The sequence below is a fragment of the Malus domestica genome, chromosome 10 (assembly GCF_042453785.1).
Source record: "Malus domestica chromosome 10, GDT2T_hap1".
NCBI lineage: Eukaryota > Viridiplantae > Streptophyta > Magnoliopsida > Rosales > Rosaceae > Malus > Malus domestica.
This window is the reverse complement of record NC_091670.1, coordinates 36,946,966-36,997,968: the sequence shown is the minus strand read 5'-3', so window position 1 is coordinate 36,997,968 and position 51,003 is coordinate 36,946,966. Positions and strand designations below refer to the sequence as shown.

The window sequence follows — 51,003 nt, the reverse complement described above, 5'->3', positions numbered from 1 at the left end:
TGAAAGGAAAGGGCCATCAAATCCACTAAATTCATCAATTTGGACCCTTAAAATTTGAGCTAACGGCTAAAAACAGAGATATCTTTCAAAAATAATAATAACTTTAGCCGTTACATCAAATTTCAAGGACCCGAATTGATGAATTTAGTGAATTTGATGGAACCCTTTCATTATCGAAAGAGCTTACTAGAATGGAACCCCACTTTTCCTGTATTTTACGAAAAATAGGAATGCAATGCATTATTGAAAGGAAAGGGATCCTCAGATCCCTTCCATCAAATCCACTAAATTCATCAATCTGAACTCTTAAATTTTGATCTAACGGCTAAAAATAGAGGTCTCTTTAAAAAATTATAATAACTTTAGCCGTTAGATCAAATTTCAAGAACCCGAATTGACGAATTTAGTGACTTTGATGGAAGGGATCCGAAGCAGATCTCTTTCCTTATCGAAAGAGCTTACTAGAATGGAACCCTACTTTTCCTGTATTTTACGAGAAATTCTGCAATGTGTTTGGAACACGAGATGATACGTTACGTATTATTATACAAGTGGTGCAATACTTGTATTAAAAATTAATAACATAAAAAAATAACATTTCTCTGTATTTATATAATGACACGTGATGTACTATATATACATATTTCGAACAAAATGAAAATTTTCTCGTGTTTCACAGGTAGTTTTCATTGATTTTGTGTGGGATCAATAATTGGAAAGCTTTCAAGTCTGCTTGCTTATCAACCAAGGAAGCAATCATTGTTTTCATATTGAATCATAGCATACAATAAAGGAATTGGATTCTCTGCCCTCCCATTTCGGTGCTCTCCCCGTGCCCTCCTGTTTTGTGTGGTCACAGTTAATCCATGCTAACATTTTATATTGTTTTTTATAAAAATAATAAGACAAAAGAAAAATAGTAATATAAAATATTGACGTGGCTTAACCGTGACCACACAAACAAGAGGGCACGGGAAGGGCACCGAATTGGGAGGGCAGAGAATCCAAGTCCTACAATAAATCAGCTAATAGTATTAAGTACAGTTGCTCGTATGCATGCAAGCATAAATGAGTTTAACCGCTAATGTATTGAAGAGTTTGATGGATCCAACCGTAACAATCCAGCTGAATCGTCATCCACTCACATAATTAACGTATTGTAAAACATGTGAGTGGCATACGACTTTCATCTGTTACTACGATTGGAAATTGGTCCTTATAATATATTTAGGTTATCTCTAACGAAGGGTATAGAGGATCAGAGGGTCGAAAATAGCCTGAAAACCGTCTCCAACCGAGGGCTAGGCCAGATGACTCGTAGGCCCCATGGAATCTGAAAGGGCTAAAGGGCCAGAGGGTTAGCCCTTTCCAGCCCCGGGCTGGCCATAATTTTGCTTAAAACTGTCGGATATAATCGACATGAATAATTTTGTTTATCGCAATAGTGTCGGTTATAACCAACACCAATAGTAATTGCTAGACAGGAATAATTTTGATTAATTGCAATCATGTTGGTTATAACCGACACGAATAATATGAAAATTTTGAATACAACGGCTAGCTGAGTCAGCTAGCCGTTGCATTCAATTATTTTTTTTATTTATGAATTTAAACCTTTTTTTTCTATAACTTCCTATAACTTCTATTTTACAAAATTTGTTTCATATTTTTTTTCCTATAACTTCTATTTTACAAAATTTGTTTCATATTTTTTTTTAAAATCTATTTTTTTCCTATAACTTCTATTTTACAAAATTTGGTGCATATTTTATTTTTTTAAATTCTACTTTTTTTCCTATAACTTTTATTTTACAAAATTTGTTTCATATTTTTTTTAAATTCCATTTTTTCCTATAACTTCTATTTCACAAAATTTGTAGTTTTTAAATAATAAATTATGTTTGGCTCTCGGTTGGAGACGGAGATAAATATGATTATGTACTGTTTATTAAAATATTAATATCTTAGAATATCAGATGGTTAAAATGAGTCATCTGGCCAATCCTCGGTTGGAGATGACCTGACTATTTTTAACATAAACTAGGTAAAACTTGCCACATCCATACGTGGGTCGAACTCCTTCGGTCCGGTCCTTCTCATACAACAGTCCTTCTCAACCTCCATACTGTGCTCCCACGTGTAACGGCCCCACGAGTCTCTTGTGCACTGCGTGGCATCAAATTACAATCTGTAAGCTCTGCAAAAACCGACAAAACAAATACGCGGAAACAACACTGACTCGTATCGGACAAAAACAGAAAGAAATCCACTTATCCGAAACTGGGTCCCTCCACGTCAGTTGGGACCTTTGCAACGGATTGCGTTACGAACGCGCAACGGTCATAAGTCACGTACACTGTTTGTCGGCAGAGTACTTGTGTTGACACGTGTTGGCTGGCATTTAAGACAACTGCTGGTTTGCATTTGAGGGTGAATACTGACGTTGAGGTGGCATGGTACCCAAGTTCCAACTAATACCTAATTTAAAGCCGTAACTTTCGTCAAATGCCAACTTTCGCAACCTAACTTTTTTTTTTTCTTTTCTAAAGGGCGATATTATCAACATTAAATTAAGAAAAAAAAAAGTTTAGTTTACATTTAACGAGAATCTAAATTTTTTAACTTACAAATCCCTTATTTTTTCAATTCAATCGCTCTTTTAATTTTGAAAAATCTTTATCAATATGCTGTCTTCTTTTACACATTTATATCTATCCATAATGAATAATAGCTAATAATTAGAACTCATAAAACATTTATAATCCACTCATCGAAAAAGTTTTTCCCGTATTAAGCACTAATATATTTTAGAGGCCTAAAATTTGAACAGCAGCTTTCGATATCTGCAAGACCTGGACAAATTGACAAAATAAAAATATTTAAATTATTATTATTATTGTTTTATTGTCAAAAAAATATAGATTAAATTATTGGAAAAGAAGATCTTGAATCTCATATATTTACCGTTTCAAAATAGAGGTAAGGGCCATTTTGTGGACACTCCAAAGTAGGGCTGAAAAACATGAACCCGACCGAATCATATCGAAACCCGACATAAAAAAAGAAAAAACCAAACCGCGCCGATATTATCTTGTGGACACTCCAAAGTAGGGTCGAAAAAAAAAAACGAAAAAAGGAACCCGACCGAGTCATATCGAAATCCAACTTAAAAAAAAAAAGAAATGGAACCGATATTATCGAATCATTTGGTAACTGAAATTAAACACTCTTGAAACATCGGTATTGAAATTAGGATCACCGACGTAAGTTTGGTAATATCGAACCGAACTGAATATAATAAAAAATAAGAAAAATTAACAAAAAGTCTATAAAAATTTTCATTTTAATAAAAAACCCATTTTAAAGGTATAGTAAATAGTAACGGTTAAAGGTAAAAATGTGGCTTTTCGTTAAAAGTGAATCGGTAGTGTTTTGTTAAAACTCCCTAAAAAATATACATACATGAAATTAGAAATTTTGAAAAGAATGAGGGATTTTTTTTTCAAAGAGTATAATATTATTAGTTACGAATTGAAATGTTTACATCATGTGCCAGAGTATTAAACAACCACTTCGGTTCAAAACAATCCCACCTATGACATCCCCCACACGCGTGATGTGAGTTGTCACCAAATGCGTAGCTCCATTACAAGAGCGAGAGGTGAAAAGAAACTCAACTGAACTTCGGTGATTTTGAATTGGAATTATGGTTTTCGACTTGGGGATTTTGAGATTGAAATATGGTTTCCGAATTGCGGTTGAATTTTAGAATTTAAGGGTTTAAGAATTTGATAGTCGTTGTCATTTCTTGTGTTGCATAAGCTGTTTCCAAAATTTGAAACCTCATACAATTTGAAGCATTTTGAAACCTCCTGCAATTTCCCCTCCTTATTTTTCAATGGGACCCTAAAAATTCTATACTTTTTCTTGCATTCCTCCTCTTCTCACACGGTTATTTTCTTTAGTTACTAATACCAAGTTAGTATATTTAAGAAAAAAAAAGAGCTATTTGACACAATTTAATCCCAAAACCTATATGATTAAAATAAACCCAAAAGACACATGTCCAAGGGCTATTTGACATAATGCAATCGCAGAAATGGGTGTTAGTGGTGGAAAGGGTACATGTTTTCCTTAATACGAAAGACTTCAAATACCAATTATGGGTTTAACTTTGATTAAAACATCTCACAAATATAATTGTTAGATGCCAATACAGAGCAGTAGAATTTTCTTCCATTCTAATCTCTCTTTCTATTTAAGCTTTACGATTAAAACAAGTTAATATCTTACTTTGAATTGTTTATACAGAAAAAAAAAACAACAAAAGAGTATAAGAGAAGAGATGATAAAACAAGAGAAAAGAATCCACCCACATACAAAAAGAAACAGAATCACAAAAGATTGTTTTTTAAGTCGAAAAAGCACTTGGCCGACCTCACTCACCAAACACTATCTTTAATATTTAACATGAAAAGTCACATTGAAAGGCCAGCCATTTCCACTGCATTACCCGCATATTATTCTTCTTTTGTAAATGATTTCGACTCTTATAGCCGACGTAAATGATTTCGACTCTTATAGCCGATGAATTTTATATCTAATTATGATTATTTATTCAGTAATTTAGTTAAAATCTCAACCCAAATGTCTTTCCACAATTTTTTTATAAAGATAATGAAAGGCCCTAATGTCACATCCCAGTTCAAGCCCCCACCATATTCCGGGTCCGATTCCATTGTAGCACTATATTGTCCGTTTTGGGCCCCGACCATGCCCTCACGGTTTTGTTTCTGGAAACTCACACAAGAACTTCCCAATGGGTCACCCATCCTAGGATTGCTCTCGCGCGAACTCGCTTAACTTCGGAGTTTCGATGGAACTTGAAGCTAGTGAGCTCTCAAAAGATCTTGTGCTAGGTAGAGATGAGAATATACATATAAGGCTTACAAGATCCTCACCCATGGGCACACGAGAACTACCTAATGGGTCACCCATCATGGGATTGCTCTCGCGTGAACTCGCTTAACTTTGGAGTTCTAATGGAACCCGAAGCTAGTGAGCTCCCAAAAGGCCTCGTGCTAGGTAGAGATAAGAATATACATATAAGGCTTACAAGATCCTCATCCCTGGACAATGTGGGATCTTACACCTAAAGTTTAAAATGATAAGGAAAATACTTAGCTCATTACTTTTACAATGTAAGTCGCGTAAGTATACGCATTATGGTCAAGTGGTATTCTTGTTGAGAGTATGAATCTCACACTGGAGATATAAGGAACATTACATATGCTCATAAGTAATTGAGTTACTTTCTATATTACCAATTAGTTTTACGGTGGAATCTTAAATGTCTTAAATTCCTCTTCATTTGAAAGTGAAGGGTTTTAGGTTCAATTCTCGCTATAGATAAATTTGAACTATTTTTTTTTTATACCTAAATCATTGTGAAGTTGAGTTCATACGCTTACTCTTTAGTGTAAATAATATTTTATTTTTTACGTATGTGTTAATTTGTGATTTACAATGCATGTGAAATACCTCTGCAAACCAAAATTCTAATATGCTTATGTGTATAGCATAATGAAAAAAATTATCTTATACCTCATCTTATAATTAATTTCTCAATTCATGTGGACAAGAGAGTGGCCTTACGCTTGCCACGTCAGTAGTTTAACGATCAAATTGATGAATTTTCTAATAAATGTATGACATTCAAACGAAAAGCTCTATACAAAATGTCAATATCAATACATAATTGTAACTATCTTTTTTTTTTCTTTCTTCTATTTAAAGGCACCGTCACACGTTTGCAGATTACCCGTTTTTACCACCTTAATGTTTCCTGCAAGCAACATTTTCATCTTTGGAAATACAGAGTCTCCCAATCTCTCATAATAAAAAGTAATTACTCCACATAATTAAAAACATGTACAATGTAGTTTGTGATTGTCCATATGATACCGACCTTTCATTATTTAAATTAATATGTGTCGATATCATTGCAATCAACAAATTAATGGTACGTGAACCGCTTCACACATAAAGTTTTTAATATATTTTAAGGCTCAGATGGAGCCACACCAATTTAATGGAATTTTATAGAGTGATTGTGATGCATTCTATTCGTACTTTTGTCATTTCAACTAAAACACTTCAATTCCTTGTCCCTAAAAAATAAAGGAGGTGCACTTTTCTCATCACTTTCAAGTGATAATAATATTTATTATTTCATTTACAATAATTAGATAAATTTAAATTTTGATATTTATGTTTATTTATTAAATATATCTCGAAATTTAAACTTATCTTATAGTAATAAATAGATTAGTAGTTATCATAACCATTTCTAGCAAAAATATTTTCAAAATAGAAAGTACCAACTAATCAAAAGGGCCCCACAACTTGCCAATTATGCTTTAAGATATTTTCATTTCTTGTCATTGATTTAGGTTTTGGCATTTGCATTGCCTTTCGTGGACTTTAACTTCACAACCTCCAAAAGCTATCAACCTTCCTTTAATTCTCTCCCTCCTCCTCCTCCACCTCCACCCCCTCCTCCAACGGTTACTTTTCCCTTCCTCTAATTTAATGTCCTCTAACGTGTCTCTCTCTCTCTAACCCTCCATTTTCTCTCGTTTTATTTCCATTCCTATCTGATTTTCTATTGCTTCTGTGCATGTTCTCTCTCACTAGAACTTTCACTCCAAACTGCTTAGAGAGAGAAAAAGCTTGAATCTTTGGCAATTTAGAGAAAACCCCAGATGGATCTCAGTTCGTTCTTGACGTCCTTAGGGACTTCCTTCCTCATATTTGTGGTTCTGATGTTTTTGTTCACATGGCTTTCGAGAAAGCCTGGGAACACTGTGGTTTACTATCCGAATCGGATCTTGAGAGGGTTGGATCCATGGGAGGGCGGGTCCATGACCCGGAACCCGTTTGCTTGGATCAAAGAGGCTCTGTATTCCACTGAGCAGGAAATTATTTCCGTGTCAGGGGTCGACACTGCTGTGTACTTTGTGTTCATGAGCACTGGTTTGTTTGTCTCTCTGCCATTTTAACCGTTTGACAGTTTTCGAATTTACTTTGTCTCCTTTGCTTTTACCATGATACTGTTTCTGGGTTCTGTTCCGTTTGCTCAAAAGTTTGAAATTGTTGCTGCTTTGTGGTTGTTTTTGTTGGATGGACTAATTTAGAAGTTTTCTCTCAGATTTCTAACTTTTTTACTGCTGTAAATTTGGATAGATGAAGTTTGTTTGATGAAATTGGTAAAGTTAATTTATTTCTGGCTTTGAGAAGTGAAATCTGGAACTCTTAGAATGGTTTCAACGTTTCGAACAATATTTGTATTACGGAAGAGTGTGTACCAGTTTTGCTTATACTCTAAAAACTATGGATTTGTGTAAAATGAAGGGAATTTATGTCATTGGCACCTGACCACAGTTGTTTTACAAGAAAGATGTTGCTTTGGAATTGATAATCTTCTACTTCGCTGATGATTTTCGATATCATACTAGCGTAGTTATGACTGAAGTAGTAAGTTGTATAACAATTTTGACCAATTACTAACAGTTTCAATCTGTCTGGAAGAATTTGAAACCTTGGTTACATAATACATACTGAATTTCTTGAGTTTTAATGTACTTGTTTTTGTCTTTACTTCCTGCGATTATATTGCTTCCATGTTTTGGAATAACAGTATGCAATGGTTGGCCTAATTTATAAAGCCAGAAATCTCAAGGTTCTAACTTTCCTATTTGATGTGGCAGTGTTGGGTATATTGGTTTTATCTAGCATTGTTCTGCTACCAATTCTTCTGTCAGTTGCTGCCACCGAAGAAGCGCATAAGTTAGCCGACGCAAGCGTAAGCAATGGCACTTTTAGTGACCTTGACCACTTATCCATGGGACATCTCAAGGTAAGCTACAAAACATTTTCATGAAATGTCTTGGTCTTTTTTTCTTTTCCCTTTGATTTATTGCAGCTGTGGTTTTTGGTATAATTCTCTCAATTGAATTGTATTCTGAATGCTGATTGTATTTTCATATGTCTTTCTGTATGTGCAGGAGAAGAGTCCTAGGTTGTGGGCATTTCTAGTTGGTGTCTACTGGGTTTCTTTTGTCACATACGTCTTGCTGTGGAAGGCATATAAACATGCCTCCAACCTGAGAGCCAGTGCTCTAATGTCTCCTCAAGCGAAGCCAGAACAATTTGCCATTCTTGTCAGAGACATACCTGACGTCCCCGAAGGTCAAATTAGAAAGGAACAGGTCGATTCTTATTTTAAGACCATCTACCCTGATACATTTTACAGATCATTGGTTGTCACAGACAACAAAGAGGTATGCTTGTTTTTCCCCCTTTTCTCCTCATTTTGCGCCTTTGTTAACTGTCATATATATCTCGGAACATCGCTTAGGTAAAACGACTGTTTGATGGTGTGTTCCTCATTTGAGTAGTATTTCTCTTCCATTCATATTAACGCTATTCTTATAGGTGAACAAAATTTGGAAAGAGTTAGAAGGGTATAAGAAGAAGCTTGCGCGCGCTGAAGCAGTTTATGCAATATCGAAGGACACTGGCAAATCAGAAGGAACAAGACCCACTAACAAAACCGGGTTCCTTGGTCTTTGTGGGGCAAAAGTAGACAGTATTGATTACTACACTAAGAAGATTAATGAATTAACCCCAAAACTGGAGGCTGAACAGAAAGCCACTCTCAGAGAGAAGCAGCAAAATGCCGCTCTAGTTTTTTTCACCAGTAGGGTGACTGCAGCTGCTGCAGCTCAGACTCTACATGCCCAACTTGTTGACACGTGGATAGTCACAGAGGCTCCTGAACCTCGTCAACTACTTTGGCGTAATCTCAAAATCAAGTTTTTTCAGAGACAGGTGCGGCAATATGTTGTGTATATCATTGTGGCTCTGACCGTTTTGTTTTTTATGGTTCCCATTGCCGCTATCTCTGCATTCACAACTCTGGAGAATCTGAAGAAACTTCTTCCGTTTCTAAAGCCAATTTTGAAGCAAAAGGCGATTAGGACAGTGCTAGAGGCTTATCTACCTCAAATTGCACTCATACTCTTTCTAGCTTTCTTGCCAAAGTTCCTTCTGTTTTTGTCTAAGACTGAGGGAATCCCTTCCCTGAGCCATGCAGTAAGGGCTTCTTCCGGGAAATACTTCTACTTCACTGTCTTCAATGTTTTTATTGGAGTTACCGTAGGTGGAACCTTATTCAGTACATTCAAGACTATCGAGAAGGATCCTAACTCTATTGTTGACTTACTTGCAACCAGCCTCCCTGCCAATGCAACTTACTTCCTCACCTTTGTGGCCCTGAAGTAAGTAACAGTTTATGTCTTCTAGCTCTTATTTTCCATATCAGTAACCGAAACAAGATTGCAAAATACTTTACTATTTGTCCACACTATCTAAATTACTCCTTTATTAGTAAACTGGTTTTTACTGTTGCTTTGATGACAGGTTTTTCGTTGGATATGGTCTTGAACTGTTCCGACTAGTTCCTCTGATCATTTTCCATATAAAGAGGAAGTATGTCTGTAAGACCGAAGCTGAGGTGAAGGCAGCTTGGTTTCCTAGTGATCTTGGATATGGGACTAGAGTACCTGGTGATATGCTCATCATTACAATTGTCCTCTGCTACTCTGTTATTGCTCCGCTGATTCTTCCATTTGGTGTGCTTTACTTCGGCCTTGGATGGCTTGTCCTTCGAAATCAGGTATCCTCAGCCTTTTTCAAGCTTGCAAGTCTTTAGTCGAAAAACTCTACTGAAATGATATACAACTTAGCCTACTTGTTTCCTAAGCAAGCATATGCTATCGAAAACTAAAGCTTTTGTTGTTTCATCGAGCAGGCACTCAAAGTTTACGTTCCATCGTATGAAAGCTATGGCAGGATGTGGCCGCACATCCAAGTTCGACTCATTGCATCTCTGATACTGTACCAAGTTACCATGTTTGGTTATTTTGGGGTGAAGAAATTCGTCTATGCACCATTCTTACTTCCACTTCCTATCTTGTCCTTGCTTTATATCTTCATCTGCAGCAAAAAATTCTACCATTTTTTCCAACACACTGCGCTTGAAGTTGCCGCACACGAACTCAAGGAGATTCCTAACATGGAGCAAGTTTACAGAGCTTTCATCCCACCGAGCCTGAGCTCCGAGAAGCTAAACCATGATCAATTCGAAGACGCTCAATCCAACGTTTCGAGGACAGCAGCATCGTTGGCCTAATGTATGATAGTGCTTTATAGTTAGAAGTGATTTCGTTTGGATTTGGAGTGTCATTTGTTTATATAACATGTGATTAGGAAGCACAAGCTTGATTGAGTTGGTTGGTTGTAGCATCTTGGATATATTATTCCTTGCAATGTTTGTGTGGTGATTTTTATTTTTTTTATGGTTGTTGTAGCATCTTGGATATGCTATTCCTTGCACAAAATAGTAATGACAAATGTGAGTGAATATCAACTACCTATATTTTACTTTTCGCTAAATACCAACAATTTTACTGAAAATGGTGAAAATTAAAAAAACACCGTTCTTTCGAAACGTATTAACAAATACCATCTATAAAATGTTATGTTATTAAGCGGTTAATTGTGAAAGCACAAATATATTTTTGTCTACCTAGTGTTACTCTCTACCTTCAATTTCTAAAATTATCCTCCTTCTCTCTTTCTTCCCTCTTCTCCTCTCTTCAACCCAAAATACCAAATTTAATACATGTATTTATACACACAGTAACAATCACAAACAAAATGAAATTGGTAACTCACTTTCAAGAAGTTGGGGAAAGAGATTATTAGGTTATGTCAGCATATCAATCAATATCTTGAAATTTAATATCCTAGATATTTGTAAGTCTTAACATTTGTTATTGCTAATTCATTTGTAAGTTGAACTCACCAAGTTGTTTAAGATCACGGAGCCTGCAATAAATTACACATGCTAAACAATTTGTTTAGTTTAGTTTTTATTTAATATTATTTTTTTTTTGAAAAGAGTAACGATATTCATTTATTGGAAGAGAATAAGTACAAATACAAATAGGAGAGAGTATGTATACAAGGGTTTCGATAAAAACATGCCCGGGATTTCAACCCGAACTAGGAAAAAAGAGCGTCACACACAAATAGATTGTTTAGTTTTGAAACCAAATTACTGAGTATTTGGGTAATTGGTATAATTCTTTTTATTAACTTAGAAAATTAAATTGGATTTAATCAGTGCAATTCTCAAAATCCCACAAAATTCTCAAAATCACAAAAACAGAAAGAAAAAAGAAACTAAAAGATGGGATCACATTTTCTCAGTTACCAAACAAAGACTTACGAAACACCCTTGATTGTTAAACATATTTGCCTTTATAATAGAAATGATGATGAGAGAACTTTAACGAAAAGCATCCGGTACTGTTCACTTTAACGAAAAACCACATTTTTACACTAAAAAGTCAATCCTGGTACTATTCACTTTACCCTTTATTTTGTCCTTATCATTAAAACTCAAAGTTTTCAAGCCATTTTCATTAGTTTTCCTATGTTTTAAAGCATATATAGCCTTACAGGATGAACATATCTGGCACTGAAATGTTTCAAATTGCACTTCCGACTAACGTCTCTAATCATATCAGATGATACATAAAAGAAAAATAGTATTAAAAATGACATACGTTGCACAACCTATATAAGTTGGATGACAGGTCTAAGGAGGAGGAAAGTGCGGTTGATGGGCAATCCAACGAGAGAGCCCGCCCAAGCTATACAAATTTCTTAACAACTCCAGCAATTACGTTTCCATAATCTTAATGACTTTTAAAATGTATTGCAATTACTATGTGAACTTTAGTAGGCTTTTTATACTAGCATCCCCCAAAATGTTGAATGCAATCTACATTGAAATTTAATATTAAATAATTTATTTATCCTACTATGCAATGACAATTTTGACCTTATTAGGTTTATAAAAATAAAAATAAAATCTAAATACATCCCAAATCACTTTTAACGTATTATTTATCTTCTTCAACTATCAAAATATCTCTGACCCTTTATTGTTGAACAAAACCTTAACCAATGAAACTACAAACATGTTGATTGAGAAAAATTATTTTTGACGAATGAAACACGAAATTGATGTTTCGGAAGCTTCATATGAAGTAAGACTTCATATTTTTTTATTGTTTGAGTGATTTTGATGACATCAATAATTATTTAATCTTGCTTTTGCTGCGTTGTTCAAGCTTCTATGTTCGTATTCATCTTTTAGGGATCACATGGATTATATGAAGAATTAAACACTTAAAATTACCACAAAATATTAAAAACAGACAACATGAGTTTTAATGGTGGAATTGAAAACAACCCACATATGCTTTAAAGCGGCATCTTTTGTCAAAATTCCAGTCGACATTTTTTGTCCAAATTAAAAGCTTTATAAGATTTGAGAAATGTGGGATGTATAGAAAATATGGGGTGCATGTAGAAAATGTAAGGTGTATATTGAGAATGTGAGAGTATTATAAGGAAGTATGTGGGATGTATTAAGTTAATTTTTCATTGAAAAAGCAAATGTGAGGGTATTAAGTATGTGAGGTTTATTCAACAATTTGTGGGATGCTAATATAATAAGCCATTTAGTATTGTATAATGTTTCAATTAGTTGAATGCAACTTTAAATTAATTTTAGTATCACAGTCTTTTGGGGGTGTGAGCAATCTCTATAAATCATCTGTTTCCAATTTTTTCTTTTTCTTAAACAAACGATATTATCTATACTAAGGAAGTGGGGGAGTGAGCTAAGCGTCACAATGAACTAGCAAATCCTCTGTTTCCATTTTAGATTGTGAAAGAAAAGGGGATACTGGAATTTACGTGACCACTGATAATCAATACACTTTGAAAAGCATTCTTTTCGGTTTTCTTATTTTTTTCTTCTTTTCGGTTGCTTATTACTCACCTTCGCGTTTAGGGCATGATGTTTTTATTTAAGATGAAAAAAATGGGTCAATCGTCTTGTTATTCTCAATCAATTCTTCCCGGCCTCTCTACGGGGATTGGAAGCAGTATTCATATCCAGATATTTACCATAATGTTTAGCTTCATGGTTGTGCATCTTTCAATTGATCCTCTCTTTTGCTCAATCTTGCAGAAATATTACCTTAATTACCTTTATGAATCCTACATCTATTTCATATCTTTGAAACATATATGACACATTAGTTCACCCTCGAAGTAATTAACTTGAACCCATGCAAAAATTATAGTGATTATATGACAATATTCCCTCAAATACAGAGGACCAATACAATCTTTTACACACTGAACCGGCCTCCTATCAAACAAAATTCATACAAAAAAAAAAATCAATAAAACCAATATAATTAACACCCAAGAAACATACAAAACCCTCCAAATGACTAAATAAGAAGGGGTGAAAGCAATAAAACCCAAATGAAAATTGACATGCAATTGTTCTACGATTCACCTGAGTTCAATAGAAATCATTTAGGGGTGATCCGAGCCACGCTGTGCCCAGATTCGAAGAAAATTAGTCGGACAAACCGGAGTGAGTTGCGAGGAGAGAGAGTCGGGATAAAAAGAAAGGAGAAAGAAAGAAAGGAAAAGCGAAGGGAACGGAAAGAAGCAGATGACTAAAGGGCATTTTAGTCATTTTATTGTACATATTGAAAAATAAAAAAGAAAAGAAACAGTGAGACAGGGGCAAAACAGTCAAATCACTATTGGTGAAAGAGTTATTTTATTATTATTTTTTATTTTTTTTATTTTTTTTAATTTTTTTAAAACTAGATTTTAGTATATAGTAATATCATACATGGGTCTTCTGCAATAATATTAAAATGAAATTCAGGACCATAAGCATTCCACAGGAACGAACCACCACGTGAGGTAGCATAGGAAGCCACTGCATGGGTATCGAGGTTGCCACTCCGCTGAACATACATAAACACAAAACGCATGTCGTCTCCACTCACATCCTCATTCGGGCTAGATTCCTTCGCATCGCCAAAGTATTGTTGCAACACCTCTATAGAAAAAACTTCAGTTTATTTGGTACTCTTAGCCTCCATACATCTTGCCAAACATTCCCATACCCTTCCTACCCAATTCCCCATTCGCTTGAAGATCCATAGCCATTCCAGGGCCACTTCTGACCGTGTACTCTCTATTCCTAAAATAATGCCAAATTAGTCTATCATGACAACCATCGAAACTAATTGGCAACCCCAGTATAAGTTTTGCTTCCTCCTCTTCAAAATAGTTGAGTACCAACTCCTTTTTCCACGATCCCGTAGAATGCTCAATTAACTCCCCTACCATCACCGGCATCTCCGCATGCCTAGACCGTATACGGAACGTAATCCAAGGATCATGTACAATCCTGATACTCTGCCCATCTCCAACCCTCCATCTTAGCCCCCGCTCCAAAATATGACGTCCCTGAAGTGTACCTTTCCAACCCCACGAAGATCGCCTCCCTTGTTTTGCCTCCATAAATGGTCTATCCGGGTAGTATTTTTCCTTGAGAACACGAGCCAGCAATGAGGTGGGGTTCATCATTACCCCAAGAAATCCAATGCATGCCCTTAGTCCGTTTGTTTCCACGCCACCAGTAATTTGCAATCAGCCTCTCCATATCTTTACACAATTTGACCGGTAGTTTAAAATAAGACATCGCATAGTTTGGCAAGGCCATAGCAACCGCCTTGATTAAAATCTCTTTCCCCGCCAAAGAAGGTATTGTTCGGCCCATCCATTAATCCGACCGTTTAGCACCTCTCTCACTTCCTTGAATACCGCAGTTTTGGAATGACCAAAGTTCGCAGATAACCCTAGGTACTTCCCAAAGTCATCCCTTCCCCTGATATTTGTACACCCCACAGTCTTTTTCCTTCTTTTCTTCGCACAATGAGCACCGAAAAAAAAACGAACTCTTCTCCCTGTTTATAACTTGCCCAGAACCGTCCACATAAATTTGTAACACATTCATAACCTCCCTCCAACGCTTCACCTTCCGAAGTTTTACAAAATATAACTGCATCCTCGGCAGAAAACAAATGTGAAATAGGCAACCCTCCCTTAGACACCCTAATGCCGTGGAGACCACCCATCTCATCTCTTCGTCGCAACAAAGCCGGGGACATAGGATCCCCTTGCCACAATCCCCATTGTGGTTGTATGAATCCTGTGGACGACCCATTAATCAAAATACTATAAAACACCATAGATATACATTCTTCAATTCTTCGACACAAAAACTCAGAAAGCCCCAATGTTTGCATCATGGCAAAGAGAAATGGCCATTCAACCCGGCCATACGCCTTAGCCATATCCAAATTTCATCACCATGAAAGACTCCTCACTATTACTCTGTTGCTTGAGAGAATGTAATATCTCATGCACCACTAATATGTTATCCTGAATTTATCTCCCCGTCACAAAAGCCGATTGGGGCATAACCTTTTTCAATCGATTTATTTTATACAATTTTAAAACCGCCAAGTCTTGCTTGTTTGCTTCCTTCAATGGACGATTTATACTTTACAAAACATCCATATCAATACATAACTATAACATTTTTTTTTTCTTTCTATTTAAAGGGATCACATTACTCACAAGCTGCAGTCACACGTTTGCAGATTACTCATTTTTACCACATTTATATTTCCTCCAAGCATTTGTTCAAAAAAGAAAAAAAAAAAATTTCCTGCAAGCAACATTTCCATCTTTGGAAATACAGAGTTTCCCAATCTCATGCGAGAACTTCCCAGTGAGTCACCCATCATGGGAGTGCTCTCGTGCACTACTCGCTTAACTTCGGAGTTCCGATGGAATCCGAAGCCAGTGAGCTCCCAAAATGCCTCGTGCTAGGTAGGGATGAGAATATACATTTAAGGATCACTCCCCTGGGCGATGTGGGATGCTACAACACACCTCATTTTACTTCTCACACATCTCTTGATAATTTATGTCTGTTGATCTTCTTCAATTCATCCGATCCGACAGTCGAAAATTAAAAATGTGTGTGAGAAGTAAAATAGGATGTGTGAATATCACACCCCTTTAAGTTAATATGTGTCGATGTCATTGCAGTCAGCAAATTATGTCATATAAACATTATCAACGACACGAGAACGTTTTACACATGAAGCTTTTAATATTAGGAAAACTAATGAAAATGACTTGAAAACTTTGAATTTTAATGATAAGGACAAAATAAAAGGTAAAGTGAATAGTACCAGGTTTGACTTTTTAGTATAAAAATGTGGTTTTTCGTTAAAGAGAACAGTACCGTGAGCTTTTCGTTAAAACTCCCTTTAATATTTCTACTTTTGTCCTTCAACCAAAACACTCCAATTCCTTGTCCCTCAAAAACCAAAGTACCATCCAATCAAAAGGGCACACAACCTGCTAATCATGTTTTCATATTTATTTATTATTTATTATTATTTTCTTTTTATAAAGCAAATTGACTTCGATTCTTGTATAATCATATCACTTCTGCTTTTATTGCAGTGAACTGGTTTTCGCAATTGCGTTGATGACATGTTTTTCGTTGGATATGATCTTGAACTGTCCCGACTAGTTCCTCTGATAATTTTCCATACGAAGTGGAAGTATTTCTGTAAGTCCGAAGATGAGGTGAAAGCAGCTTGGCTTCCTCGTGGTCTTGGATATGGGACCAGAGTACCCGGTGATATGCTCATGATTACAATTGTCCTCTGCTACTCTGTTATTGCTCCGCTGATTCTTCCATTTGGTGTGCTTTACTTTGGCCTTGGATGGCTTGTCCTTCGAAATCAGGTATCCTCAGCTTTTTCCGACCTTGCAAGTTTTTAGTCAAAAAACTCTACCGAAGGGATATACAACTTAGCCTACTTTTTTCCTAAGCAAGCATATGCTTTCGAAAACTAAAGCTTTTGTTGTTTCATCGAGCAGGCACTCAAAAGTTTACATTCCATCGTACGAAAGCTATGGAAGGATGTGGCCGCACATCCAAGTTGGACTCATTGCATCTCTGATACTGTACCAAGTTACCATGTTTGGTTTATTTGGGGTGAAGAAATTCTACTATGCACCATTCTTACTTCCACTTTCTATCGTGTAATTGCTTTTTAGTTTCATCTGCAGCGAGAAATTCTACCATTTTTTCCAACACACTGCGCTTGAAGTTGCTGCCGACGAACTCAAGGAGATTCCTAACATGGAGCAACTTTACAGAGCCTCCCTGGTTTTTGATACAGAGGTGATTTTGAAAAAAGTGGCTATCAAAAGCTTTTTTTTATGTTTGGTAAACATTCAGCTTCAGCTTTTTTTTCACAGTTTTAGGTGAAAAAAAGCAAAAAACACAAAGCTGCAAAACCCAGCTTTGAAAAACCAGTTTTTTTTTTTCACATTTGTTTTACATAAAAGTTTATCAAATACTATAATACTTCTTTTTTATTCAAAAAAACTTTTACAAAAAAGTTTACCAAACACTCTGCTGCTTTATTTCACAGCTGCTTATTCTCACATTACAACAATATCAAATCAGCCCAATTCTTTGTGCTTGGTTTTTACCATACCAACCCCATGGGGGTTGTTTTGATATAAAACCTTAATTCTTTTGACTGTGGCTTCGTTTGAAGGGATATTGTAAAACAATTCCATATTTTATCAGTTAGCTTGTTTTTTTAGTAAAACGATATCATTACTGAGTTAATGACACACCCCGTCCCGAAGGAGGGCATGCTGGCCGTCACGTGAGAGTGACGTAACCATTTGCACAGTACGGAAGCTTTAAGATACAATTTATAAGTTGATACACCCGAAGGTGAGTCCTAATTTTGTCCAATCTGTCAGAACCCCGCTGTATTCCTCGTAGTCACCACACCTTTGTGATTCCTGAACCTGGAGGGGCGCAAAACCAAAATTGAGTGGGTCAGTAAAACAATTCTTTTCCAAATCCAAACATTTTTCAAAACGTTGTAACCCCTCTCTGTAAAACCTGTATATTTTCCCAGAAATGTAAAATATAAATATACATATATATTCTCAATACTTTAATTCATTAACTCAACATTTTTTCTTTATCAATCATGCCATGCCATGTCTAATTCAACAGTTAAGTATGGATGCATCAACAATAATCATATCAGGTGCAAGAAAGTAATCAACCGGAGGCCCTCTAATAGCCCTGTACGGTTGAACCTAGAGCTCAAAATCTATCATTATCACTCTACCGGAGTCACCTCTGTGACCCGTCCGGCCTTCTGCACACAAGTTACGCTCTAGTGCTTCTCATAAATCATCTGTGCACATAATCTAAGGTCACCCACCAGTCGGAATCTCACTAACACTCTCGCGACTGGTCTGTCGTACCCACTCCGCGTGGACTGTACGACTAGCATCTACTTGGATCCAAGGCGAGCGTGCGATGCGGTGAATACTATAAGCACTAAACCATGGTGCAGGATTTGAGCTCAATATATATCATCATCATCATAACAGTAATTAAATACTCACCTGTGCGTCCACCGCACCATTTCATACATATGCATCATAAATCAATTCTTACCTGTGCGTCCACCGCACCAATTCATACATATGCATCATATATTAATTCATGCATGGCATTTCAACTCACATTTCTATATACTTTTCATATCAATTCTATGCATTTTCATTTAAAGCATAATTTCATGCATTTTCAATTTCTGGGAAACGTCAAGTATATATATATATATACGGAAAACAAAACTGCCCACTCACCTGGAGTTCGCCCTACAACTCCCTAGCACAATACGCCAAGGCGTCATGACGATCGGCGCCTAAAACAATAATCAATTCCAACCTCAGAATTCATATCGATAGAATATATAACTTATATAAAATACGTCACTACGTAGATTGATCCGGAAGATCCACCACTCAGATTTTAATCCATAACTTCCAGAGGTCCACATTATACCTCTAGGACAACATCCTAAAATTTCATTACCATCCAACGGTCGGATCTCCGTCAATTTCCAAAACTAAGTGACGGTTAACATTTTATATTATGGACTTACAATTCCAATTCCGGAAGATCCGTAATTCGGATTCCCAATCCGTAAGTTCCAATAATCCTCAAATATTACGTATTACAACGTATCAAAGTTTGGTGACGATCCAACGGTCGGATCATCAATTCACATTTTCACCTAAATGTGAAAACTATAAAACGTTATTTGAACACCTAACCAACAATCTTCAATAACTTTCTCATACGGTGTTCAATTTAGGTATATGAATATACCACAGTGATCTACTCGACGTCACGGACGTCGACATATTTTTAAAATAATTTTATTTTTATTTTTTATTTTTACTGTAGCACCTTCTTCTTCCTTGGGTCGCCGGACTGGTTTTTCCGGCGGCCGTTTTCTGAGCAGTTTTTCAAATTGCCATAACTTTGTCATTTCTCAACGAAATCAAGTGATTCAAAAACGAAAGTTGTAGCCCTTGAAGAGACAAAGAGAATGGTACCTTGCACAACACCTAGTTAGCCGTGGTTTGGCCGGAAACTGCCTCGAAAGCCTCGGAGGTCGCCGGAAACTGGGTATTTTTCAAATGAGTATAACTTCTTCAATACTCAACGAAATTGAGTGAAACAAAAATGAAAGTTATAGTACTTGACGAGACGAAGAGATTGATACCTACCTCGACTCCTAACTCGCCGGGGATTCGCCGGAAAACGCCTCGAAAGCTCCGGCCAAACTTTGAACTTGTCGATCTCCGTGTTCTTACGTCCAAAAACTTCCAACGAAGCACTCCGAGCTTCCTTGGGACATCCTAAAGCTCACTATGAGCTTGGATTGTCCTAAAACAAAGTCAATTCGAAGATCATGAACAGTGCACTTTCACGGGGAGTTTAGAATCTAGGTTTTCCGAAGTAAAACTTACCTGAAATTGGTGTCTACGTGATCGTGGAGTCTCCAGGAGTTCGATGGTGGTCTTAACTCCGTCGTTGGTGGAAGTTTAAGGTTGTTTTGTGGTTGGTTTGTTCGAACGGAGAAGAAGAGTGACAGAGAGAGAGAGATTCGTGAGGGAGGAGAGAGAGAGACAGTATGCAGAAAATAGGGAGAGGATTGAGGGGTGTGGGGATCTCACGTGTCCAACTCAATCCAAATTGTTAAATTTTCGCCCCTTAGTCCCGTTTAAGGGCATTTTCGTCTTTTTATGTCCTCGGAATTAAAATTCCGGGACGGGCTGTGACAATCTTCCCTCCTTATAGAATTTCGTCCCCGAAATTCCAGCAACCAACTAAATCAACCATACTCCAACAATAGCTTCGGGTAAATCTTTCTCATCCGATTCTCTTTCTCCCACATACTTTTCTACTGAATGATTTCCTTCACAAAGCTTTTACTACTTACTCTGTCTTAATTCTCAGGACCTTCTTTTTCCAATCCAAAGTCGTCCTTGATTCCTTATCAAGTCGAATCCAATTTAATTCTCAATAGTTACACCAGAATCTCATGTGACGAATCTGCCACCTAGTGACAACGCATCGAATCATAAAATATGTTTTGCACCTTAACCAATTCTGAGGGCATCACAAGCTTGTAAGCAACTTCACCAACTTTTCGATAATCACTTAAGTCCGATTAACTTAGGATTTAACTTACCTTCTTTCTCTACCTTGGTTAATTCTTAAATTTCTTCGTCAAGCATTTAAGTTTCAAGTACGACCTTACCAAACAGGCCTAACTTGAAATTTAACAAGTATAACTTCTTCTCGATCTTCCATTCTTAATTTTTCTTCCGTTGGTTTTCAATCCACAAGATGATACTCTTGGCAAACGTGCCAGACATTAATCTTACTGTAGTATTCTCACCAAGTGCTTCAGTTAGAACAAACTTTACGATCACCCTGATCGTACAATCATATTCATTAAGCAATACAATTCACTTTCGCTGCCTCATATCAAAATCCTTCCAAGTAATGGATATTGAAGACTTTTTGGATTCGTAAAAATCTTGCATTCTTACCAAATATAATGCCTTCATAACTTCACAGCAAGAATGGTAATCATGATTTCTAAGTCACCCGTAGGGTAATTCATCTTATGAGATTCCATTTATCGTGAAACGTATGCAATCACCCTAACATTTGCATCAACATGCATCCAATACCATTCAAGAAACATCACTAAAAATTTATGATTACCACTATTCTCTGGGAATACCAAAATACGTGCATGAGTGAGGAAATACTTCAGTTGTTGAATCCTTTGCTCACAATTTCCTTCCCACTCATACATGACCTCTTTTCTCAACAGTCTCGTCAATGACAAAGCAATGACTGAAAAATCTTTCACAACCATCCAAGATAGCCTGGTAAGCTAAGAAATTCCAAATCTCAATTACGACTCGTGGTTGTTCCAAATTCTCAATTTCTGCTATCTTTTAAGGATTCACTTGAATACCTTAAGAATATATAACAAATCTCAGAATGCCACCTGATTCATCTAACTTTAGCATTTGCTACTTAGCATACAACCGACATTCTTCCAATCTTTGTTCCACCGACTTAATACGTTTACATGCTCTGCTCTGGCTCAGAATATGCCAGAATATCTTCAATGAAAATGATATCTATTTATCAAGGCATTATTGGAATACTTCATCCAATAACTCATAAAACAGCATGAGTATCCATATAGCATCACCAAACTTCATAAAGACTATAACGAGTCCAGAAAACCATCTTATGATCAACGTCACTTATAATATTCAATTGGTAGTAACCAGATCTCAATTCAATCTTTGAATCTTCGCAATTACTTCTGAGCTGGTTAAATAAACATCAGTACATTACCATGGATAACGGTTCTTAATCGTTACCCGACTCCATTGTCTATAATCAATGAACAATCTCTAAGTCCATTTTCTTCCTCACCAACAAACTGGGGCTCCTCAAAAATGTTGTACTAGGTTGAATGAAACTTTTATCAACCAATTCTTTCAACTGAATTTCCAATTCCCTTAACTCATCCTGAACCAATCTTTAACATAGATTTATACCTGGCAACAAATCAATAGTGAACCTCATATCTCTGCCTGAAGGCAATCCAGGTATACTTTCAGGGAAGACATCAAGAAAAGTCTAACCCCTTTTTGACATTATTCACACTACTCCAAACAACATCATTTAGCACCACACGAGCTAATATTTTTGACAGCCTTTCGAAAACAATCTCTTTGCTCTCACAGCATAAATAACGGCCTGACTCAATCCACTTTGCATACTTACAAAAGTAATCTCTGGTCATCCAGATCGATGGAAAGTACTGGTTTCCCTTAACATTCCGTCTTGTCACAATTATAACCAACCAATCTAATGGAAATAATTTAACCGACACAATATATATTCTATTATTATTAAGCATTCTAAATAAGTACAATACTAACATAAAATAATCTACCGGTTTGCTTGCTTAACGAATCCACGAATGAGTTATTAATATTACGGTCTGCAGCCCGCAATACTGATAAATCATCGTTGTCTCGATAAGTAGGCAACCACTCTCAAAGATATAACATTACTATTTTGTTACTCAATGCAAAATACATACACTCGTCTCAACTACATTTATTTACTACTCTCTAGGTAATAACATACATAATAAGAAATATATCAGCCGAAGTCAACTAGAATGACCAATACGGTTGATTCAACTCTTATCTTAATAATACGTCGGCCGGATCCACTTCGCGTGGTCGGTACGGCCGAGCCTATAACTCACTAATTTCTCATGTGTCAATCGAATCCACTTCTTATGGTCTGTACGGCTGAACATATAACTCATCAAATCTCTCTGTACTCACGGTCAATCCGACCAAACTACTAAATCCATAACTCTGCTGAATCGACACTATGATATCATGGAAAATTATTGAGTACAACTGATTATAGGGACGATTCACAATTCTGTGTCCCCTCTGTTCACATAAACACATTCATTAATTTCACACTTCCCAAAGTGTTAATTTTTGTACCTGCTGCACAAAGTACATTTCCTTTACTCGAGACACCTTGTCTCAAATATCTGGGATTACCAGTATATCCATCACTTTTACTCTGACCAGCGACATTAAAACCTCAACTGGAAAAATTAACTCTAGCTTCACTTCTTTTGAAGCTCTGAGTCTTTCGATATTCTTGATATGACGAATCATTAACTTTATCGTTCTTTCATCTAATTCCCATTCTTTTCTTATTCATCTTTACTCTCGCTGATCATATTCTCAGAGTCTTCAAGGCTCAACAACATCTCATATACTCCTGGTAAGAAATACCATGGATAGGGGTCACCCAAAAATACCACTTCCTTTTGTCACCCAGCCTAAAACAACATAACACCTCCACCAAATTCACAACAATATCTGGATGGAACGAGGCAAGTCTGAAAACTTTCTATAATATCCCTCGATCATCACCTTCCTTGTCTCATATTTGTAAACTCTTGTTTACTACCATCAATAAATGCCAGAGGGATAAACTTTTCCTTAAACAATTTTAAATCGGTTGTTCCTCCGATGACAACAAATCATACTCCTGTTTCCACCAGGATACAAATTCATACCCAAAACCAGGTAGTCGTCTCGACCCCCTGTCAGAAGGAAGATTCCTTTGACTTGCATAATCCGAAACATCTTTTCCAAATGGTTAAACCGTTACTTCGCTCCCTCAGGTTCATCATTTCTCTTAAGTGATTCAAATTCAACTCATAACCCATCTTAAAATGTCCCTTTTTATAATAGACTGAATCACCATAATAATAGTTTCCCCTAAACCGTTATATTAGGGAGACTAAATTCCTCTAACTAAGTGGCTTGCTACGAGGCGGTGTAGTTCTGACAGAATTCACTAGAACTTCTCAAAATGTCCAAGATTGCAACCATGCTCTGATACCAACTGACACACCCCGTCCCGAAGGAGGGCATGCTGGCCGTCACGTGAGAGTGACGTAACCATTTGCACAGTACGGAAGCTTTAAGATACAATTTATAAGTTGATACACCCGAAGGTGAGTCCTAATTTTGTCCAATCTGTCAGAACCCCGCTGTATTCCTCGTAGTCACCACACCTTTGTGATTCCTGAACCTGGAGGGGCGCAAAACCAAAATTGAGTGGGTCAGTAAAACAATTCTTTTCCAAATCCAAACATTTTTCAAAACGTTGTAACCCCTCTCTGTAAAACCTGTATATTTTCCCAGAAATGTAAAATATAAATATACATATATATTCTCAATACTTTAATTCATTAACTCAACATTTTTTCTTTATCAATCATGCCATGCCATGTCTAATTCAACAGTTAAGTATGGATGCATCAACAATAATCATATCAGGTGCAAGAAAGTAATCAACCGGAGGCCCTCTAATAGCCCTGTACGGTTGAACCTAGAGCTCAAAATCTATCATTATCACTCTACCGGAGTCACCTCTGTGACCCGTCCGGCCTTCTGCACACAAGTTACGCTCTAGTGCTTCTCATAAATCATCTGTGCACATAATCTAAGGTCACCCACCAGTCGGAATCTCACTAACACTCTCGCGACTGGTCTGTCGTACCCACTCCGCGTGGACTGTACGACTAGCATCTACTTGGATCCAAGGCGAGCGTGCGATGCGGTGAATACTATAAGCACTAAACCATGGTGCAGGATTTGAGCTCAATATATATCATCATCATCATAACAGTAATTAAATACTCACCTGTGCGTCCACCGCACCATTTCATACATATGCATCATAAATCAATTCTTACCTGTGCGTCCACCGCACCAATTCATACATATGCATCATATATTAATTCATGCATGGCATTTCAACTCACATTTCTATATACTTTTCATATCAATTCTATGCATTTTCATTTAAAGCATAATTTCATGCATTTTCAATTTCTGGGAAACGTCAAGTATATATATATATATACGGAAAACAAAACTGCCCACTCACCTGGAGTTCGCCCTACAACTCCCTAGCACAATACGCCAAGGCGTCATGACGATCGGCGCCTAAAACAATAATCAATTCCAACCTCAGAATTCATATCGATAGAATATATAACTTATATAAAATACGTCACTACGTAGATTGATCCGGAAGATCCACCACTCAGATTTTAATCCATAACTTCCAGAGGTCCACATTATACCTCTAGGACAACATCCTAAAATTTCATTACCATCCAACGGTCGGATCTCCGTCAATTTCCAAAACTAAGTGACGGTTAACATTTTATATTATGGACTTACAATTCCAATTCCGGAAGATCCGTAATTCGGATTCCCAATCCGTAAGTTCCAATAATCCTCAAATATTACGTATTACAACGTATCAAAGTTTGGTGACGATCCAACGGTCGGATCATCAATTCACATTTTCACCTAAATGTGAAAACTATAAAACGTTATTTGAACACCTAACCAACAATCTTCAATAACTTTCTCATACGGTGTTCAATTTAGGTATATGAATATACCACAGTGATCTACTCGACGTCACGGACGTCGACATATTTTTAAAATAATTTTATTTTTATTTTTTATTTTTACTGTAGCACCTTCTTCTTCCTTGGGTCGCCGGACTGGTTTTTCCGGCGGCCGTTTTCTGAGCAGTTTTTCAAATTGCCATAACTTTGTCATTTCTCAACGAAATCAAGTGATTCAAAAACGAAAGTTGTAGCCCTTGAAGAGACAAAGAGAATGGTACCTTGCACAACACCTAGTTAGCCGTGGTTTGGCCGGAAACTGCCTCGAAAGCCTCGGAGGTCGCCGGAAACTGGGTATTTTTCAAATGAGTATAACTTCTTCAATACTCAACGAAATTGAGTGAAACAAAAATGAAAGTTATAGTACTTGACGAGACGAAGAGATTGATACCTACCTCGACTCCTAACTCGCCGGGGATTCGCCGGAAAACGCCTCGAAAGCTCCGGCCAAACTTTGAACTTGTCGATCTCCGTGTTCTTACGTCCAAAAACTTCCAACGAAGCACTCCGAGCTTCCTTGGGACATCCTAAAGCTCACTATGAGCTTGGATTGTCCTAAAACAAAGTCAATTCGAAGATCATGAACAGTGCACTTTCACGGGGAGTTTAGAATCTAGGTTTTCCGAAGTAAAACTTACCTGAAATTGGTGTCTACGTGATCGTGGAGTCTCCAGGAGTTCGATGGTGGTCTTAACTCCGTCGTTGGTGGAAGTTTAAGGTTGTTTTGTGGTTGGTTTGTTCGAACGGAGAAGAAGAGTGACAGAGAGAGAGAGAGATTCGTGAGGGAGGAGAGAGAGAGACAGTATGCAGAAAATAGGGAGAGGATTGAGGGGTGTGGGGATCTCACGTGTCCAACTCAATCCAAATTGTTAAATTTTCGCCCCTTAGTCCCGTTTAAGGGCATTTTCGTCTTTTTATGTCCTCGGAATTAAAATTCCGGGACGGGCTGTGACAGTTAAAGTTAGTTGTTAGAAGGAAGAAAAATTGGTAGAAATCGGAACTGCACCAGGACGTATAGACAAAATTTATTTCTGTCAGTAAATCAAATATAAACTCAGTTGGCAAAACCCTAAAAAATAAATAAACCCAAGGAAAAAAATATAATTTCAAAATAAAAGTAAAAACAAGAAAGACTCACAAAATTCGTGTACTTTCTCAGTTTATAGTTTTCAGTTAGAGCCTTAGAACATCTCCAAAGGAGACGTTAAATTCAAAACATCAAATTTAAGTTTGATGGCTGATTTGACAATTTAACATATTGTCAATATGTTCCTTTTACCCGCTATGTCAAAATTTATTGCTTCATTTATGTTTTTTTTAAAACAAAAATAATAGAAATTGGGTTGTTGTTGGTTTAAAAATAATAAAATAATGCTTAAATATGTTAGCATATAAGGTAAGGCAAATGAAATGCTATGGAAATAACAAAAATTAAATTTGAAGGCTAGCATATAAGGTAAGGCTATGAAATGCTATTGACATCTCTTTATCAATGTAAGCTTAGGTTTCTTTTCTATGTCATTTTTTTTAGAGTAAGTGATTCGTCATTTGTTATCGTTATAAGTTTATTTGGGATTTTTGACATCCTTCTTTTTCATGTAATATTTAACGGAGTAAATAGGATGTTATTTGTTACCATTATAAGCCTATATGCTATTTTTCACATCTTTAGAGGAGGTGGTCTTAGGCCATCTCCAACCGAAGGGTCCAGAGGGCCAGAGGGCCGAAAATAGCCCTAAAACCGTCTCCAACTGAGGGCTAGGCCAGAGGGCTCGAGAATCTGGGAGGGCCCCACGGGATCGGAGAGGGCTGGAGGGCTGGCTGCTTTCGGCCAGCCAGCCAGCCCCGGGCTGGCTATTTTTTTTTTTTAATGTTTCTTATTTCTGTCGGTTACAACCGACAGAAATAACATTTTGAATTCAAACTTCCAACGGCTAGCGCCACTAGCCGTTGTAAATCCTTTTTTTTTTTTATGAATTTAAACCTTTTTTTTTCTTTTTTTTTCTATAACTTCCTATAACTTCTATTTTACAAAATTTGTTTCAATTTTTTTTAATTCTATTTTTTTCCTATAACTTATATTTTACAAAATTTGGTTCATATTTTTTTCATATAACTTCTATTTTACAAAATTTGTTTCATATTTTTTTTTTAAATTCCATTTTTTCCTATAACTTCTATTTCACAAAATTTGTTTCATATTTTTTTTAAATTCTATTTTTTTCCTATAACTTCCTAAGCCATTATACAACGTTAAATTAAATTAAGTAACATGAAACAACATTAAACAATATGAAACAACATTAAATAACATTAACCGACATAAAAATTATACAACACTAACCAACATGATTTTTAAATAAAATTAAGTTGTAGTTTTTAAATAATAAATTATGTTTGGCCCTATGGCCCTCGGTTGGAGACGGTTTTTTTTTACAGGGCTAAAACGAGCCATCTGGCCCTCTGGCCCTCGGTTGGAGACGGAGGCAAATATGGCCCTGTACTGTTCATTAAAATATTAATATCTTGGAGAATCTTGGAGGGCCAGAGGGCTAAAACGAGCCTTCTGACCAGCCATCGGTTGGAGATGGCCTTAGGACCAAAAACCTCAAAATGCCACCACAAGTCCCTCCTATGAAAGATTTCAAATCGACTCCCTTTGTCTGAACCTCCAAAAACCCACCTAAAACCCTCAGCCAACAAATCAATGCCGCCTCCAGCTTCACCGTCTATGCCGCCGGAGATGGTGGTCCACAACAGCTTCTTAGGGTTCCTCGTATGGCAGTCCATCCCCTCCATCGTCATCTTCTTCCTGTTCAAAACCCTCTCATCAGCCGTCCCCTCCGCTTCTCCCTCGGCCACCAAACCCCCACTCACATTCCCGTTCGCCCCATCGATATTCGCCCTTTTTACGTTTTTGACCTTCCACCTTTCCCAGGTCCTCTTCTCGTTCTCGCTCTCCCTCGTCTCCTCGCCCCACCCCCACCGCCCTGCTTCTCTTCTCCAGCTCGTTCTTGGGCTCGTTCGATTCCTTTCCATTCCGGGCGTCCCTGATTCGTCAGAGACCCCGGATTCCCGGGCCCGGGCTAAGCTTTCGGTGGGTTTGCTGATGTTTTTGGGCGCCGCGGCGGTGTCAGGTTTTGTTGCGGTGGCTTCGGTGTGTGGGGGGTTTGGCGATGGGCTTTCGGCGATTGGGAGAGTGGGGTTTAGGGGTTTAGTGATGGGGTTGCTTTATGGGCTGTATTATGTGTATAATCGCAGGTGGGTCTTGGAGTTTCCCATTATTCAGGTCAGTTTTTGGCTACTTTTATACAAAGTTTGAATCTTTCTCTGTGTAATGTGATGTTACATGAGGTGTGTTAAGAGAAATGTATAGCTGAGTACAAAAATATGACAAAAATATGCAGTTTATGTGATATGATTTTTCAGTCTTGGAGATCAGATCACCAAGTCCTGGCCCAATTCTCTCTACTTCTTTTTTGCTGGCTTGCAATACATTGCGTGTGGAAGCATGTTTAATTTACTGGTTGAGATTTGAGATTGCTGTTTGCACTCATTTACTAAGTTTTCTGTCATAAGAAATTCTTAGCCTTGCTTTGATTTTCTCATGTTGTGTTTTGCTTTCTACTCACACAAGTCATGACTCTTACACTACTTGTTTATGTCAACAGCGTCCTCCTTTTTTCAGCTTCAAAATGGGGCTTCCTTCGGCTATCACACGATCCTTGAAGCTTTCCTTTGTGGCGTACCTTTTTTCAGCTGCTCTGCTGGTGTTTCTGCCACACCACAATCAGAACCAGGCTACAACTGGAAAGTTTATTGCTGAGCAGATCAGACTCTACACTGGGAGTTTCTTAGTGTTACTATGCTGGGAACTAAGTCACCATTTACATCGGGTTGGTTCTTCAAACATATCAACATGTTTGTTAATTTTCATTAATACTACTGCAGGTACTTGAAAGCAGCATTGAATTAGCTATTGTTTTTATGACTTGTGTTTATGATTATTTGAATATAGAAGTTTGTGGAACATTCTTGCTTGTTTTATTAACCCCTTCAAATGCTTGCTCTTCATTGGATCCTCTCCCCCTACAGTTATAAGAATGAATATAACTTAAAAGTAACAGAAGTCGTGACTGGAATATAGAGCTTCATGCAGCATTGACCTGTTCAATTGATGAAGAATATTTCTTGCAATTTTGTGCTACTTTAATTTGGCCCATCTTATATGATTGCATTAGGAACCTTGTGGGTCTGGTGTTAGTATTGAACATTCAGACATCACTCCATGGACATGCATATCAGTGTTTCTTCTTAGTAGCTTTTGATGGGATTTTAATACGAATTAGATAACTTCTCTTTTTTCGGATGTGAACTTTACTACTTAATGACACTAGAAAACCTACGTCTTGGTCATATACCATGCTATATGGCATACTCTTTATAAATCACACAGCTTGATCTCTTGTTAAAGAATCTGAATACTTGGTGCTATTTGTTTGCCCCTTTCCTTTTATAGTTAACCATGGCTGTCTTCTGATTTGAATCTATATGTGTTTGAAATTGTGTTGTAATGCAGGTGCTTCATACAAAGAGATTCGTATTTGCACCACCTAAAGGATCAGCGGCAGCAGAAACAAATCCAAGTGAGATTCTCCTTGCAGCTCTGGAGGAGAGCAGTCCTAGTTCTCTTCTTCAGTATCTTGCCTATCTTGATCTCTGTATGGTTTGCGAGAATAATGTGGATGCTTGGAGAAGAGCTGCATTTTTTGAGGAAACTGGTGAAACTTACAGAAGAGTTATATCTGTATGCTTGCGGCCTCTGGAGCAGCTTGCATCCAAGATGGGTGAAGTCTTGGAAAGTTCCGTTGAAAACGGCTCCCGAATATCCAGTCAGTTACTGCCCCCAACCGACCAGCGACTAGACTCAAAATACTCTGAGCCTTTGGATAACTTCCAGGTAAACATATCGGTTCTTGATTCTACTTGTGGATATAACCTACACGTGTGTATGTCTTCCTACTCCGTTTAGTCAAACTGTGAACTAGCATCATCTATGGAGAGTAATAAATAATAACTTACTCATGTTTTGTGGCAAAACATTACATGAGTAAATGCTGAGCTTCACGAACTACTTGTTGATATGATGGATGAAGGGCTGAATTTTGGAGGATTGAATAACATTAATATGCCATTTTCTCCACCTGAAATTCTAACAATGCATCTTAGTATTGTTCTACGGGTTTGGACCAGGGGCAATTGTTCTTAGATTGGTACAGTTTGTTATCTATAGGAGCCAGTACGTCACAAATGATAGTCGGTATGCTAATTGGCGGCAACTTGCAGTTATGCATGTGAAGAGAATGTTATTGAATATTTGGAATAACTTTCAATTGTTTTTCTCATCAACTAAAAAACCTAATATATACTCTTTTAATGCAGTTGTATGCATGGTGTGCATGGACAGCTGCCTCGCTAACTGCATGCTCACACAAAGAGGACAGATACGGGGTTGCCCAGATCACTGGTAGTAACGCTGCTGTGATGTCAACGCTGATTTCTTGCCTTCTTGCTGTTGAAACATACATGGGGAAGAAGACCACTTTGCTGTCTGCTAATCAGTTCATGGGGTTAACCGGTTTTAAATTGAGAAACTCAAGCATGGCCAATACTAGCATGAGTAAAAAGAGAGCCAGCCCGCTTCATTCAAAAGCATATGCTGTTGCTGATGTACTGAGGAACTCAATCTACCAAATTGTGTCTGCTTTCCATGATCAGATGGCAGCAAGCAGTGCTAAAAAGGGCATTCTTGAGAAGGATTGGATCGTTAGGGGCAAGCCTCCTTTCGGACCACGCGAACTTCTCGTGCAGAAACTGCTTCAATTCCTCGACTTTAGAGCTAGCTAATTGCTTATTAATTTGCTGGGATTCAAGCCTCTTCCTTTAATCATTGGACTTACTTGCGGACGCATACGAAGAGCTGGTTTTGTTTCTTAACCCCAAACATGATTGGTGGATGGGATGAGCTGAAGGAGATAACATCGGATTTAGTACAAAGCAATATCAAATTTGGATCTTATAAATTGAGTTGTATGGTTGATAGGAAGCACTTGCATCAACTAGTATACCGAAATAAAAAAAATTTCCGGTTTACTTTGTATTATTGCCTATCGAACCTAGGACCAGCTGTATGAAATACTCACTCAGATTCTCTCCAACTACTAAAACATCCCGTGGTGGTTAAATTATTTCCCTCGTTTTTTTTATTCTCAAAAAATGTTTCCCTCGTTTACTTTGTTCTTATTGCTTATTATACTCTGCTAGTAGGATTAAGCCTGGATCAAACTGGTAATGCCTTAAACTATTTCGAACATGTCAACCACATGATTTGAGTATTTCTGGCCATGCTTTGCTGGGATGATGATCCGAGCAAATAAAAAGTTGACAAAATGGAATGACTTCTTGCTTTCTTGTTTTGCTTGTTTGGCTTTTACTTACATAAGAAAATGCTTAAAGAATCAAACTATAGAATTAAAAAGAATCTCACTTATCAGTTGGTGGTGTCGGGTGAAATAATAATCGATCCTAAGACCTCTCAATTACAAGTGAAGACGAATACCAACCTAAAACCTTTCAATTACAAGTGAAAACGAATATCACCAGACCGTAGTACTAAGTGACGTACAATTAGAATCATAATTATGGATCAACTAATGGGAATAGTCTTGGATAATAATTTTTTATTAGTCAGTCTTAGACTTTGTAAATGCAGAGTCTCTAAACCTTCAAAATTTATCTTATGATACGTATTTAACTTCTCTATTATCATGATCCCATGAGGTTAAATTTCTAGTTTCGCGACTATGAACGTAGAAATTTGGAATCCAAAGTCATTTATAATGATAACCATGACGAAAATAACTGGAGAATAACAACCAAAGCTGCCATACAAGAGTCGAGGGCGACTGTAAACTCTTGTTCGGTGTGGGATTTTATTGCGAGACCACTCCGATTAATGGATGAGAATTTTGCACACCATATTGGACAAGGCATATCATTATTCTCTAGCCGAACAAATTAACAAAACGTCCAAAACTCCCGGCAGAAGCAATCGCCCACCCAGTTATCATATTTCAAATCATTTGGTGTTTGCTACCTTCCCGTGGCGGGTAGAGTGTCCTGTTGGCCTAGAGCTAGACTCGATTTTCTCGTATAATCAACTACTTTAGGATAATGCTGTTCCACACCTTTTTTTTTTCTCTCATACATATTTGTTAGTTTTTTGTGATTAATCTTCTTCAATTCATTCTATTTGAGGGCCGAAAATTGAGAGGGTGTGTGAGAAGTAAAGATAATTGTGTGTATAGCACAACCCTTATTTTATTGCCCTACTAATTAGGTACAAACCCATATTGTTAAGCATATAAAAAGTGAATGGTTCACAAAATTATCTTAACATTTGAAAAATAAGTGGAATAAAACTATGCGTAAAAGACTGTTTACTACCCTCATGTTTTGTGGTTTTCAACATTTAGTACATCAAGTTTTTTTCGTCTCAGATTCATACCTAAAGTGGAAATTTTGGGACAGTCTCCTACATCCGTTAGTCAAACTGTTAAATCTGCCGTTAATTGTGATGTGGCGCCATGACTGGGTGCCACGTGTCATCCACGTTTTTTTTCTTTTCTTCTTTCTTCTTCTTCCTTCTTCTGCAACTTTTTTTTCTTCCTCCTCCTTCTTCCTTCCTCCTTCTTCTGTCCCCTTCTTCTCCTTCTTCCTTCTTCCTTCTTCCTTCTTCTTCCTTCTCCTTCTCCTTCTCCTTCTCCTTCTTCCTCCGAATCTGGGGAAGTTTTGTTTTGTTCTTATTTTTTTTCTTCTTCTTTCTTCTTCTTCCTCCTTTTTCCTCCTCCTTCTTCTTTCTTCTTCTTCTTCTTCTTCCACTGACTGCAACTTCTTTTTTTTTTTTTTCTTCCTCCTTTTCCTTCTTCCTTCTTCTTCCTTGAATCTGGGGAAGATGAAGAAGAAGGAAGAAGGAAGAAGGAAGAAGGAGAAGAAGAGGAAGGAAGAGGGAGAAGAAGGAGGAAGAAGAAGGAAGAAAAAAAAAGTTGCAGCTGGAGGAAGGAGGAGGAAGAAGAAGAAAGAAGAAAGAAGAAAAAAAAAAAACGAAAAAAAACCTTCATCTTCCCCAGATTCGGAGTAAGAAATTCGGAGGAAGAAGAAGAAGGGGAAGGAGGAAGAAGAAGGAAGAAAAAAAAAGTTGCAGCTGGAGGAAGGAGGAGGAAGAAGAAGAAAGAAGAAAGAAGAAAAAAAAAACGAAAAAAAACCTTCATCTTCCCCAGATTCGGAGTAAGAAATTCGGAGGAAGAAGAAGAAGGGGAAGGAAGAAGGAGGAAGGAAGAGTGAGAAGAAGGAGAAGAAGGAGGAAGGAAGAGTGAGAAGAAGGAGAAGAAGGAGGAAGAAAAAAATAAATAAAAAAAATAAAAAACCTTCATCTTCCCCAGATTCGGAGGAAGAAGAAGAAGAAGAAGAAGAATGAAGAAGGAGAAGAAGGGGAAGGAAGAAGGAGGAAGGAAGAAGGAGAAGGAGGAAAAGAAAAAAAAAATGTTGTAGTCGGAGGAAGAAGAAGAAGAAGAAAGAAAAAATGAAAAAAATGAAAAAAATGAAAAAAAATGAAAAAAAATTTTTCCCTACATTCGGAGGAAGAAGAAGAAGAAGGAGAAGGAGAATGAAGAAGAAGGAAGAAGAAGGAAGAAGGAGAAGAAGGGGAAGGAAGGAGGAAGGAAGAAGGAGAAGAAGGAAGAAAAAAAAAAGTTGCAGAAGAAGGAAGAAGAAGAAAGAAGAAAAGAAAAAAAAAACGTGGATGACATGGCACCACGTCACAATTAACGTCAGATTTAATAGTTTGACTAACGGATGTATGAGACTGTCCCAAAATTTACACTTTAGGTATGAATCTGAGACGAAAAAAACTTGATGTATTAAATGTTGAAAACCACAAAACATGAAGGTAATAAACAGTCTTTTAGCCTAAAACTATTTGTTGGACAAGACATATCATTATTCTCCAGCCAAACAAATTAACAAAACGTCCAAAACTCTCGGCAGAAGCAATTGCCCACCTACTATATGTGCCTTGATTTGGCCCTTGAGAGAATTGTACTACACAACAACGTACTAAGATATGAATTTTGATTAATTCTACTATAGGCAAAGTACCTGAGTTTGGCCAGATTTTTATTTCCTTGTTAATGTTAGAGCATTCAAGCCTTGCAATGCATGCAAGTCTTAGTATTACAAAAGAAAGTCCTTGGGATGGGCAGATGGGAAGCCTTTCCTTCATTAGTGAAAGCTAAAAGGTTAGGAGAGTCTTTCCAGGACTGTCGCTGGTCTTGGATTCCAAGATCAGCCAATATGACGGCGGACTCTCTGGCGTCGCATCGGTGTGTGGAGATGTGCGATGTTTCATGGGTCAATAGACCCCCATCTTCTCTGGTTTTTGTGCTCCATAGTGATGGATTACCCTGTCCTCCGTAAGGTTTTTTTGGGTGCAGTGGAGGGGGCGACATGCTAGCTTGGCTATTATGTCTTCCTTGTAACTCCCTCTTCTGTCCGCTGTTTCTGTTTCTTTCCTGTTTGCTTGCCTTGTTGTGGGCTTTCTCTGTATTTCTGGCATCTTTGCCTGGGTAATGAATCCCTGCTTCCAAAAAATAAAAACAGAAAGTCCTTGAAGATTTTACTCACGTGTGAGGCCAAAATAAGGCGAACACATAATTATATTGAGTGATGTGGAGCACATGTCGCCAAATTATTTGTGTGATTGGATTTTATTCTAAAATACATCTATATAAACAAACCAATACATATATCCTCGTACCTTGGAACTCAAGTACTACTCAAAAGCCATTTTGATTTCGTCTTCTACGTAGTGTTTTCGTAATTAAGTTTTAGTACGTCCTCAATATCCAAATGGGTAGCTTAAATATTGACAATCCACCTGAAAACAACTCTGTCCACCACATGACTAAAGACCCTCTGGACCTTGTGGCGTTCAGGAGACAAGGACACATGATGATAGACTTCATTGCAGATTATTACCAAAACATAGAAAAACACCCGATTCTAAGCCAAGTCCAACCGGGCTATCTTCGAAAACGTTTGCCAGAATCTGCCCCATATCACCCTGAACCCATAGAAGCCATCCTCCAAGATGTTCAGGACCATATTGTTCCTGGCATAACACATTGGCAAAACCCTAACCACTTTGCCTACTTTCCTGCAACTATCAGCACGGCAGGATTCCTCGGCGAAATGCTCACCACGGGATTCAATGTCGTGGGGTTCAACTGGATGGCATCACCAGCTGCAACTGAGCTTGAAACCGTAGTCATGGATTGGCCTGGAGACATGCTCAAACTTCCCAAGTCTTTTCTTTTTTCTGACAATGGTGGTGGTGTGTGTTGTGATTGGCTCATATTTTGAGCTGTTAACAATTAAGTGACTTTGTGTGTTATGCTTTCGGAATAGTGGCCAAATATGTCCATATCTCATTTTGGCTAATAGTGGAAGACAATATGATGTTTCATGGGATTCCTTTGTTTTGGCAATTTTTATTCATTTCCCATTTGCATGCCGAAAGTGGTTTTGGGTTTTGAGAAAAGGGAGCATGATGGATCATCATTGTGTCTATGAAAAAAAGGAGAAGTTGACTCACTTTTCTGTCCATTTAATTGCAAGGAGCCGAAGTGGAGAAAGGAGAGAGAGAGCATTCGGCTCTCTCCTGAGAAGGCATCAGAGAGCATCTAAAGGGGGAGAGCATTCGGCTCTCCCATGTGAAAGCATGGGCATGGGTGAGAGAAAAATCAAGAGAGCTAGAGTGAAAAGTATTCTAGTGAAAGAACTCTTGGGGTAGAGTGAGGCTCTTGGGAAAATTCTATGAGTGGGTGTGCAAGGGATTTGGGATTGGGTTATGTTGATTTAACTCATGTGTACTTGTACTGTTATTCTCATAGTGAAGAGCAATATCTCTCCGGGGACGTAGGCAGGATTTTTGCCGAACCTCGTAAATTTCTCGGTGTCTTTATTTCTTGTATTTTATTCTGTTCAACTGAGTGTGATTTTGGTGAGGTTGTAATCTGAATCTCGTTTCCGCACTGATGAACGGACCAAGGCACAACAATTGGTATCAGAGCATCGTTGGAAGCTTGGTTCGTTGGAGGTCCAGATTTGTTGTTCACCATGGAATTTTCAGTTGAGCAGTTTAAAGGGAGAGGCGATTTTACTCTTGGTAATGGAGAGTAATGGAAGCCTGAAGAAATGGAAGCCGTGTTCAGGGATGCTTAGATCAACTACGAAAGTTGATGTTGAGGAAGAAGACAAAGGCCTCTTTCTTCTTACCTCACTTTCAGATTTGTCTTAGAACCTTGTGAAACTTTACTGCATGGAAAGTTACAGTAAGTTTGGAGCAGGTGCAAGCTTCTTTGGTGTGGAATGATACACAAAGGAGACCATGGATAATGGTGGGCACAAGACTGCTTAAGTTATTAAAGGTTGGAATCGTGGAAGAAAATTGGAAAGAGGATCTGAGAGAGACAGCAGGTTCAGATCCGGTTCCGGAGGCAAGGGTCCACAGTGCTACAGGTGCTAGACCGAGTTGTAGCAAGTTTGTGGTGGAAGACTTCGAGTATGTCCTCTAGGTACTCAAAAGCAACACTTCTCCTGGTGATGTTTAGTCTCAAGTGTTGCAGGGGTTTTGCAGCAGGTGGAGCTATAGGATTCACAGGTGATCAGATGGTCCTGAGGTAGGAGGAAGTGTGGGAATTTTGTCTGGCTCGATGGGTTGTTGCTGGAAACGGGCGCGCTGACGAGTTTCCAGGTTGCAGACAATGAAGAGGAGGAAAACCTATTGGAGGAGACGAGGATGTGTCGAGATCCTGTCTGAAGCTAAATTGTGATTTTTAGCTTGCAGCAGCTGCACATGCATTGGCAGTGACTGAATCGGAACAGGACCAACGAGGTTTATTTAGTGTGTGTATGCTGGGTGCAAGGATTTTTTGCACAGTATATTCGCCAAGGTGGAGATTGTTGTGATTGGCTCATATTTTGAGCTGTTAACAATTAAGTGACTTTGTGTGTTATGCTTTCAGAATAGTGGCCAAATATGTCCATATCTCATTTTGGCTAATAGTGGAAGACAATGATGATGTTTCATGGGATTCCTTTGTTTTGGCATTTTTTATTCATTTCCCATTTGCATGCCGAAAGTGGTTTTGGGTTTTGAGAAAAGGGAGCATGATGGATCATCATTGTGTCTATGAAAAAAAGGAGAAGTTGACTCACTTTTCTGTCCATTTAATTGCAAGGAGCCGAAGTGGAGAAAGGAGAGAGAGAGCATTCGGCTCTCTCCTGAGAAGGCATCAGAGAGCATCTAAAGGGGGAGAGCATTCGGCTCTCCCATGGGAAAGCATGGGCATGGGTGAGAGAAAAATCAAGAGAGCTAGAGTGAAAAGTATTCTAGTGAAAGAACTCTTGGGATAGAGTGAGGCTCTTGGGAAAATTCTATGAGTGGGTGTGCAAGGGATTTGGGATTGGGTTATGTTGATTTAACTCATGTGTACTTGTACTGTTATTCTCATAGTGAAGAGCAATATCTCTCCGGGGACGTAGGCAGGATTTTTGCCGAACCTCGTAAATTTCTCGGTGTCTTTATTTCTTGTATTTTATTCTGTTCAACTGAGTGTGATTTTGGTGAGGTTGTAATCTGAATCTCGTTTCCGCACTGATGAACGGACCAAGGCACAACAGTGTGTTACATGGGAGTACGCATGAGTCCGTAGTTTGCACCATGGTAGCTGCAAGAGATCAAATCTTAAGTCAAATCGGTAAAGAGAATATAGGAAATTTGGTTGTGTATGGATCAGATCAAACACATAGTGCACTCCAAAAAGTTTCTCAAATTGTTGGAATCCACTCGAAAATTTTTTGGGCCATTGAGACTACAAGATCATCATCATTTGCACTCTCACCCGAATTGCTACAATTGGTGATTTGTTCAGACGTGAAATCTGGGTTGGTTCCATTTTATTTATGTGCCACAGTAGGAACAACCGCAACCGCTGCCGTTGATCCATTGGGGCCACTATGCAATGTTGCAAAAGATTATGGCATGTGGGTTCATGTGGACGCTGCATATGCCGGGAATGCTTGCATTTGCCCTGAGTTTCGTCATTTTATTGATGGAATTGAGTGTGCAAATTCGTTCAGTCTCAGTGCGCATAAATGGTTCTTCACTACTCTCAATTGTTGCTGCCTTTGGGTTAAGAATCCAAGTGCATTGACAAACTCAATGTCTGTGAATCTTGAGGGGTTGAGGAACAAGGCCACAGATTCAAAGCAAATGGTGGACAACAAAGACTGGCAGATAGCCTTAACCCGAGGGTTTCCGGCCACGAAGCTATGGCTTGTGCTTAGAAACTATGGAGTGGAAAACCTTAGAAACTTTATTAGAATTTAGAAGTGATGTAAAAATGGCCAAGCGTTTTGAAGGGCTTGTGGGGATGGAAAAAAGGTTTGAAGTTGTTGTCCCGAGGAATTTCTCTTTGGTTTGTTTCAGGGTTTCACCGTCGGCAATTAGCAACAATACTCCAATTCCAAGTGATGAAAACGGTGTAATTAACGAGGTAAATTGCAGGTTACTGAAGGCCATCAATGGGTCAGGTCGTGTGTACATGACTCATGCTGTGGTGGGAGGTATGTATGTGTTACGTTGTGCAATTGGTGCAACTCTCACGGAGGAAAAACACGTAGTCATAGCTTGGAAGGTGGTGCAAGAGCATGCAGATGCCATCCTCAGCATGTATTGCTAGATATGTCTAGGGGTGTTTTGTATTAGTAGAAATTCAACAGCGACTAAACCCTTTATATCAGGGATGAGTTGTACTTTTTCTTATACAAATAAATAAAGTGGGATGCACAATAATTTTTTTAAAGTGACAATCGAAAATTTTATTGCTGAGTGGAATGTAACATGATAGGTGTTATCACAAGTGCCAACCGAAAAGTTTCCAATCTTGTTATCATGAAAGTTTATTTGCTAAGGGTTCACTACAAGAAATGTTGGCATAGGGCAAGGCTTTCTTACGCAAAGATGGTTTTGTTGCCTAATGATCTTTAGAAACTATGTTATAGGGAACTCTTGATGGTACGGTGCGCACTTGGTGCCTAATGCTCAGTGGGCACCTTTAACAGATGTCTAACATGCCATATCCACACTTCAAAAAAGGTGCCCTATGCCAAGATTTCTAGTAGTGGTTTAGGGTCCAGAGCTTTAAATGTTTCTGAAAAAGTTGATTAATACATGTAAAATTGGCATACAAGAAATAAAAAGATGTTTAGATACTCCATACATAACTAAACGAGAATCACAATGAATGTAAAGGTATGCAGTAACAATTTTTTCAAATTGTGGTTCCCAACTCATCTTAATACATGATGAAAGTCTCTTATTTGTTAAAAACATATATAGGACCTCCAGAACACATAGTACGACTGTCACATTAAGTGGGATCTAAGAACTACTACAACGATTAACTACTGCTTATTACCAATAACAACAATTGTCGTTGCAAAATGTCAAAACCAACCAGCCAACCACTGCTACAACATAAGTAATAAACTAGAAAACCAATGGAGAATGCACATCGGAAGAAAGTCTTTGCTCAAGAACATAATTTTACAATTCAATCACATCACCAATCAGAGTTTTTCTTTAAGCTCGAAACCAATCCCTCACCAACTTATAGTGTCTGGCTACACTTGCACATCTTAGTGGAGTCTCATAAATGGAGTTATCTTTCAGTATGTATCTTCACCTCTGTGCTGGACTTACAAATTAAACTGCAAAGAATGGAGGGGAATAGAGGAAATAAGTAAAGAAATAATCATTTAATTAACAAATCACGGGAGTAGTTATACAATGTACTGAAAGACATTCCACAGTTCTAAACCTCTATGTTGTAGCAAATTCAAAATTTTCCTTCGATACATATAGCATCCTTCTATGTTTTTGTCATGATGTCTTGCATTCATCAACAAAATTATATAAGATAAAACCCGAAGGAAAACTACAATATACAAAAGATAAAGCACAGAAGTACATGAGTACATCTAACGGTTAAAACACTGGTAGTACCGAGTACTCCAGAGCACACAAGAAGGTCCCGTATCAAGGGCAAGAGAGAGTGTCTCTGTCAAGGGGCGGCTGCTGTCAAGAGAAAGTGATTGTGCCAGGAGAACCCAACACAAAAGGGTGCAAAGGTTTAAGAAAACACCAAATTAATGAATGTAGGAGAAACTTGAGAGCCAAAGATTGTTACTCATCATGAACGTGTGAGAAATTTGATAGAGTACAATGGTGTAGTTGGAGCTCTAGGTTGTGAGTGGTTTATGTGTGAGCCTTTCCAATATAAAAAGGATAAATTACAAATACAAAGCATGCACAAAACTGGGCTAAGAGCTTGCAACTCAAGTGACTAAGGCAAATTCAAACTTCTATTAAAATTCAGGACAAATTCAAAGCACAGAAACAAACTTTCTCACCACAATGAGCAAAGAAAGACACTCTTCTCTCCAAAAAGGGAAATCGAAAAGAAATTTAAAGAACTGATTTTGCACAGCAAATACGTAAACACGTAGACCTTGAAGAAATGATAAAGGGCAACAAACTTACTAAGAGTACACTGGTGATCAAATATTGTTTATGAATCCTAAGAAGCCCTCTACGATCGAAGTTTAGGTCATGTTTCGTATCCTTTTGGTTATATTTTTTTGTTTTTGAAATCAAGGAGTATTAGCTTCAATATTTTCATTCATCATTTCTAAAACTATAAATTGGTTTCAAATTAAATACCAAACAATTGGTACTTCAACTACCCTTTGTTAGAAAAATAAAGTAAGAAGTCCATATTTCTAATCAGTTTTGTTCCCACACACACTTTGGCATGCAAATGATGTGTTACTGACGGAAGAATATGTATCATATAATAGGGCACCGATTATATATTTTGCCAGTAAGAATCCATATATAATGCCAATTATCGTCAAAAAAAATCTTACAGAATTGAGAAGGTGATATGGCTACAAGTTTAGTCGTGGAACATTAATTCGAATTGCACGTCAAAGCATTATATAACATTTGCCCGTTTAAGAAAAGCATACGTCTAATTCTGAAGCACTTTCATGGGCACAAACTTAAACCTAAGACCACAATCACTTAATGCAAATATAAACAGTAGAAAACTACCAAACAGGAAAAATAACCAGAATTTTAATTTTTTTATTTTGGTGTTGGAGCTGTTATTGACACTTCAAAAAGAATCACACACTTCTTTCTATACAAATTTTATTCGTATGTTTATAAATTGAAGTGCAGGATAATCATTTTGGAGAGCTAATAACAACTTTCTTATAATTTATAGTACAATTTTACTCTATCGATCAATGGATGAATTAATAAAGTGTACTACGTACATAGTACATACCAAGGATGGGCAATTGTTTATTGAAGAAGGCAGGCATGCAATGGAGAATCTCAACTCTCCTCGCCTTCTGATTTCTGCTGTGATTCCTGGGCCGGGTGTGGTTGGAGCATCAGCCGAGCCTGAAGCTGATGGTCTAGGGAATTCTGGTGATGTGCAGCTGCTTCTTGTTGGATCTGGTTATAATGGTTATTATCAAAAGCTCCACCCAAACCCAATGAACCAGACACCACACCGGTACTAGCAGCAGCTGCGGGAATCTGACTAAACCCATTTCCATTAACCAAACTCGCTGCGGCGTCCATCCCATTGATATTGAACCTGACAAGCTCTTGCTGATGAGCCTCGAACAATTGCTGCTGATGTTGGTCGCGAATCAAAAGCTGGCCTCCCCTGCAGCCCTGCTGGGGCGGAGGGCCAGTGGTAGCCCCCAACAGAGGGATCATCAATGCCTGAGGGCCAACATAGGCATACAGATCTTTCTTGGCATTGTAGAGATCAGTCTGGACTTGCTTAAGCCTGTTCTGGAGAAATGAGATGAAACCAACACAACCATACACCGGGTCCCGAAGACGAGCCTCTGCCTCATAGGCCAATGACGTCACCGCATCTTCACGGTATGCAACATTGAGTTCGTTCAGGATCTTGCCGACGTTGCTCGCACCGTAAACCGTGTGAACGTTTGCGAATTTTTGAGGTTGGTCTGGTGGGAAATAGGGGGCGAACACGCATTCTTGCGTGCATTTTCGCCGTTGAAACTTGCACGCAGCGCACGGTGAATGAGTGTTTGACGACATTTTTTTTAGGTTTTACTTGATTTATCACAACAAACTGCAAAGAGGAATTAACAAGAACAAGAATCAGTGATCATTTCATTTGCATAAATTAATGGTCAGAGAACGATAAATATTCATAAAAAGAATTAAAATCCTTAAAATCCTAATTGAATACACCCTTTGGGATTAAGAAAAGGAAAATAATTCGTTCATAATTAATCAACCCTAAATTTAATACATTTATTTATGATCCTTATTCTTTAACCCACGATGAGAATAATTTTAGAGTTCTATAGCTAAATTTTGAGTCTATTGGAAAAAGAAAACCCTAACCTTTGACAAAAAAAAAAAAAAGAAAAGAAAAAGAAAGCCCTAACCCTAGCTAGACAATCAAGAAAGCAGCGAGGAAGAATTTTTTATATAGATAGGCGAAGCGATATCTCCACAATTTCGAATTCCCTTTGTTGCCTCCTCGTCTTTCTGTCTTTCGATGAGAAGAAGTGAGATGAATTAGTAAGAGGGAAGTGTTTAAGAGAGTGAAGAGGGGAGGCGAGAGACTAGTTATTTTTTCTCCTCCGGGGCCTCTGCTACTGATAAGAAATATAACTGGCAGAATCTTTATATATGGTGTGTGTGTGTGTGTGTATATATATATATATGTTATATATGTTTGTTAATGGGTGTTGTTAGTAGCATTCCAAAAATTTCTTATGGGGAGTTCACATGTTAATATAGAAAATACTTAGGCAAAATAATGTATAAGGTATATACATATATATAGTACGTACCATATTAACCATATGAAACTTGATTATAATAAACTTAACAAGACATTCCATATTCCTCTTTCTGTTCACGAAATTTGATTAGGGACGTGATGAGAGTTTTCAAGTCTCTATTCCGTATCAAGCGCAATTAAAATGGCATTGGCACCAATAAATGCTATGAAGTTTGCCTTGTTGCCAAAAGTTGTCATCAACAACACTAGCGGAGCCAACGCGGGGGCATTGGCATCCTTTGACCCCAATAACCTTGTCAAGTTATCCCTTTGAAAATTTTATGAACCCGTATAGTAGCCTGCAACAGCAGCTTTGCAGCAGCACGTTGCTTTGTAAACTTATCCCAATAACCTTTTACTTGTAAACTTATCCTTTTCTAAACTTATCCCTTAAAAAAAATTAATACCTTTCTAATTTAACAAAGCTACGTCGTTTGCATAATGAGTTTTCTGCGTTGAAAGGGATTAGTAGCCTTGCACAAAAGTTGACGGAGACAAAGAGGGACCGACAATATCCCTTGGTGTACTTGCTAGTGAAATTAACATTGATTTTAACTGTTGCAACTGCTTCAGTTGAAATAGTTTTTTCGGTGATGAAAATTATGAAGAATCCACATCTTAATAAGATGGGTTGAATGATAGTTTGGTTGTGTACATTGAGAAAGATGTTTTTGGTTCTATTGATAAAAATGTTCTGATTCTATGTTTCTAAAATATGAGAACACACCGTGGACAATTATAAATGAAAGTATGATGGAATTTTTAAAGCTATTTTTTTACCCCATGTTTTAAATTCCTGGTTCCGCCACTGATCAACAACATAAGTTTGATTATGATGAGACCGTCAACTCTATTGTTAAAGGAACCCTTGTCTTTAAATTTAAAGGCTTGTGATGCATATATAGATGCGTTTACCCTATAAATGAGCATCATTTAATTCAATATTTTCACACATAAGCTATAATGGAGCATCAACTAAAGTGCTGTTATGAAAGTTTAGAACAAAATTTTAGGGTTTCATTTTCATGAAAAGTGACTACCCATCGTTCAGCTGTGGTAAATCAATTAAAAGGCATGTATTTACGTCTATCCTGGTTCGGTACGGTATGAACCCCTTCCAATTCCTATTAAGGCAAATTGATGGAGTGGCCTTGGGGTTGTCTTGAAATCCTATATGGGTTTTCTTCCTAATCCTGAAACGTTTTATTTGAATCCAAAAGTGGGTTACATAACCCATATCCCAAATTTCGTTTGTAGCGGAAGGCGAAGGTGAGACTTGGGATCTTCATATCTTCTTTGGGTCTCTGAATTTTTGTTTATGCTCTCATCGCAAGAACCCAGCAGAAAAAAGGGATTTTGATGAAATTGAGGTTCCATCATAAAGTCAATTGGCAATATGGGAAGTAGTCTAAAACCATATAAGCACATAGCAAATTTTGTCTTTCACCGATGTGGGACAACTCTCAACACGCCCCCTCCCACGTGTGGCCAATTTTCAAGCATACACATGGACAGCACAACAGGGTGACGTTGAGCGCGTGTGACCGTTTGGCTTCACACGAGGACAACTCTCAACAGAGATAGTTGAATATCAAAGTGCGTAACGAACAAGACTAACAAAAATAATAGGAATATTATTAAACAAACAAGAATACCAGAACGGCTACAAAACCCTACATTGTGAATAACTTGTTCTCTAATGATAACAAAGCACTCTATTTATAATAAACTAACTCTAACCCTAATGCTAACAGGTTAGGCCCAAACTAAACTTATAAGAAAACCCAAACAATATAATACCTAAAATACTAATATATTCCAATACCCCCCATCAAACTCATGACGGTATACGACATGGGTTTGCAAAAAAGCTGATGCGGACTAGCAGACATGCAAACTTGACTTGACTTGATTCTTGACTTGACTTAACTTGATTCTTGATTGCAAATTGGCAAACTGATTCTTGATTCTTGATGGCAAACTGATTTTGGTTCAAACTGGCTAGTGTTGAGAGTATGGAGAAAACCCGTCATTAAACGGACGAGATTTCCATATCTCAATTGTAACAACAAACGACGAAAATTAAAAAACAACTATCACTTTAATGATCACAAATCCAAGCACTTGAGTAACAGTCACAAACAATTCCAAACAGGTTAACAACTTGTGTGGATCCAAAAACTAGCTTGACCATTTTTTTCCCTTTGCCCGTGTGGGCCAAAACCCCAAAACGACCATTTTTTTCTTCTTCCCCCCCCTTTTTTTCCTTCCTTCTTCCTTCCTTTTTTTCCTTCTGTGCAAACCTACAACATCAGCCTTTTCTTTTTTTGCGGTGTACGGTTGTGGACGGATCCAGATCCAAGGTGGGGCTGGGGAATGCAGAAATCTTAGTGCGATGAAGCATTTTCAAATTTGGGTGTAAGACAAATTCACCAAATTTTTTTTTTCCAAAACAGAATTTGTTAATGAACAAAACCAGAGGGGTCTTGGAACAACATAAATCCGACCGTGAATCTGCAAGAAAGTAAAGAACACAAGATGTATCATGGTTCACCCCAATGTTTGGGCTACGTCCACACTGATGTTGATATTGTTTCACTCTGAATGGTGAATATACAAGAAGGCTAGAGGCAATGTGCTCTCTAGCTTATTTTCTGTGTTTGCCCTCTCTAAGATGTTTTCTCTCTTCCCATGGCCTAAACCTTGACCTCTCTTAATGAGGAGAGTGAGGAATCATTTTATAGAATAAGGGCTCCTCACTTATTACATATTTGCCCCTTCATTTATTACATAATTACATTTGAGTCCCCCGAGTATTTATACGAGGTCTAAATATGGAGGCCCTAAATATGGTACAAACAGGCTCCATTGTACTTAGCTCATTGTATTTAGACAAGACATCTTCTTCACTGTTGATCTTGGTAAATATATAGCATCGCGCCTACACGCAACCACTGAATTGGTATTAAAGACGTACCTTGAAGGTACTACGAGGGCAAATCCCAATGCATCTCAACAGATCCAACCCCCCTAATCCTCAAAATGATGTTTGCCTTGTTTGTTATGCTGATGCAAGTTACTTATCAAACCCGCACAAGGTAAAATCCCAAAATGGTTATGTCTTTACCGTTAGGGATATCGCAATATCTTGGAGGTCCATGATATGACCTTAGTTGCGAAATCTTCGAATTGTTCCAAGACTCACCTTACTTCACTACGCCACAAGTGAGACATGGTTATGAGTTCTTGTTGAGCATATTTGAAGTACTTGCTGTGTTTTCATTCATCGTTGAGTCCCAATGACAATCCATGAAGATTATGCCGCATGTATCAACTTGACCAAGCCATGATACATCAACGAAGTCAACACCAAGACATATTGCATCCACATCTACATTAGCAAAGCATCAGGAGATTGAAGTCATGCAAACCGATCCCAGACAACCTTGTCGACCTCTACATGATGTCACTGCCGAAGTTAACCTTCCAAAAGCTTGTCCGAGGAATTGGTATGCCTAACTATTCATATGCAATGCTTGTAGTTCTCATTTGGAAGTTATGTCAAACTCAAGAGGAGTATCCAGAAGTATACTCACTTGATCTTAATGAACTCTTTTTCCTTACGATTAGAAGCATTTTTCCCAATAGGTTTTTGCTACCTAACTAGGTTTTAATGAGACACCCATCCTAGGCTGATCATACCCTTGTGAGCTATTCTACTTGCGTCCAAAAGATGTATAGTTTTGACTTAATGCAACTTCTCACTTTTCTCTTTAGTCTATGAGTTTTTCTCCCACCTTGGGTTTTACCATAGCGAAGTTTTGTGAGTTTTACTTTTTATGCATTCTTCCATTGATTTGAGACTCGCATTCACTCATTGTGCCGACAACTTCATCAACTGTACTTACTTCATCACTGAAGACCTGATGCGCCATTTACTTGAGTATTTACACACTCAATGGGGAGTGTTGCAGTCCTATTAGATTAGGAATGTGATTGTGTAAATCCTAATAGATATGTGACACACCCCGACCTAAATCAAGGCATGATGGACGTCATGTGAGGGTGTCGTAGCCATGTGCGTTGTGCGGAAGTAAAGGTGATAAGATAATGTGGGTAAATAAAAACCGAACTAGCTACTCTACACTAGGTAAGTATATAAATATGAGTGGAAGTATTAGAGTGTAGATATACATAATCAGAGCGTAGGTACCAAAGTGCAATCCAACGGGCTAAATACTAATTGTACAGGATATGAAAGAAAACCCTACATTGATAGATATCTGTCAGAACCGCTGTATAGTCCTTGTGAGCCACCAACATGAACTTCTAACTAGAACCTAGAGGGGCACAAAACAGAAAATGTGAGTAGGCAAAAATAAAACTTTTCAAAACCATTTCACTTTCAAAACATATAACCCTCACCGTAAAATCCAAATAATTTTCCTAGAAAATAATAATACGTATGCATATAGAAATCCTACTCAAGAGTAGTGAAAACAAAGCATATGCCATGTCAAGTATCTTAGCAATGAAATAAGTAAGTCAGGTAAAATGAATCAATATAAAATGACCTTATAGCCGTAGTCACCTAACGTGACCTGTACGGTTGAGTCTATAGCTCAACAATCGAATCATGCACACGAGTCGGAACTACCTAATGTGGTCTGTACGACAGTCTAGGTATAAATAAATATGTTAAAGTGCTACGATCATGTGAAGGCTGTGCGAAATATCGCAAGTCACCTACGAGTCGGAATCACCTAATGTGGTATGTATGACGGGCTAGCACATGCATTGGATCTAAAGTGAGCATGTGGTGCGAGAGGTGAACGATCACGTGAAGGCTAGGCCTCGAGTGGAGCACTAACACCAGGGTGCAGGACATAAATCTCTAAGTGCATCAACTCATAACCAACTACTATGCAACCATACCATCAATAAGTACTCACCTAAACTTACCTAGGCCTCTGCAACATCATACAATATTATGTAAAGCTATACTTAAGCATATGCTAATATGTAAGCCGTTGATGCACAAAACTGGAAGGGTCTTGGACCAACGTAAACCCGACCGTGAATCTAAAAGAAAGTAAAGAACACAAGATGTATCGTGGTTCGCCCCAATATTTGGGTTACGTTCACACTGATGTTGATATTGTTTCACTCTGAATGGTGAATATACAAGAAGGCTAGAAGCAGTATGCTCTCTAGCCTATTTTCTCTCTTCTCATGACCTAAGCCTTGACATCCCTTAATGAGAAGAGTGAGGAGTCCTTTTATAGAATAAGGGCTCCTCACTAATTACATATTTACCCCTTCATTTATTACATAATTACATTTGAGTCCCCCGAGTATTTATACGAGGTCTAAATATGGAGGCCCTAAATATGGTACAAACAGTAGTCCCCCAAGTCTTCAGTCAAGAAAGTCTTTTGGCTGGAGACTTGAAATTCAGTTCATGTGTGGGCCGAAGTAACTAGATGTCGTCTAGAATTGAATACTCAATATAAGGCGGTGCTCAATGTGAAATGATGCTCAACTAGAAGTAGCACATGTTGCGAGGCTGCTCGGCTTGTGGCTTATGTTGCCTTGGTTGGCTCAGCCTGTGGTGTTGAAGGTGAGGGGGTCCCTTTTAGAATAATGGCTCACTCCTTAATACATAAATGATGGGCTAAAGTTGATGTTCGCGGCGAGGCGGTTGCTCAGCAGACGGCGATGCTCTCTAATGATGGTGAAAGAGTCCATTTTATAGAATAAGGGATCGCTCATCAATACATAAGTGATGGGTTAGGAGTGATGCTCGCGACGGGGTGGTTGTTCAGCTGGCGGCAATGCTCTCTAATGAAGATGAGGGAGTCCCTTTTATAGAATAAGGGTTCGCTCATCAATACATAAGTGATGGGCTAAAAGTCTCTCTCTAATGAAGGTGAATGAGAATGAGTTCATTTTATAAAATAAGGGTTTGCTCCTCAATATATGATTAATGGGTGCTCTCTAATGAAAGTGAATGAGTCATTTTTATAGAATAAAGGTTCGCTCCTCAGTACATAAATAATGGGCTAAGTCCCCCAAGTATTTTTCATAAGGCCCAGTTGCGGAAACCCAATATATTGTACATAGTGTAGTCCCTCAAGTCTTCAGTCAATAGGGTATGTTGGCTGGAGACTTCAAATTCAATCCATGTATGGGCCGAAGTTGCAGTTGTTCGGAGACGGTCTTTGTATACCATGCACTGAAGCTTTGTATGTGAAGCTTTGAAAGTGAAGTTTTATAGGTGAGGCTTTGAAAGTGAAGCTTTGAAGCTAGAGCTTTTGTAAATGAAGCTTTGAAGTCGGAGCTTTGTAAATTAAGCTTTCAAAGCTGGAGCTCTTGTAAATGAAGCTTTCGAAGCTGATTGACATGAGTGATGCTCATGAATGTTTATGTTGATTGACATGAGTGATGCTCATGAATGTTTATGTATGATTGACATGAGTGATGCTCATGAATGTTTATGTTGATTGACATGAGTGATGCTTATGAATGTTTATGTATGATTGACATGAGTGATGCTCATATATAATTTTAGAGTACTGGACGTACTTTTGATCACCTAGTTGGTGATAATAGCGGCAGACTGCCGAATAATTTTGGAGTACTGGACGTACTTTTGATCACCTGGTTGGTGATAATAGCGGCAAGCTGCCGAATAATTTTGGACTGCCGAATAATTTTGGAGAACTGGACGTATTTTTGATCACCTAGTTGGTGATAATAGCGGCATGCTACCGAATAATTTTGGAGTACTGGACGTACTTTTGATCACCTAGTTGGTGATAATAGATGGTGAACCTTAAGTGAGGGATGGAGGTTGGAGTTTGAAGCTATAGGGCTTGGTTCTTTTAGGCATATGGACCTTCGCTATTACATTCCAGCCCACTATTATGGGCTTGCAGACTTTTTATTTATTTATTTTTTTTATGATTACCCTCTTGTGAGGTTATACAGATGTCTCCAAAAGATAAGAAAAGTAAATCACATCATTCAAAAGAAGAAGAAAAAAAAACTGCTGGGACTTGGCAACAGCGAGATTTCTCCCTTCACATCAACCTCAGTGGTCCAGCTGTTGGAGGAAAACTTCACGGGGAAGCAGGTTTGGTCAGCAAGTATGGTCTCTCTGTGTTGACAAAAGCCATCATCAAGTATACCAACTTGACTCTTTGTTTGAAAAACATATCTCGGCTTTCTTATTTTTTTCCTGATCTATTTTTTTCTTCTTTTGCTTTCTACTTTTGCTTTCTTCTTTGGCTTTACTGGTGGTCGATGCCCAAGGAATTTGAGGAGACTACATTGGATGCTTGCAA

General features: G+C 37.9%; 3 protein-coding genes, 2 long non-coding RNA genes and 1 pseudogene across 5 annotated transcripts; 3 read left to right on the top strand and 3 right to left on the bottom strand.

Moving 5' to 3' along the window:
- The first annotated feature begins 6,421 nt into the window (after positions 1 to 6,421).
- On the top strand, positions 6,422 to 10,492 carry LOC103435031 (CSC1-like protein ERD4). Its single transcript, XM_008373427.4, has 6 exons — positions 6,422 to 7,035; positions 7,770 to 7,918; positions 8,067 to 8,342; positions 8,497 to 9,341; positions 9,484 to 9,739; positions 9,875 to 10,492. The coding sequence occupies exons 1-6, from the start codon at positions 6,765 to 6,767 to the stop codon at positions 10,253 to 10,255; spliced, it is 2,178 nt and encodes a 725-aa protein (XP_008371649.1). The 5' UTR covers positions 6,422 to 6,764; the 3' UTR covers positions 10,256 to 10,492.
- A 6,974-nt stretch (positions 10,493 to 17,466) lies between these two features.
- LOC139188400 (uncharacterized) lies at positions 17,467 to 20,311 on the bottom strand. The gene is made up of 5 exons (XR_011571809.1): positions 19,969 to 20,311; positions 19,726 to 19,885; positions 19,552 to 19,620; positions 18,796 to 18,854; positions 17,467 to 17,934 (listed from the first exon to the last, which is right to left on the bottom strand). It is a non-coding gene; the product is annotated as an uncharacterized lncRNA (long non-coding RNA).
- Positions 20,312 to 23,977: 3,666 nt separating this feature from the next.
- Positions 23,978 to 26,409, bottom strand: LOC139188401 (uncharacterized). Its single transcript, XR_011571810.1, has 5 exons — positions 26,210 to 26,409; positions 25,967 to 26,126; positions 25,793 to 25,861; positions 25,037 to 25,095; positions 23,978 to 24,175 (listed from the first exon to the last, which is right to left on the bottom strand). It is a non-coding gene; the product is annotated as an uncharacterized lncRNA (long non-coding RNA).
- Positions 26,410 to 28,109: 1,700 nt separating this feature from the next.
- On the top strand, positions 28,110 to 31,819 carry LOC103452791 (uncharacterized). The gene is made up of 4 exons (XM_008392329.4): positions 28,110 to 28,860; positions 29,243 to 29,467; positions 30,151 to 30,531; positions 31,014 to 31,819. Exons 1-4 carry the CDS (start codon positions 28,279 to 28,281, stop codon positions 31,476 to 31,478), a joined length of 1,653 nt encoding a protein of 550 aa, XP_008390551.3. The 5' UTR covers positions 28,110 to 28,278; the 3' UTR covers positions 31,479 to 31,819.
- A 3,718-nt stretch (positions 31,820 to 35,537) lies between these two features.
- LOC103452824 (phenylacetaldehyde synthase-like) lies at positions 35,538 to 39,556 on the top strand (annotated as a pseudogene).
- Positions 39,557 to 40,042: 486 nt separating this feature from the next.
- Positions 40,043 to 43,453, bottom strand: LOC103435144 (LOB domain-containing protein 36-like). Its single transcript, XM_029108973.2, has 3 exons — positions 43,257 to 43,453; positions 42,107 to 42,934; positions 40,043 to 40,463 (listed from the first exon to the last, which is right to left on the bottom strand). Exon 2 carries the CDS (start codon positions 42,898 to 42,900, stop codon positions 42,157 to 42,159), a length of 744 nt encoding a protein of 247 aa, XP_028964806.1. The 5' UTR covers positions 42,901 to 42,934; positions 43,257 to 43,453; the 3' UTR covers positions 40,043 to 40,463; positions 42,107 to 42,156.
- Positions 43,454 to 51,003: the final 7,550 nt, after the last annotated feature.

Excerpts from the sequence above, each read along its gene's own strand:
- LOC103435031 (XM_008373427.4), top strand. The coding sequence starts at position 6,765 with ATGGATCTCAGTTCGTTCTTGACGTCCTTAGGGACTTCCTTCCTCATA. Across the intron at positions 7,036-7,769 it reads CTTTGTGTTCATGAGCACTG|TGTTGGGTATATTGGTTTTA; the intron begins GTTTGTTTGTCT and ends TTGATGTGGCAG. Across the intron at positions 9,740-9,874 it reads GGCTTGTCCTTCGAAATCAG|GCACTCAAAGTTTACGTTCC; the intron begins GTATCCTCAGCC and ends TTCATCGAGCAG.
- LOC103452791 (XM_008392329.4), top strand. The coding sequence starts at position 28,279 with ATGCCGCCTCCAGCTTCACCGTCTATGCCGCCGGAGATGGTGGTCCAC. Across the intron at positions 29,468-30,150 it reads TAAGTCACCATTTACATCGG|GTGCTTCATACAAAGAGATT; the intron begins GTTGGTTCTTCA and ends GTTGTAATGCAG. Across the intron at positions 30,532-31,013 it reads AGCCTTTGGATAACTTCCAG|TTGTATGCATGGTGTGCATG; the intron begins GTAAACATATCG and ends CTTTTAATGCAG.
- LOC103435144 (XM_029108973.2), bottom strand. The coding sequence starts at position 42,900 with ATGTCGTCAAACACTCATTCACCGTGCGCTGCGTGCAAGTTTCAACGG.